The 72,089-nt window shown below is 34.7% G+C and overlaps 2 long non-coding RNA genes across 2 annotated transcripts; one reads left to right on the top strand and one right to left on the bottom strand.

Annotated features, from left to right (window-relative positions):
* Positions 1-38,279: 38,279 nt before the first annotated feature.
* On the top strand, positions 38,280-58,530 carry LOC141553687 (uncharacterized). Its single transcript, XR_012485581.1, has 3 exons — positions 38,280-38,457; positions 56,594-56,706; positions 58,105-58,530. It is a non-coding gene; the product is annotated as an uncharacterized LOC141553687 (long non-coding RNA).
* An 8,437-nt stretch (positions 58,531-66,967) lies between these two features.
* Positions 66,968-71,381, bottom strand: LOC141553686 (uncharacterized). Its single transcript, XR_012485580.1, has 5 exons — positions 71,140-71,381; positions 70,968-71,050; positions 68,988-69,048; positions 67,473-67,588; positions 66,968-67,251 (listed from the first exon to the last, which is right to left on the bottom strand). It is a non-coding gene; the product is annotated as an uncharacterized LOC141553686 (long non-coding RNA).
* Between the last annotated feature and the right edge of the window lie 708 nt (positions 71,382-72,089).

Here is a 72,089-nt window from a genome sequence, read left to right as displayed (position 1 = left end):
CAGAAAACTGTTGTAAATTGCTAATTCAGGATGACATCCTTGATCCCCATCCCCTTGTCTCTTTTCCCTCACCCTCTTTCTGGGCTTTTGCACTAATACTTTATATAGCAGGCTAGATGTTAAAAGCCCAACTTTGGGAGATAAAATGAAAATGTTCCTCAATACTAATACTATTTCCTCCCAAATGCTGTTTCATAGATTCAAGCAGCCTTCCAAATTGGCTGAAAATCAAACCTCAGGCTCTGGCTTCATAGCCACATTTTTCAAGGGCCTGACAGGTGTAGTATGCACTCCACCCGTTTGACTTTCTGACTTTAGACCTGAAGGAGACACTGGGCTTATATGCAAAATAGGGGGATACTCAAGGGCACCATTGTTTCCTCCCTGCTATATACCTTTTGTTGGGCAGGAATAGGACTAATGTCCAGGCTGAAATGGAGTCTTCTGAAAATAAAAAGCTTTATATCAAACTCTCAGAATTCTATTTTCAATTGCTAATACGACAAGGCAAACCAAGTGACAGTTTTAGGAGATATAGTGAATCTGATGTCAATTGTCCTTCACTCAGAAAGGAAGGCTTTGAACCCAGGAGAAGCATTGTAAAGACCTAGTAAGCATCGCTCACTGTGATAAAGTCCCCTGAAATTCTCCAAACTTATTAGACTTTGCTTGGAAAATGCCATCTACATCCAGAAAAAAAATTGAAGCTGAATGTAAATCACGTTATATTCATTTTTCTGTTTTTATTTCTCCCATGTTTTTTCCCCTTTTGCTCTGATTTTTCTCTCCAACATGATGAATAAAGCAATGTATATTAAATTAGTACCAAAATGAAATGAATACAGTAGTCCAACTACTGACTCTACAAAGGGGTGAAACAATTTCCCAGATAGTGGTCCTCAAACTTTTTAAAATAGGGGGCCAGTTCACTTAGACTGTTGTTGGAGGGCTGGACTATAGTAAAAACAAAATCTCACACTTTGTTTCCGCCCCCTCAGCCCATTTGCCATAACCCGGCAGGTGCATAAATGTCTTCAGCAGGCCCCATCTGGCCCACAGGCCGTAGTTTGAAGCAGGACCTAAGTTCTATAAGGGAGAGAGTAGAGCACAGTCCAGCACAGGCCTTGCGCCCCCCCCCCCCCAAACTAGCAGCAGGTTTAATAGGCCTGGAGATTGAATTAGTGACAACAGCTTCTGGAGCTCTCAGCCCACAGACTAAGGATGTTGGACAACTTGGTAGATTAAAAGGGACTTTTTGCTGACAGAAGTAGCAGGATGGTTCCAAATAACAGTCCCAAGGAGACCCTGATCACAATCTGAGGGTAGAAAAGCCTGCCTGTGGTTGCTCATAGACTGGAGCCCAAGAACCCAGGGTTAATCTTTCCAGAGCATACCATACTATAAAGCATTCAGGACCAGCTCGAAGAGGAGCAGCAAGAAAAACTTGAAGCTTGGGACAGTGCCCTGTTGCCTCAGGAGCAGAGTCCCACTTAAAAATAGATTAGAAAATGAGCAAAGAATCTGACCATTGAAGGGTTGCTATCAGGAAAGAAAGATCAAAACAACTGAAAACTACCAAAAAATGAAAGTCTTGAAGAGCTCTAAAATTTTACAAACCAAATGAGGCTGGAAAAAATTGGGGGAACATGAATGATACAACAAGAAAATGAATAAATGTGGTTACCAAACACAATTACTGAAGAAAATATCTAAATAGAATAGGCCAAATGGTAAAGAGGCACAAACTTTACTGAAGAAACTTTTAAAACTCACTTGGAAAATAGATCAAGAAACAATTTAAGAATCTTTGGACTGCCTCAAAACCATGATCAAAAGAGTCTAGATAGCTCATTAAAAAATTACTCCATATTTAAAAATTTTAACTTTTTAAATCTTGAATTTCAAACTCTTGCCCCATCCCCTCCCTGAAATGTCAATCAGATAATTTTTATATGTAATGTGTTATCCATCTTAATCATTTTTTGGGGGAAAAAAACTCAGAATAGGAAGGCAAGAGTGTGAAAAGTAGGATGCTTTGATTTATATTCAGATGTCATCAGTTCTTTTGCTGGAGACAGCATTTTTCATCATGAGACTTTTTTGGGGTTGTCTTGTGTCATTGTTGAGAAAAGCTAAGTCATAGAAGTTAATCTTACAACATTGCTGTTACCAGGTACAATGTTTTCCTTGTTCTCACTTAACTCTATATAAGTTCCTGTGGTTCTTCCCAGGTTTTTCTGAAATTCTGTTCATTCCTTATAAGCATAATATTCCATTACCATCAAAGAATAAAGAGAGCATTGTTCACAACTATGTTGTACAATTAACCAATGTGAATGATAGTTATTCTTATCAGTATAATGATCCAAGAAAACCCCACAGGCCCTATGATGAAAAATACTATCTCAAGTAAAAAACTGATGGTATTTAAATACAGACTTAAGAATACTTTTTCACTTTCCTTCCTTCCTCCTTTCCTTCATTCATTTTTCTCTTTTTTTCTAACAAATTTCTTATACAAAATGACTAAGATGAAAATACTTTCCATGATTGCACATTTGTAACCTATATCATATTGCTTACCACGTTGGGAAGAAAGGGATGGAATTTGGAAATGAAAATTTACAAAGTTATTTTATTTTACATGTAATTGAATGGAAAAGTAATTTTAAAATGATATAGAAGTTATAAAAAAGAATGAGACAAGTTATAAGAACTATTTCATTAAAGAAACTAATGAGAACATACCAAAATTATGGGATTTAGCCAAAGTGGGATTTTGGAGAAAATTTATATCTTTAAATGCTTGTATCAACAAAATGGAGAAAGAGCAGATCAATGAAATTCGGCATGCCAACTAAAACCTAGAAAATGAACAAACATCCTCAAACACTAAATTGTAAATACTGAAAATCAAAGAAATGATTAATATGGTATTAAAAATATTTTATTACTATGTTTTTGTTGCTGCTGAGGAAATTAGGGTTAAGTGACTTGCCCAGGATCACACAGCTAGGAAGGGTTAGGTGTCTGAGACCATATTGAACTCAGTCAGTCTTCCTGATTCCAGGACTGGTGCTCTATCTATTGCAGCACTTAGCTGCCCCCAAACAAACTTTTAAAAAAGAAAACCAAATTACTAGTATGAAAAATGAAAAGGATGAATTCACTACCAATGAAAAAAAATCAATTACCAGGATCTATTTTCTTTAATCATGTGCCAATAAATCTGATAATCCAAGTAAAATAGAATATTTACAAAAATGGAAATTGCCTAAAGGAAATAGAAAATAATTCTATATGGGAAAAGAGAGCTGAGTTCAATATTAGGAAAACTATCAGCACAATTGAATACCACAAAATTTAAAAAATAACATATGATTATCTCAAAATTTAGAAAAAGCTGAGCCAATATAAAAATGACAGCTATATCTAATTTATTCAGTGGCATATCAGTAAAATTGCCAAAAATTTAGAGAACTAGAAAAAAAATGACAAAATTCATTTGGAAGAACAAAAGGTCAAAAATATCAAGGAACTTTAAAAAAAGAGGAGCAATGTACAATAATTGTACCAGATCATAAAATCTGCTACAAAGTAGTAATCATCAAAATAATCTGTCACTGGTTAAGAAATAGAATGGTGTATTAGTGAAATAGATTAGGTATACAATACACAGTAGTAAATGATCATAGTAATCTAGTGTTTGGGAAACTCAAAGATTCAAGCTTTTGATATGAGAATTTACTATTTGACAACATCTTTGGGAAAACTAGTAATTGATTGTTAGAGAATTCTTCTTTCCAAGATATGCCACATTTCCTTAATGCCACGTCAGCTTAACAGGGTGGGCTTAGGAGGTAAAAAGGGGCTTGGACTCTGAGACAGGAGGTTGTGTCTTGCAGGAGTTATGTTTGATGGCCCCCAGGGAAGGACTTGGGTCCTTTAGAGTGGAAGAAATTTAAAGAACTCAAAGAGGCAGTGAACACTTATAGGATTTTATCTCCATATGTTAGGGATCTCCTAGCCCCCAATGACTGGAAGACCATTGTTAAAGTCTCCCTTACACCTGGGGAGTCTCTACAGTGGATGACTGTTTGCAGATTTGGCAAAAACCTTTGTAAGAGACATGCAGAGCTGCGCCCCTCAAATGATTTCCACAAAAATAGGAGCTGGAAGGTAAGAAAGAAATGAGGATCAAATGCATTACGATGCAGCAGTGCATGCGGCTGTGTCCCACTGTGCCCAGTGAGGATTTAGCAAAATGCAAGCTTCTGGGAAGCAGAGGCCCTCACTGACTAAAATTAAACAGGGCCCAGATGAACCTTTCCTTGATTTTGTGGCCCTCCTACAGGTAGCTGTTGAGAGGTTAGTAGGTAGAGAAGCAGCTGGTCTTATTCAGAAATTAGCTAGGGATAGTGGCTAGAAACTGGAAAATGAATGGATGTCCATCAATTGGAGAATGGTTGGATAAATTATGGTATATGAATGTTATGGAATATTATTGTTCTGTAAGAAATGACCAGCAGGAGGAATACAGAGAGGCTTGGAGAGACTTACATCAACTGATGCTGAGTGAAATGAACAGAACCAGAAGATCGCTGTACACTTCAACAACAATACTATATGAGGATGTATTCTGATGGAAGTGGATATCTTCAACATAGAGAAGAGCTAATCCAATTCCAATTGATCAGTGATGGACAGAATCAGCTACATCCAGAAAGGGAACACTGGGAAATGAGTGTAAACTGTGAGCATTGTTTTTTGTTTTTTTGGTTTTGTTTTTTTTGTTTTTCTTCCCAGATTATTTTTACCTTCCGAATACAATCCTTCCTTTGCAGCAACAACAACAAAATTCGGTTCTGCACATATATATTGTACCTAGGATATAAGATATTTAATATGTATGGGAATGCCTGCCATCTAGGGGAGGGGGTGGAGGGAAGGAGGGGAAAAACTTGGAACAGAAGGGAGTACAAGGGATAATGATGTAAAAAAAATTACCTATGCATATGTACTGTCAAAGAAAAATTATAAAAATTAATAAAAAAAAAAGAAAAAGAAATTAGCTAGGGAGAATGCTAACGCCCCCTGCCAGAAAGCCATGCTCTCCTTAGATGGGGACACAGCCTTGAGGAGATGATAAAAAGATGTGAGAATGTTGGCTCCAGTGCCTTTTAAATGGATGCCCCACAGCTGCTATGTCTAAAGGAGTCACGGAGGGAATGAAGGTTAAGGAAAAAAAAAAGATATGTTATCAATGTCACTTCAGAGCCCAGTGCTGTCAAGCAGGTAGGAGAACTCATCCAAAAGGATATGCCATAATTGAAATAAACCAGGACCATTATGCAAAGGACTGTTGTAAAATAATTCAGGAAATAGGTAAGGGGCTCCTCAATGGCCCGCAATAAGCCTATCAGTTGGAAGAAAGGCATTCTCCAGTGACCCAGTCAGGACTACAGCAGGAGTACCTCCGGCTTCTGCCTGGTGATTTGGGTTTTCCCTTTGCAGTGGGGGAGTTTCCAAATTGACATACAACCATAATACTAGTAACTGGGCTAGACCCAATTCTAAGAGCAGTGCTTGTGGTGGGCTTGACATCCTATACCCTGTTAAGAGTCCATACTACAGGGATTACAACAGAACAATCTCAGGCTGTGGTGACTAATCCATGGGACACGCCAGCATTTTTGGATAAGGGCGAGCTAATAGCATAGGCACTCCCTCTCTTAGATGGGCCAGACTCTGACATTAATTGGATGCAGCATATAGAGCAAGGCAAGCCTTGGGGGCAATAAGAAAGCATAAAGGGCTACTTGATACCGGAGCCCATAGGTCTGTTACCACTCCTCTCTTCTGGCCCCTTCCTGGCAGGTTTGTGCAGATGTTACGATGATTAACGGGGTGGGAGGAGCACAGCGGGCATGGGTGGCAGCAGAAGACCTGTCCTGGCAGTTTGCAGACAAACCAGGGGTATTCCAACTCCTGGTGGTCACAGGTCTCAGGTACAACCTATGGGGCTGGGACATATTGAAGGCTTGCCGGCCTCAGTTTATTACCACCTCCACAGGGTTCTTAATTGGGGCCCTTGGGTATTTGGGTACCACCTTTCATATCACGTCCACACCATTACCATGGAAATTAACACCCCGGTTTGGGTACCCCAATGGCCCCTCTCAGTGGACAAAGCCCAAGCCTTATGTGAAATTGTGCGACAACAGTTGAAGACCAGACAGATAGATCCAATGTCCAGCCCATGGAATAGCCCTGTCTTTGTTATAAAGAAAAAATCTGGGAACTTCAGAATGCTAGTGGAACTTAGCGCTGTTAATGCTATTATTGAACTTATGGGAGCCCTACAGACTGGCATGTCATCTCCTAATCTGGTACCGACTGGCTGGCCAGTTACAGTAACAGACATACAAGATTGTTTCTTCTCCATCCCTCTGGCCATGAAGATAAGAAAGATTTGCTTTTACCGTTCCTCTATAAACAATGCAGGGCCTGATCTGTGCTACCAATGGAAAGTTCTCTCCCGAGGGATATGTTGTAGCCCCATCTTTTGTTAAGCGTAGGTAGTGCTAGTGCTAGAACTAATTAGGAAGATGTGGCTTCATGCCATGATACTGCATTACATGGATGATAGAACGTTATCATTGAGCAGTGGGAAAGATCTCTGGGCCCTGCTTAAAGAGAGTGTTCTCGCTTCACATGGACTGATGGTAGCCCCAGAAAAGATCCAAATAACTATCCATCATTTACCTGGCACTCTGCATGGGGACTTCTGCAATTACTAATCAGATACCTAACTTACAATTAGACAAGGTGAATACTCTGAACCTATTTCAGAACTAGTTGGGCAAATTCACTGCTTAAGGGCTCATGGCCCTATTCCTATTTCTTTGATTAGCCTTTGTATGACTTCTTGAAAGGAGAGTCTGATGCAAACTCTCCTTGTAAATGGATTCTGCAAAGGATGTAATTTATAAGATCATTGCTCTCGCTTCTCAATCTGTAAAAGTGAGGTGGGGCCTCACGTGTCCCATGGAGGTCTCTTTAGTAGGCCAAAAAAGTCCCTTTGCAGTATTACATCAAGGTAGTAAAATGTTGGAATATGTGTACATGACAAGACCACAGAAGGTATTACCATACCATATAGAAATGCTGGGAGAACTTGCCCTCGAGGCAGTAAAAAGAGCTTTTCATCTAACAGGGAAAAGACCCTTATTGTATTTACCCTTTGAATCAGGAGCTAGAGAAGTCATGATGCAAACTTATTGGCCATGAGTGTATTGTGCTCAATGGACTACACGAAGCCCCCATTCTACATGCTTGCTCCTTCCCTTGCTGTCCCATATTATGGTACAGCCCCCTTGTAAGACAATTATTGATCAGCCTGTGCAAGGCTGAGAAGATGGTTGAATAAAGACAGATTGTTTGCACTTCCTGATTGATTCATCTCCATATTTATCCAGGTAGACTCTGAAGACTAGTATATATGACCCTGGCAGCCCAGAGTAGTGTGCCTGAATAGCCCAGCATAATTGGTTCCACAGAAACTAATTATAGGCTAACATTTCACATCATATACCAAGAATAATGGGAAAATGATTTAGACACAAAGGGTGATAAAATAAGCAAATTTTTATAGTATATAAAATAGATAATTTTGGTTACGTTAAACCAAGTATTTGCACAAACAAAACCAATGCAGCAAAAATTAAAAGAAAAGAAAAGAAGAAAACTGAGGGAAGTCTTTTGCAGCAAGGCCCAATTCTATTTAGAGAACTGAGTTAAATTGATGAGGATATCATTCATTCCCTAATGGATAAATGATTGAAGGACATTATCTAGATGAATAAAAGCTATCTATAGTCATGTGAAAAATATTCTCAGTGTTGTCTTTCATTTTTGAAGAGGATTGATGATATCACAGAGTGATGTATTCACTGGCACATGAATTAGAAATAAGTGAGGAGGAGTTACAGGAAGTCATCTCCCTCACTCTTTTTTCCAGCATCATCAAAGTCCAGTGGTAAGATAAAAGTAAAAATGACTGGTAATGGCTTAGAATGCAGGGGATTATCTTGGAGTCTTTGATGTCTAGCCAAGCTCTATGTACTCCACAGTGCCAGCTTCAGCATTTTTCATGGCCATTGGAACAGATTTTCATTTGTTCATACCTCTGTGGGGAAGTCTTTACATCTTGGGTTAGACAACCCTCTAAATCATTCATGGATCTATCAATTACCCTCAAGCTGGTATAGTCTTGTGAAGATTTTTCAAAAGGAAATTATATGTACAAAAATATTTATAGCAGCTCTTTTTTCAGGATTAAGAATTGGAAATTGAAGGGATGCCCATTAATTGGGGAATGTGATTATGATGGAATATTATTGGACTATGGGAAATAAGGAGGATGCTTTTAGATAAACCTGGAAAGTGCTTCATGAATTCAAGCAAAGTAAAGCATGCTGTATACAAAGTATTATGTCCAAAAGTACAGTGTTGTGGGATGATTAGATGTAAATGATTTTGAATTTTCAGAATACAGTGTTCCACAATTACTCTTAAAGGACCTATGATGAAAAATGCTATCCAAACCAGAAAAAGAACTGATTTTGTCTGAATACAGATTGAAGCATACTTTTTTTTAACTTTATCTTTCTTGAGAGTTATTTTTTTTGGGAAGATCTTTTTCTTTTGGCAATATAACTTCCATGGAAATGTTTTGCATAATTTCATATGTATCTTTTTGAAGGAGATGGGGATATAGAGAAAGGAAGATAATCTGGAACTCAAAAGTTTAAAAAACAAATGTAAAAAATTGTTTTACATGTAACTGGGGGAAATAAATATGCTTCACAGTGGTACAGGACTTTGTAGCAAGGAACTCTATGGGCTTTCTCTCAGATACACTTGATAACATCTTAACAGAAGGTATTCCATACTTATTATAATAGGAACTTGGGACTTGGCTAATTGAGCTAGCACACAGCTTTACCACTAACTTTTAAAATTCCCTTCATGGAAAGGATTAATGTTAATTGGTTTAAATTGTGTTGGTACACTTGGTAGTATTTGGCCCGCATTTTAAACACAGCACACCTATATTTACTACCTAGAGAACACCTATAATACTACATCTATAAATATTGGCCAATTACCTATACTTACTCTATAGAAAGTTTATTTGCTCTTTATAAGGCATTCTTCTATTCTATCATAAAACATCTTAGCTGGTTGGTTATTATCCACTCTCAAGAAAAGAAAATGACATCATTATGTTGAGGTCTACCTATATTGTGTCTGACCAGTGTGGATAGTGATCAGACCAATGCAAATTTGGAAGACTTTACCATAGATCAGGCACAAATCACAGTGCCTTTTTGATGCAGATATGACATGTGGAATGTCCTGTGCCAGTGTCTCTCATGTCTCACACTTCCAAAGTTCTTCAAAGAAACTTTGAGAGTTTGTATTGCTTCTTTCTGACTTCCATGTGAATGGTTGCCTTGTATCAGTTCTTTGTAAAATAGTGTTTTAGGTAAATGTATGTTTAACATTTGAACAGTATGGCCAATCCATCAGACAATCCTAAGACAATTCAAATGGGGTGTTTCATCCATAGCAAGGAGTCCTTGAGAAGAATGGAGTTAGAAACAATAACCTATAAATTTCTTATTAGGAAAGATAGAAAGCTTTGAGCTTGGTCTAAATTTGGGAACTCTTTGCATTTGCAGCAATTCACTGAGAAGAGTTTCTCTCCAGAGTCTCATTCTTAGATATCCTAGTTTTTTCATGAATCTATTGAAGCAATCCCCACCCCACCCCCAGACTTCAATTAAGTAACCAGGTTTCAATGAGGGTATTTCCTTTACAAATCAGACCAGTACCTTTGTTATAATTTTTTTTGTTGTTTAAATGCTTCACTACTCCTGTCTATTGTATTACTGTCTCCATAATAAGTGGGTAGCTGATATAAGCAATATGGATATTACATTCCTATTGCACTTGTGACTAATAATGCAGATAAAGTTAATGGAGAGCTACATTAAAATAGAAAGATATTAAGAGAATTTGGCAATATGCATCAAAAGTCTGAGGAGATAAAAAGCACTAATAGGAAAGAGAGAGAGAGAAGAAAAAAAAACCTTTCCTGTTTTCTGTAAATTACTGTGGAACTCTAAAATTCCTAGTAAGATAAATATTTCAGAAAATACTTAAAAATTGATAGTCAGGCACTTCATAGAGGATGAGAGAATAATACAAAGAGTTAAACTCTGTTAATCATTGAGAAAGCATCTGAAAACATTATTAGCATTGCCTTGGAAGAAAAAGACATCTAAAGCACAAGAAACAGTGACAGATGTTGATAGGTTTGCCAAAACATTATGTTATATCATAGTAGGAAACACTGTCTTGGGTTAATATTTTTCACAGAGAAGGACCCATTTCCACCTGAGGAAGAATGGAATGTTTAGGTCAATACTGTGTCTGAAGGTACCTCAAGTAGAAAATAGTTGAATACTGACAAAAAAAAAACTTAAAGGCAAAACAGTTTGAATTTTTCTAAAGAGTATGGAGACAGAAGAAGCTGAACTCCTATAACAATGATGCAGGCAAACATCAAAAAGGCAATTTGATGGTGGAATACAATATTAAGTGTATGCCAAAGTCAGGCTACCATTCAGAGAAAAGGGGAAAGGATCTGCCAATTTGTAACTCAGGTAGGTAGTTCACTGCAGAGCCAGCAACCTGAAAAAGCAGATGCAGTTAGATTGAATAAAGTTTTCAAGGCTTTAAGTATACACACAAGAGCTAAAAGTATACTGTTTTGATCTGAAATATAAACAAAACCCGCCAAATTAGGATCAAATGTTGGAAATAAATCAATTTGTGTGTAAGTTCCAAGCAACAACAAATGATTTTACCAGAGCAAATTTGGCTTAGCTTAATGCCAGGATACTATGTGTGGACCACAGAAATTAAACAAAAGATAGTCCATTGTTACTCAGTCTCAAGGACAAGACATTGTAAAAAAGTTGATGAAAGATAGAACTATATGCACAATAATTTTACTTGGAGTAATCAAGAGTCAAAGGATCAAAGATCATGTGTATAGTGAAAGATTATCACCAGCATATAACAAATGAAGTAATTTTTTGTCACAAATGTTGCCTAGTTGGACACATTAAAGATGTGTGCACTGGAAACAGGAACACGGAGTTACTGTATAAAAGGAACTTCCAAGAGCCAGCTTTGGGAAACAGTTGGGAACAGAGATGGAAGTCATCCTAGACCTCAAAAACAGTAAAAATGACTTGCTCATCACTTGATCTATCACACTAATTTTAATCAGAAAAACCATTATCATGATAAAATCAGAAAAGCAAAACTAGTTTCTGTTACAACTTTGAACAAGATGGTCATAAATATGTTGCATGTACTTCAAAATTATCAGTTGGCTCAGAAATTAGTGTCCAAGTACCACTGCTAGTTTAAGGCCAACATTTTTTTTTCAATAACAGAAGCAAAATGACAAAGTTTTGAAAAAAAATTTGAGCATTCAGAAGATATCAGAGAAATTTGAAAAACAAAAATTATTTAGATATAATCTCAACTAAAGAAATTTCAAAGTAATATAAAGCAAAAGCTTATTTTTAAAAAATTAAAAAGCATTTCCCTTGATATAATGTCACTATTTAAAGGTTCTTAGAAAGAAACTATTATGGTAAGCAATATCTCAAGAATATAAAATATCAGCTTGTTTCCCAGTCAGAAAGAATATTTGATGTAATAAGAGTGCAAAAGTCATTACAAGTAGAAAACCACTAGTTCAGAGAAGGGAATAAGGATGATCTTGGAGACAATACCTTTTGTGTCTACTAGTGTACTTGTTAAGGTTCCTTGGAAACAGTGCACCTATAAGAAAATGTGTTGTCAGCATGAACTCAGAACTAATGCTAAAAATTTAAACGTTAAAAATTTAAGGAAGTTATAGTAGAAGTATCAAGACTATTACGTCAATGAATAGACCTACTAATGATGCAACAAAATTAATATTGGTGATTACTCAAAGCTATACAAAATTGACAACATGTAATATATGTTTTGGATGACATTATAAATTTTGTTATATGTTTTATTAATCATGCTGTGTTGGTTTGAAACTTTTTTGGCTGTAGACTCAATATATATATACATATATATATATATGTGTGTGTTTATATGTATTTATACAGATATATATGTGTATGTATTTATACAGATATATGTGTGTATGTAATATTTGATATATACTATTGGTATATGCTTCTGTGATGTGTACTGCTATTATATGTACATATGTGAAGTTGCTACAAGTGATTATAAATTTGGTTAATGTACATGCCATATGATTGCATATATATTGAATATACACACAAAGTTTAATGAGCATAAAGAATCACTAGAATTCAGATCTACCTATGATCTTGTTCCCAGGAGTTGCTACTCAGAATTTTGAAAACAAAGACCTATAAAAAGTAATAACAAAATTCATCTAGAAGAATATATGACATGTACTGCTATTATATGTATAGATGTAAAGTTGCTATATCTGATTATAAATTTGGTTAATCTGTGTGCTATATGATTGTATATATATTGAAGGTTTCATTGTAACTTGTGCTGAATCTATTTTAAATGGGTTAACTATGTGAAATATATGAAAGGTTAATGTCTGAATGTTGTTTTGCACACTCTCAACTGTACTGATTTCATTTAATTGAATTGCAGGGACTTCAGATTGTTCATTTAAGAGAATATTTAAAGGGGTAAACCTTTCAGATTTTGGCAATTTTGCTGATTAAAATAAATCCATGCAGATCTATAAAAAAAGAATTTATACTATGTATGTCTTTTCTTATGGAAACAGGAAGAGAGTTGATATTTTTTACTTTTTTTGATCTGTGACAATTTATTTGATAAACTATGGAGGGAATCTACTAAAATGTTAGATTTAGAGAAATTGAAGATATGTTTCCTGTTGTTGCTGGGGGAAAGCTGAAAAAGGCATCAAAAAAAAGAAATGAGACTTTTTTTTGAAGAAAATTTTCAATTTTATGTTATGAAGAGGTTTTAAAATGAGATTTCATTTGATATCTTGAGAAAAGCTAAATACCAAAAAAAAATACTGAGATTCCAGCCAAGTAGAAAGGACTATTGAAATATCTTACTGCTTAGTTCCTCTGACTTAAGTCTCACCCTACTCCAGTCCATCTTCTAATGATTTGTCATATTGATCTTCTTAAAGTGTAGATTTGATGTCACCCCTAACACTATTCAATTTATTCTAGTGGTTCTATATTAACTTTCAGGATTAAAGATAAAAATCCTCTTTCTTTTAAAGTGCTTCATCACCTGTCCCCTTCCTACTTTTTCAATTTTCTAACACTTTATACTCTCCCTGCCTCCCTAACCTTCACATACTCTTCAATCCAGTAACACTACTCTAGTTGCTGTTTCTCAAGCACAACAGTGAATCTCCTGACTTGTTGGGGAATTCTCCCCTGGATATTTTTGATCTTTTGTTCTTCCAGATAAATTTTGTTATTAATTGTTAGGCCTTTGCTTTCAAAATTCTAGCAACTCCTGGGAATAAGATCATAGACAGATCCAAGGAATTCCCATTCTTGACAGAAAGCAACCCCGGTGATGAGATTCATGGAAAGAGGTCTAAATCTAGAATGTATGAGAAATGTTTCTAATTAAATGTTTCTAAATAGTAGAATTCTGAGACTACCAAAAATTCATCTAATGGATTTAATTCTAGTAATTCTTTATACCCATTAAGCTAGTGAGTTTGGTTTATGACAACTTCTGAGATAATCATTTCCTATTTATATATCTTCTAAATGTTGCTATGCTTTACAATATCTGGAAAAATCTTGTTCATCAAACAGATATGTATATACTAGAATATATATATATATATACATACACATATATATATATATATATACTAATGGACAATTACAACACATATTTTAGTTTCCCACTGTGTTGTAGCATTATAATCATGTGGATCAATTTCCATCTTTTCCAACAGAGTGTCAATTTTTGAATCCGCAATTCATCTAGACAGACAGGATTCATATCAGAAGGTGTTTGGAACTAAAATACATTTTTGTATTTTTGTCTGTGTATTTTCAAAGTCAATGACCACTATTAATATTTATATTAAGTTTTCAGGAAAAAAAGGGTCTTTGATTTAAGGAATAAGTGTGCTTAAGTCAACCAAGATAATCTGACAAGGGATCAATCTTTTCTTTAATCAACATTTTACTTAGGAATTAATTCACTTTAGTATTCTCTAGAACACTAACTCAATGAGATCTTTTTCTATAAGAAACCCAATTTCAGAGTCTAATTTTCCCTTTGGATGACAGTTTCCTGTCACTAATTTCAGAAAAGGAGAAAGGCTCTGCCATCATGCAGAAATCTTGCTTCATCTTCATGTTTCCAATAAAGAGCAATTTAGATCACATATGCATACAGATGAATCAATTTTCATATATTGGAGAGTTCACTGATCAACTTGTCAAACTACAAGGCAGTGAGTCTTTGGGAATATCTTCCTCTAGAGGATATGGGCCATATCTCTTTAAGAGGAATAAAACAATTTCTTGGGGTTTTATTGAGGGGTTTAGTCAACTTGAAGAATAAATTTCATTTTCCCTACTTCCCTCTATCCCTCTCTCCCTCCTTTCTTACCTCCCTCTCTCTCACTCCTCCTCCCTTCTCTTTCTCCTCCTCTTCCTCTCTGTCTTTCCTTCTTCCTCTCTGTCTCTGTCTCTCTGTCTCTGTCTCTGCCTCTCTCTGTCTCTGTCTCTGTCTCTGTTACACACACATACATACACACATATGTGTATTATATATATACATATATATATATATATATATATACAGTACTAATTTTACTTGTGGATATTTGCAATATTGAAAAGCCTAGTTTCACTGAAAGAACTTTGATTTTACATATTTGAGTCAATATCTGAAATGCTAGGGTTTAATAGTACTTACAAAATTATTTTTATTAAGAACATCTGGGCAATAAAAATAAGTTGAACAAAATAAAAATATCTTTTTTTCCAGATGTATGTTGACAGAAACTTAGTTTGGTTTCCCTTTTAAAGACTATTCAATAAGAAACATCAATAAGAAACTATTTAAACTGAATTAAAATATTCTAAACTACTGCTCTCCAGTTTCATTTTTTTCTTTTTCTTATTATTTTGGTGAAATATTTTCTTTCTTTCTGAAATATTTCAGATCTTTATGGTGTTCTTTGTTGTAATCCTTCTGTATCCCGATTTTCTTATTTGTCATCATTTGTCAAATTTTGCTTTCTTACCCTGGAATCATCCTCTTCCTTCCTTTTTGTTGTGTATACTTTGCTCAACTTTACAACCCCTTATACCTTTAAATTATTCACTTTTTCATTTCCACTTCAGTGTATTCATGTTGCCCTTTCAAAATTTTTTATTTGCTTCTTTTTTCATTTTTTCTTGCAATATTCTCCATATTATCACTTTTTCTTAATTATAAGCACCTGTAATTTGCTTTATTAGCATTATGTGTAATTGCTTTTTCCTTCATTGGGAATTATTCTGTCTTTTTTTTTCTCCCCTTTGAAAAAACTTTCCCATTTTATTTCTCCATGATTAAAAAGATGTGTGAAAATCTCCACAGATTTGATAGCTCAATTATCCCAAACTTTCAGGTAGTGTGCAAGCTTTTTAGCCAAAGATTTTGTTTCAGCCTCTTTTTCTTGTTTCTCTTTTTCTTCTTATTCCTATTTAGATTTTTAATTTTTTTTGGCTAAATAATCTTCTTTAAGAATATGAGGAGCTATGCTTTGTACTTTAAGACAGAATTCTCTAGAATTTTTGTTTAGAAAATTTAGCACTATTGAACTGAGTAAATATATTCCCTTAAATGTCTTTTGTAATATTATCCTCATTTGTATAATTTACACTTCATGATTACATTCTACCTTTTATGTTATCTAAATGTTATGCTAGCTAATCTGCTGGAATCTTTAATGTAGATGACTTTTTATAATCAGTAGTCACTAAATTTTCTTATGTCTTGTAAGACATAGCAGCCATTTCTTTTGTTGGATTTTAAAAGAAAATCTTCGATAAACTGACTTTGGATTTTTTCCCTCTTATTTCCCTATTTGAAGGATAGCTCAAAGTTCATAAAAGCAGAACTGAGTCATTAGAAAGAGAGGATTCCCCTTCCTCCAGAAATTAAAGTTTGTTTTGGAACAGAAACACGTATCCATATACTCTTGAGAACCCTAGAAGTTCCATTGGAGATTTCTGGATTTCAAGTTTCTGGCCCCAGACTTAGGCAGTATAATATAACTCCTCAACCATAGAGAAGGAAACATGAAATGTGAAGATTGGGAATTTCTAGATTTCAGAGTTTTGAAAGAGTGTTAGAGGCTGTTCCTTCCCTTCCCCAATGAGTCACCCAGCCTTCTATATAGAGGAAGGGAAATTGCTGGATAGCACAATTGTGGGATGCGATTTTAAAGTGAGAAAAAGAAGTCCTGGGCCATATCAGGGTTAAGGCTGTTGTGAAACCCTAGGTTCAAAGTTTGTGGATACAAACTACAAGAGGAATAATTGGGAGTTACTGAGCAGCACCAACTTTTTGGAGGAAAAAAAAATGACACACATGGTCCCCAAAGCTAAAAGAATAGAGAGATCATTTGGGAGAGTTAAAAATTTGGACTTTGCCTTCTGTTAGTACAAGTTATTTGGAAGAGTGCAAATTTAATGAAAGAGAGATGACTTGCCTAGCAACACCAAAGGCATTTTATTCTTGGGAGACTATAGGTCCCTTAAAGATAAAGCTAGATAGATGTATGGATTCCTAGGGGTGAAAATAGGACTCATCAAAATGCCAGGGGTTGGCCACCTAGCCACACCAAATATGTTTTCCTTCCTAGAGGGACAGTGTGGCCTCAACATAATGCCTTTATGACTCTTAGGGTGAGTGAGACTCTCCATAATTTGAGGGGTTTACTTTTTTTTCAACCCTTTTTTCCTTCTGAAGGTAGCTCAAACCATAGTATCATCTTGTATCTTTAGTCTATAATCTACAGTATTTTTTAAATACTCTGGGAAAAATGGGACTTACTGGAAAAGAAGAATTATAAAAATGATTTACAAGTTACTCACAATTCTTTATATTGTTTGTTGCATTTTCTATGGATGAAATGAGGGCTGTCCTATATTTGATATATGCATTATAAACACATGCTATAATCTGATATTTTCCAGAGGCAATCCTGAATGAATGAAAAATAAGTCAGGAAGTGATTGTGGGGATTCCTTCAATCTTAAGTATAGAACTTGGTATACTGGGTCATGAGTAACATATAGGGAGATTAATCATATTTATATATTTATTTGTTTTTATTCTATTTATTTAACATGCAAAACAGAAGCCTCCTGACATACATACAATTATATAAACATCTCAGTGATTAAATAGAAATCCAAAGAAATTGAAATATTGTGAGCTAAAAGTGAGTCCTCTTCCCAGAAATTAATACTGTCAAACACAGTACTGAGCATTATCCCTCTTGATAAAGAGGATATGAAAAGATTTGCTTTTTCAATGCCTAGTGTTAATTTGTCTGAGCCTTATAAAAGATATGAATGGACAGTTTTGCCACAGGGAATGAAAAACAGCCCTACTATGTGCCAAATGTATGTCGCTGCTGCTCTTTCTCTAATAAGAAAAGCATTTCCAAAAGTAATATTGTTACATTATATGGATGATATTTTGGGATGTGCACCTGAGGAACAAATGTTAGAAGCATGTCTACAAAAGACCATGGAAACACTAAAGTACTACAAACTGCATATAGCTACAGAAAAAATTCAAAGGCATGCTCCTTTTCAATATTTAGGATATGAAGTATATCCTAAGACACTCACAGTACAAAAGCTTTCTTTAAGAACAGAGAAGTTGGACACCTTAAATGATTTCCAAAAATTAATAGGAGATATCCAATGGATGCGTCCAGTGTTAGGCTTAACTACCAATCAACTGCAACCTCTATATGACATTTTAAATTCACCACGCCAGCTTACAAAAGAAGCACAAGAGGCTTTGAGAGAAGTTGAACTGGCTTTATCCAATGTGGTTGAAAGAGTCACTCAAAAACCCTTGGAAATATCAGTTTTTGCTACAAAAGAGGCACCCACAGTAGTCCTTCATCAAAGAGACAGTGTGATTGAGTGGGTGAACCTCCCAGCACAACCAGAACGAAGCCTTACTCCTTACCCAGTGCTTGTGGCTAGGATTTTATTAAAGGCTATTAAGAGAGTAATAAAATTATCTGGAATAAGTCCTGAAAGAATATACACATTCTATATTAAAGCACAAATTAATGTATGCAGTGAGACCATCCCAGAATGGCAAATTTTATTGGCCACCGTCCAAATTTTGCACATGGATCTCCATTAAAGATAACCCGGCTACTACATAATTGGTGATTGATTTTTGAAGAAAAGGGTTCTAAGGTTCCTCTTAAAGGACCAACAATCTTTACAGATGCCTCCAAAGAAAATATTTGTGCTGTATACTCTCATTATTTAACCATAGAGTAGTCAGGACTCCTTTTCAGTACACTCAACAGAATGAATTATTTGCTATCATGCTAGCTCTTACTTATTACCCAGGAGACATAAATATAATTACTGATTCAGCCTATTCAGTAGGTGTAGTACAAAGAATTGCCACAGCCCAAATAAAATTTGCAGCCTCTAATATTTATCAGCTCTTTAAGGAACTTCAAGAGCAAGTGAGAAAACATCCAGGCAAGATTTATATCTTGCATGTCCACTCACATAGTGGACTTCCAGGTCCTATTTTTGATGGAAATTCAAAGGCAGATAGCCTTCTAACCATGTTAGCCAGTAGTCCTTTATTTCAGGAAGCACAAGAATCTCATTCTAAATATCATCAGGCTGCTCGAGCTTTACATTTACAATTTGGAATCACAAGAGAGGAAGCTAGGAGCATAATAAAAAACTGTATAGCTTGTCTTCCTTTCCACGCTCCTACATTCCATCCAGGGAAGAATCTTCATGGTTTGAGACCCAATGAAATCTGGCAAGTGGATGTGACCCATTGTAAATCTTTTGGTTGTCTGTCTTTCATCCACGTGGTAGTAGATACCTTTTCAGGATTCACTTTTGCAGTGCCAACAGCAAAAGAGACAGCCTGAGTGGTCACTGAATTCCTTATCTAAGCATTTGCCATTATGGGTGTGCCACAAGAAATAAAAACAGATAATGGACCTGCATATAGTTCTAAACATTTTGTGCACTTCTGTGCGCAATATAAGATATTACACATTACTGAAATACCTTTTAATCCACAAGGTCAGGCAATAGTAGAGAGAAGAAACAGAGACATTAAGACACTCCTTCAAAAACAAAAGAAAGGGGGAGCCACAGGTAGTCCTAGGGAACTTCTAAATTTAGTTCTCTATACCATTAATTTTCTAATTTTTGACAAAAATGCACTGGCTCCGGCAGACAGGTTTTATACCCCACCAGAAGGGCAGTGTCCAGTGTGAGCAGCTCCATTGTCCTTAGATAATCACCAGGTGATGTGGAGAGACCCAGAAAGTGGTGAATGGAAGGGACCAGATAGGTTAACTGCCTGGGGAAGAGGGTTTGCTTGTATTTCTTCAGATGGAGAAGGAATCAGATGGGTGCCAACGAGTTGTATTCGCCTTGTCCATTGGAGAGAGACAGAAAAAGAGAAAGACCTCAAAACAAAGGAGAAAATCTAAGAAACATCTGACACTGAAAGAGCATGGCTAATAAGAAGACTGTTAAAGAACTATAAAAACCAGCAGGAATCATTGGATTTCCTAACACAAGATGAGACTAATGGACAATGGACTTATGGACATTTATAAATTCTCAATTTATGATTATTTGATCATGTTATTTGTTACATACTTCTAGCATGTGTTATGTTGTTATGTTACTATGTGTTTATGTAATCTATGTAATTATGTGTAATGCCTCCCATATTGATGGATTTATGTTTCAAGGTTATGACCACCCTATGTTCTAAATCAAAAGAAAGGGGGAGATGTTAGGTTCTTACTAAGTGCTAAGTCGGTACTTGACGATTCTCTAGTTCCGGCCTTTCCTGGGGAAGAGCTTGCATGCTTAGGAGGAGCAAGTTCAATGGTTGAAGTAATTCTTCCCAGAAGCCCTTGCATTATCCCACACTCATTCTCTGGGAGGATAAAGAGGGCAGCTCTGGAGGAAAAAGTTGAGTTGTTTCTGGACCAGACGTGAGGCTGCTTTCTGCAGGAAGGGAACTTGGCTCTCTACAGGAAGAAGAATTTGTCTGAAAGATTTGAGTTGACACAGCAGATTTCCTCCCAGAGAGCGATCGGCAGCTTCTGGAGACAACAGCACATTACAGCAACTGAGGGACTTTCTCTATTTAAATATTTAAATGGAAATATTTGTCTCTATTTCAGTCTTTTAAAATCATGAATATGCCTTTATTTTTTAAAATTTAATTATTCACACACATATAGTATATAATTTAATCTACATATGTCATACTTGTATATATATGGAAATATATGTGTTATGTTATAGGCACATATAAATATATACATATGTGTATACATACTATGCATGTGTTTATCTTTATATGTGTGTGTGTATAGATAGATATGTATGCATTTTTAAATCTATACTCTCATAGATGAAGTTCTCAGGTATGAAGAGTTGGTGTTATAATTAGTTTAATTCATTTCCCTTCCCTTTCTAATCAACACATCATCTTCTTGACCATACACTAAGCAGCTGGCTTTCATGCCCCCATTTTCTTCTAACTATTGATAACTATTAATAAGATGGAAAGAGCACTAAGACCTGAAAAATTTGAGAGGTTTGATGCAAGAGGTGCAACACAAGTCTAGTTTCTTTGCTTTGTGATGCCAAAGAGACCGTCATACAGATGAATACCAAAAGTTTCTTTGGATTAAACATCTCCTAATGATCACACCTGAGAATAATAAAAAAAATCACTATGATTTTTTATTAGTTGATTCTCAGTCTTTCTTTCTTTTGTATATATTAATTCATATATATGTATATATGTACACACATACACAGATAGATATCTTCTAAGTTGCACTAAACTTCAAAGATGTTGAGCTTAAGTCCTGGTGAAAGTATGTCTGACAGGAATCAATATTGATGATTTCTAAGAAGTTCACCACCAGATGCAGATCATCAGGTTAATTTTAAACCACAAGTCATGTAAACAACATAAGTGATATAGAAGTTGGATGATCAGCATTAAAAAAAGGGAGAGAATCCATACTGATAAAACCATGTATAAACTAGAAATATACACATATACACTCCTATCCCTACCCCGTACCCCCACCCTCATTCACTCACCCACCCCACCTCTATATATGTCCATATATGTGTGTGTATTTATGTACATACATAACTACACATGGGGTACTTCCAAAACAGAACTATTTATCTTTATTTTTTTTAATTGATAACCTTTTGTTTTTTATAGCAATTTTCCCCAAGATTTCTCCCCTCCTCCTGGAAAGCTATTCCATATAACAAAGGCTTTTGTTTGTTTTTTTTTTTCTTATTATTTTCTTATTAAAACAAAACAAACAGCACATCAGCTGATCTGAAAAAGCTATTCAATACACCATATTCTTGGGAGTTTTCTTATATTTCTTCTTTAGAACCATACTTTTTTATAATTTGGCAGCATTCACTTTTGATAGTTTTGTGGATGTTCTTTCCATTTACATTGTTGTAATCATTGTGTATATTGTTTTCTTCACTGCTCACTTCAGTCTGCAGTAGATTGCATAAAATTTTCCACTTTTTTCTCCGTTATATCTATTGTTTTTACAGATAATAATATTTTATTACATTCATGTTGCACAATTTGTTTAGTCATTCTCCAATTAATGATCATCAACTTTGTTTCCAATTATTTGCTACCACAAAAAAGTTACTACAAATATTTGATATGTGTAGATATTTTCTTCTTGTCAATAATCTAGTTAGTGTATAAGCTTAGGGTCAGAGAATATTTGCATAATAACAAATTGATGTTCAAAATAATTCACAGCTCTATCAACAGTACCCTAGAGTGCCTATCTTCATTACCTTTTCAATATTGACTATTCTTATATTTTGCTATATTTGCCAATTTGCTGAGTGCTGGATGAACAACCTTGGGGTTGTTTTGATCTGCATTTTTCTTATTAGTGACTTAGAGAATTCTTTTTAGTATTAATCACCATACTGATCAATACTTTGTAATTCTTATAATAGAGATAAACAATACAGAAAAGGTAAATGGAAAATAGTGGAAGAATAGAAGGAAGGAAACCCAGCTGGGAACAAAACATCAGATGGGGAAGAAGATTCCAAAGAGTACAAGACATGAGTAAAGTAACATGTTAAGGGTGCCTCCTAAAATGATGGACCCAAGAAAAGAATCACTAATTAGAAAAAGGACTCAAGGTAAGAGTATTACTCACATATAAATATTTGTTTTTTCATGAATATACATAAGTGAATATATACAAATATTCTTATATGTATATATAATAAAGAGGATATATAGAGGAGTTAAGTTAGAAATTGTGGGAATATCTCTTTTCAACCATATATTCATAAGCACATGACTATTAAAAACATTTTTGTCCCTCACATTATAAATGATCAAAGAGAAAAGCCAAAGTGAGAAATGCACTGGCAGCAGTTCAATTTGATCTCTGCTCTAATTAGTCAACCAGAATTGCCATCTTTGCTTCTCAATTTTTTTGGCATGACCTTGGAGGCAACTTCTCTTTATACATAGAAAAAGGGAATTGTTGTACTTCCATAAATGGCAAAAAAGGGACTATTTGAAGAATTGTGGGAAGATATTGCAACCTGATATTGAATGAAACCAGAACAATTTACACATTAAATGCAACAATGTAAGGAAAAACATTTGCAAACTGTAAAATCTCTAACCAATACAATAATGAAGCATAACTCCAGAAGATTATAGCAAGGGTATGCTTCCCATATTTTGACAAAAATACAATGAGAGCAAGACATGCATTTTAATAGATAGTCAATGGATTTATTTTGCTTAAACATATTTATGTTACAAAGAAGGGTTTTTTAAGTGGGAAGATAATTAGAGATAAAAATATCTAAAAAAGAGGAAGAAAATGATGCATTTTTAAAAATCAAGAAACAAGAGGAATTTCAGTGGGAAAAATAAACAGAACAAGTTTGAACTAAAGAGATTAATTTATTATGTACTTTTTAAAAACCAAGCTTTTCTAATAAAGAACTGTTATTTCATATATAATATTTTTGGTCTTTTTTGAATATAGAAATTCTCATGTATGTTAAGGTTTATTAAGTTCAGAAAAACAAAAACATTACATTCTTTATAAATTAAAAAAGATAATGGGGGTGGAGCCTAGATGGTGGAGTAAAAGCAGGAACTTTCCCAAACTTCCTAAATTGCTCCAAATTCTTTTAAATGGTGACACTAAACAAATTTTAGACCATCAGAACATCCCAAAAGACAGAGTAGAATATTTTCCAGCTGAAGACAACTTAGAAGCTCAACATAAAAGATCCCATCAAAGTGAGAGTCTAGCATGCAGTCCTGGTGCAGACCATACCAGCACAATCCAGGACCCATCCCAGGCCCAGGCCAAACTCTGAATAGGCAGCAGTACTGGTGGCTTTTAGACCTCTCAGCCTGGAGGCACCAAAGAGGAGCTGGAAGGTCAGCAGAAAAGGTCTGAGAGACCAGCCTGCAGTCCCAGTGCAGGACCAGCCCAAACCTAGCTCCAGCTCAGACCTCAGTGTCAGTGAGTGGGACCTCTGAATCAGCAGCAGTACTGGAGGCTTATGGATTTCTCAGCCCCAGGACACCAGGGAAGACTTGGAAGGCCAGTGGAGAGGGTCTGTGGCAAAGGGGTGACGCATCTGGTGTACAGTCCTAGCATAACCTGGGCAGCACAGCCCCAGCCTCGCTCAGCACACTCAATCTTAACAGCTACAGTGGGCTTGGGACATATCTAACAGCTCCAGGGCAGAAAAGAGGGCTTGTGGTCAAATTCCTATGAGGATCTCTGAAACAGCTGCACAAAATCCCTGAAGCTTGGGACTATGCACTCTCTACCCTGGAAACAGAGCCATATTTTAAGAGAGAGTTAAAGGCAGAATAACAGGTTAGGAAAATGAGCAAACAACAAAAAATGTTCTGACCCTTGAAAGTTATTTTGGTGACAAAGAAGATCAAAACACACACTTAAAAGATAATAACAAAATCAAAGCTCCTACATCCAAAGCCTCCAAGAAAAATAAGAATTGAACTCAGGCCATGGAACAGCTCATGTAAGAGAGATAGAGGAAAAATTAGGGAAAGAATTGAGAGATGAGCAACAGGAAATACAAAAAGCTAATGAGAAGAATGCCTTAAAAAGCAAAACTGGCCAACTGAGAAAGCAGGTACAAACGCTCACTGAGGAAAATAATTTCTTAAAAATTAGAATGAGCAAATGGAAGCTAATAACTTTATGAGAAATCAAGATACAATAAAGCAAAACTCCCCCCATAATTTGAAATATCTCAATGGAAAACAACTGATTTGGAAAATAAATCCAGGAGAGATAATTTTAAAATTATTGGTCTACCTGAAAGTCATAATAAACAAAAGCTTGGACATCATCTTTTGAGAAATTATCAAGGAAAAGTGTTCTAGAGATAAAGGGTAAAATAGAAATTGAAAGGATCCACCAATCACTTGCTGAAACAGATCCCAAAATTAAAAGTCCCAGAAATATTATAGACAAATTCCAGAAGTCCCATTGCAAGAAAGAAACAATTCAAGTATAGTGGAGTCACAGGATAACACAAGATTTAGCAGCTTCTACACTAAAGGACTGGCAGACTTGGAACATGAAATTCTGTAGAGCAATGGAGCTAGAACTGTAACTAAGAATCATCTATCCAGCAAATCTGAGAATAATCCTTCAGGGGAAAGGTGATCATCCAATGAAACAGAGAATTTTCAAGCATTCATAATGAAAAGACCAGAACTGCATGGACAATTTGGTTTTCAAGTAGAGAACTCTGGATAAATATGAGGAGGAAATCAAGAAAGTAATATGATAAGGAACTTAATAAGGCTTATCTATTTACATTCCTACATGGGAGGATGATGCTTGTAATCATTAGAATGTTTTCATTATTATGGAAATTGGAAGGAATATGTATATATATATATTGTATTTAATATATACTTTAACATATTTAACATGTATTGGTCTACCTGCCATCTAGGGGAGGGGGTGGGGGGAAGGAGGGGAAAAGTTGAAACAGAAAGTTTTGCAAGGGTCAATGCTGAAAAATTACCCATGCATATGTCTTATAAATAAAAAGCTATAATAATAAATTAAATTTTGAAAATCAAATTATCTGCTATAAAAATAGATAAGAAAAAATTTTTACAATGAAAGGGAAGACAGGGAGGAAAGGAACAGTGAATAAACCTTACTCTCATCAGAACTGGCTCAAGTAGGAAATAACATATATTCAATAGGAATATAGAAATCTATCTTACTCTGCAGGGAAGTAGAAGAGGAATGGGATATGGGAAAGGTGATAAAAGAGAGGGCAAATTGGGGGAGTGAGTAGTTGGTAGCAAAACACTTTGGAGGAAAGACAGGGTGAAAGAAGAGAGAGTAAGTGGGAGGAAATACAATTAGCAATAGTAATTGTAAAAAAAAATTTCGAAGCAAGTTTCTCTGAAGGAATAGTATTGTTCTCTGGGAAATAAAGAGTAGGAGGATCCTTTTAGGGGAAAAAATCTGGAAAGTCCTTCATGAACAAAGTGAAATACTCAGTATACAAACTAATAGCAAAGTTCTGGGCTGACTAGCTGAAATGGTTATTCTCAGTAATACAATCATTCACAACTATTCTGAAGGATTTATAATGAAAAATTCTATCCATATACAGAAAAAGAACTGATTGGGTCTGAATATAGATTAAAACATTCTCTATTTCTCTATTTTTAACTTAATTTTTATTGAAGATTTTTCTTTTCATTGGGGTAGGAGATCTATGTTTTCTTTCACAACTTAACTTTTATGGAAATGTTTTATATAACTTCACATGTGATTTCTTAATTATGGGTGGGAATAAGACAGAGAACCTAGAACTCAAAAATCTTAAAAACAAATGTAAAAAAGTTTTGAATATTAACTGGGAAAAATATCAAATAATTAAAAAAAAGACAATTCACCAAATGATAAATGGTAAAAGGATATGAGCAGTTTTCAGATGAAGAAATTAAATGCATCTATATAGTCATAGGAAAAAAAGCTCTAAATCACTATTGATTAGAAAAATGTGAATTATAACAACTCTGAGGTACTCATAGCTATCAGATTGATTAACATGACAGGATGTTAGAAGGGATGTGGGAAATCTGAGACATCAATTCATTATTGGTGAAGTTGTGAACTGGATTTAACCATTCTGGAGAGCAATTTGGAACTAAGTCAAAAAGGATATAAATCTGTTCTTATTTGATCCAGCAGTGCCACTACTGGGTATGTATTTCAAAGAGATAATAGAAGAGGGAAAAGAACCCATATGAACAAAAATGTGGCAGCTTTTTGTAGTGACAAAGAAGTGGAAAATTAGTGGGTGCTCATCAATTGGGGAATGGCTGAATAAGTTATGATATATGAAAATAATGGAATATTATTATTCTAAAAATGATAAACAGGCTGACTTTAGAAAAGATGGGAAAGATTACATGAACTGAGGCTTAATGAAGCAAACAGAACTAGGAAAAAATTATATAGTGCAATAAGAGGATTATGTGATGATCAACTATGATAGACTTGGTTCTTCTCAGCAATTCAGTGATACAAGACAATCCCAATAAAGTTTAGATGGAAAACTCTATTCACAGATAAAAGACATTTATGGAGATTGAACATGGATCAACTCATTATTTTCACTTTTTTTCTTTTTCCTGGTTTTTCCATTTAAACTAGTATGACAGATTTATTATGTACTTTTAAAAGACTAGTTTTTGTAGTAAAGAGCTGTCATTTCAAATGTAATCTTTTTATTTTTGTATATAGAAATTCTTATGTATGTTGAAGTTTATTAAGTTCAGAACAACTTTGATGTATCACCTCATACTAATCAGATTGGCTAAGAAAGAACTGATGGAGTCTTAATGCAGATCAAAACATTTTTTCTTTTCTTTTTTTGGGGGGGGTTTCTTTTACAATGCGACTAACATGGAAAGATTTGCATGACTATACATATATAGCCTATGCAAATTGCTTGTCTTTTCAATGAAAGGGAAGTGAGAGGGGGAAAGAATTTTGAACTTAATTTTTTAAAAATAAATGTTAAAATTGTCTTTATGTGTAATTGAGAGAAAAATGAAATATTAAATTAATATTTTAAAAAGAAAAAAAAGCTATATGAATTGACTCAAATAGAAGAACCACTGTGCATAGCAACATCATAATCATGATCAACTGTGAAAGTCTTGGCTACTTTGATCACTACAATGATTCAAGAAAATTCCAAAGGAACCATGATGAAAAATTGCTATTTATCTCCAAGAAAAAATGATAAAACTCCTAATGCAAACTGAAGCAAAATTTTATTGTTTCTTTATTTTTCTTTATTTTTTGTGATATGGTTAATATGGAAATGTTTTGCATTATTTCACATGTATAATTGATATCATTTTGCTTGCCTTCTCAGTGGATGGGGGAAGAGGAATAAGGGGAGAGAGAATGTGGAATTCAAAATTTAAAAAGAAAAGAACACTAAAAATAAACAGTAAATTTTGTTTTAAAAGCAATAAAATAAAAGAATATTTTTAATATCTTTGAATAATGATCACTTGCTAAAAAACAAAATAAGAGTAAATTAAAATGAAATTTTACATACTTAGCATCCAGAAGTAGGTAGAGTAAAAAGAAATGATCTTTTGAATTATTTCTTGGGTTAAAAAGTAATTTTTCTCTTTTCTTTCATTGGATCCATGATTTTATTCACATGTGAATCAGTGAAGATCACAAGTCATTATTGTCTGATGAGATTTTTGTTAAAAGTTAAGATTTGCACAGAATATTCCAAAGACCTTCTTCTGGGTCTTTTTATGTAAGTACTAGTGAAGGGTTTAGACTATCTGCTTGTTATTCCTTTTTCTCATTATATAAGGGGTTACCTTTTTTTTAGAAATATCAAACTACTATGTAAAAAAGTCAGAGCATAAAAATTTGTAGGAATTCAACCAAGTGGGTTCTGAGAGACAATTATGTATACAAGAACCTTAATGAGAGAAAAAAAGAGAAAATAAATAAATGTTTATAGCAATAGACACTATTGTTGTTCAGTCATGTTTGAAGCTTTGTAACCCAGTGTCTCATAGCATCCCAATACCATCCTTGAGATTTTCTTAACAAAGATAATGAAGTCATTTACCATTCCTTCTCCAGTGGGTTAAGGCAAACAGAGATTAAATGACTTGCTCAGCTACTAATTCACACAGGTACTAACTGTCTGAGGCTGGTTTTAAACAGCAGACCAGAGTTTAAAACTCCTGGCCTCTAGGTGTGGCTATACGGCTTTCTGGGTGGAAGGGTAATCAATTTAGTACTATGTTGTAAAAAGATGAAGGAAAGAAGGAGCTCAAGTATATTCACCCACAAAGTTCCATCAAGTGAATTCACAGTATGATCCTTCAAAATCAGAAATTTTAAAATAAATCTCAAAATATACATTTAGAATATAAGTGGGAAGTTTTCGGTTTTTTTCTTAAATCTGAGCCATGGCAATAGAGCTAGCTTTTGGAGTGTATGGTAGCTCTGAAGAGGAAGGATGACCTCCACAATGACCAAGTCTACTATTCCATTTCTCATTTTAATTCTCTTCTACTTTACTATTTTCCTAATGTATTATTTCTCTTTTTTGCTTAAATTTTCTTTCCTTTCCTTTCCTTTTCTCCCTTCTTGTTGTTCTTTTTGCTTTTGATCCTGCCCTGTCAGGAGTACCCATAAAATGTTCACAATATTCAAGGATGGCTGATTGATCGAAAAAGTAAAAAGAAGAGGGTAGAGATGAGCTGAATAGAATTAGGAAAAAGATGCAGAAATTTCACTCAGTGCAGATGACCATTAAGAAAAGTAATATGTACATGTTCTGTTTTTGAACAGAGATGTTGCTTGTATCAACTATGGCTCCCCTGACAGCAATATCTCTTTCATAAGTGTTGGTTGTAGTTCTCCATACAGAAATTAGAAGTACTTTATGAATTCTAATTACTATTGTTTTTCTGTCCCACAGGAAAAAAATTTGGCAATATGAAAAAAAATTTAAGACCTAGCTGATATTTTTGATTTAGAGAGCTGAGATAAACCCATGCTGAAATATAGAAGATGGGTCAGAGGAGATTATATATTTGTCACTCTCACTTAAAAGTCTGACAGGGAGATGATCATAAAAGAAGAATTTCAAATAACTCCCTGATTTCTAGGGAAGTATTGTGATTTTTTAATTTTTTTAGTTGATTCAATGTTTTGCTACAGAAATGTTAGTGGAAAGTGCTTAATTATGTGGGGATTCACAAACTGCATATAAGAATTTTATCTTAGGAGAAAAAAAAGCCCATCAGTGCTTCTGAAAAGCTTTCATGGGTAACAGAAAAGATGAGAGGCTGACAGAAACAAAGAAGGGAACCAAAATATGTGTCCCAGTGTTGTCTAGTGTTTATAAAATGATAGGGGATTGCCTGATCGGAGTCATTATTACATTTTTTAAATCCCAAGGACTTCCTGGAGATGTTAGGGTTATGTGGTACCCATCTATTTAAATCAAATTTGACATTTAGTGGTATGCCGGAGACCATCTGAGAGGGAGGTCAATTGGGAGGAAATAAGAGTTTTTTTTAAAAGAGTACATATATACATACGTGTGTGTGTGTGTGTGTGTGTGTGTGTGTGTGTGTGTGTGTGTACACGCACATACTCTGATATTCCTATTTTGAAGAGTAATAGGGAGAGAATTTTGGGTAGATGGTAGAGTAGGCCAGAAAATTCAAGATCTCCAGATCTTCCTCACAAACAAGACAAAATATCACCTCAGGGTGAAGCAGTCTTCCAGCGATAACTGGAAAAATATCCATCTGAAGAAAGTTGCCAGGACTGAGGTTTAGCCCATATGAAGGGGGAACACCTCCAGGCTGGTTCTACGGGAGGGAAGCAGCAAGTGTGGGGCTAGCTGGGTTGGGAAGTAGCCAAGGCATGGCCACAGACATTTCACTTCTTGGCAGGTGGGAGGATTAAAAAGTCTGGGAAGATTGAAAGTAAACTGCTGGCCCTGGGGGGAAGCAATCCCCCATGTCTGGGGCAGTTACAGGACAGGGAGTTCTTGGTTTTGATTTCAGGCCAGAGGAGGGGACTGAAGAAAGACCTGAGGGCAGAGGCACTATACCCCGCACCCCAGAACTAGAGGGGATTATACCAAAAGCCTGCTATGAATGAAACAAAATGAGCAGGAAAAGGAGAAAAAACCTAATTAGATGAAGTTACTAAGGGAATAGAGAAGACTAGAGTTCATCTTTAGAGGAGGATACTTAAGTAAATATAAAAACCTCTCTGCTTCAAAGAGTAATGTCAGATGGTCATCTGTTCCAAAATAATTCATAGAAGAACACAAAAAGGGATTTTAAAAATCAAATGAGAGAGATTGGGGGAAATAACAATCCAAGAAAAACAAGATTATGAAAAGAAAACCAACCAATTAAAAAAAGATCCAGAATTTTGAATAAGAAAATTACTCTTTAAAAACTATAATTGAGCAATGTAAAGCCAGCAAAGTTATGAGAACAAAAAAGAATAAAATAAAACATAAAAAAATGAAAAAATAGAATGTGAGATATCTCATAAAAATCATCTGGAAAACAGATCAAGCAGAGGAAAAATAAGAATGAGTGAACTACCTGAAAGCTACAATCAAAAAAAAGTCTTGATACAATAATACAAGAAATAAAGAAAATTCTTCTGAAACTTTAGAACAAAAGAGGAAAGTGGAAAAGAAAATCCACCAATCACCATTAAAAAGAGATCCTGTCAGGAAAACTTAGAGGAACAGCAAAACCAAATTTCAAAACCAACTGGTCAAGCAAAAAATATTAAAAATAACAAGAAAAAACAATGCAAATATAGTGGAGCCAGAATTAGAATCTCACAAAATCTAGCAGTGGCTTTATTAAAAGACCACAAGTCTTAGAATACTATATTTTGAAGAACAAAAGAATTAGGCTTGTGGCTAAAAATATCATACCCAGAAAAATTAAGCGCAATCCTGAACAACAAAAAGGAGATTCAATGAACCATCAGAATTGAAGTATTTTGTTGCAAAAAGATCTGAACTTAATAGAAAAATTGACACACAAGATTCAAGAGAAATATAAGATAAACATCAAAGATTAATTATAAGGTTATCAATAAAGACAAATTATTTATATTTTATATGTGGAAATGTAAACTCTATGTCTAAGATTGTTAATAGTACTGAGTAATTCAGAAGAAAGATTGAGGAAGAGCTGAGTAAGGTGTGATTCTAGAAAGTGAAACTATTTTTAAAAAAGGTTAAAAAAGAGTAATTATTCAAATGAGGTATAAGAGGAAGAACTGACACAGAAGAATTAGATGACAAATACAGCTTGTAGTTCTGGAACTTTACTTTCATCAAGAATGGGTTAAATAGAGGACAAGATATATAAATTTAGTCTTCTAAATTCAGAAATAAATAAGAGAGTAGAGGATACAGAGGGGAAAGAGCATAAAAGAAGGATTTTTAGAGAAAACCCTACTTATCAGATCAGGGTTAACAAGAAAACAATATATATATAATTGGAAGGGAATAAAAGTCTTCTAAATTCATAAAGAAATAAGAGAATAAGGGAAGAGGATAAAAGGGGGGATATAAAAGGGTGTATAGATTAAAAAGAATATGATAAAGAAGGATAGAGTGGGTTAAATAGGTTAAGAGAAGAATCCTTTAAAGGAGGGATAGGTTAATTATTAGGGGGCAAGGTAGCTAGTAGAAGTATAGTAGAGGAGTCAGAAGAAATAGGAAATAAGGGATAAACACAACATAACGATCAGGAGTACAATTTATTATGTTAAAAAAAAAGCAGGAGTAATAATAATGAACTCAGAGTAAAAACTAAAATCAAAACAGAAAAACTCGGAAATTGTACCATGTGTCAGGCATATTAATCAATATTATTTTAGACTATTTAAAATAACTAGATATGCAGCTAGGTGGCTCAGTGGATAGAGCCCCAGTCCTGAATTCAGGAGGACCCGAGTTCAAATCTGGTCTCAGACACAATACTTCCTAGCTGTGTGACCCTGGGCAAGTCACTTAACCCCAGCCTCAGGGGAAAAATAATTAAGAAAAAATAAAATAACTAGATAGTATAATGTTGGAATATTGCTGTAGTATAGGAAATAATGAGTTAGTTGAGTTAGAAAAATGTGGAAATACTTGAACTTATGAAGGAAAATATTCTCCACCTTCAGAGAAACAGAGAAGAAACTTTACAGTCTTACATAGATGCATATGCATATTTATATATATATATATATATGTATGTGATCATTGATATCTTTTTATATGTATGTATTTTTATGTATACATATGTGTATATGAATATGTGTGGTTTTTTTTATATCACCATGCTTAATTTTAACCTCCTTAGGAAGAGGAGAAGGAAGGGAAAGAAAAAAGAATAAAGTAAAAATGCCCAGTAGAGAACAAAAGGAAACACTAAAAGGAAACAAAGAAAATGTGGAGAGTTCTAAGAATAATGTGTAGTATTTATTATGTAGGTTTTCTTGAAATGGAAATTTTTTCCTTTGTATTTTGATTCTGCTCTTATGTTCTGCTGTGCATATGACAATGTTTTTTTTTTTTTTTTCCTATCTTATATTTAAGTTAAAAACAAGTAAGTTTTTTAAAGAAGAAATAATGTCCAGAGAGTTCCTGGACTCAGGAAAGAACTGGAGACAAAAGAGAAGACAAAAAATACACCCTACCATATTGGATAAACTTCTTCACATGATTAAATATAAACAAAAGTGAGAAACTAAAATAAATGAAAAGGAACATCTAAATTAAAAAAATATGAAATAGAGAGTTTTTTAAAATTAAACTTCAGAAAATAAAATTAAGCTTGTTATAAAGTCATAAAGGGTAATAGTATAACAGTATATATAGTTAAAGCCAAAAACTTGCATTACTTGTGATGGAAAAAAACACTAATAATTTTCCCCCTAAATTCTGGAATGAAGTAAGCATATTCCCTTCTATCATAGTTTTTGATATAGTTCTGAGATATTGATAATATCATCAAAATAAGAAAAAGAAATTTATAACATTAAACAGACAAAAATGAGATAAAAATTCTCTGTATTAAGCTGATGACAAGATAGTATATTTATAAAATCAGCAATGAAACTGCAATAGCAGCTTGTGCAACATTGCTATTGTCATAGCTTCCATTTTTATTTCCTGCTGGATTTTGTTATTGCTTTATATAATGCTATTGATTTCTTGGATTTTGTTTGGAATAAATTATAAAGAGAAAATAAATGCTTGTAAGAAATTACAAAATAAATCCAGAGACACCAATAATATTTCTATAAAGCAGTAATAAAACATAGAAAAAAGAAACCATAGGATGTGAAATCCTGCTCAAAACAAGTACAGTTCTTATGTTATGAATTTATCTTTTTGCACTTTTGTTTTAATAATTTGATTTTTTCTTTTCCTCATTGAAAAATTAAAATTGATAATGGCTTATCTAGTTTATTAGTTATCTAAAAAGACTCATTGTTTATTATTTGTTTTTGCACTTTTTAACTTTCTATTTTATTTTTGTATTTTTAATTTAAAAATTTACTTTTATAGATTTTTAGTAAATCCATCAATTTGTCAATTTCTTTTCTCTTTTTTGTTAATCAAAGTTGAACAAAGTTTTATTTTGTTGACTCAAAATAAAAAAAAAAAAATTTCCCTTTGGCTTTATTTATCACAGAAGTTTTGGTATAATGTCTCATAATTTTTTGGATAACATTTATTTATCATTTGCTTTTTGATTCATATCTCCTTTAAGATTAAATCATTTATATGTCACTTATGGTTTAAATCCTTTCTTCAAATGCATCTTACTAGGATTATTGTTCGACCTTTGTTTTTGAAGAAGACTGATGAGCATCATAGGGTAATGTCTTGTCTTGTGTGTAAATTGGATTTCATGAGATAGAGTTGCACAAAGTCTTTTCTTATTCTTTCTTCCTAAATCATCTAAGTTTAGCATCAGAATAAAAGTTGAGATGACTGGTGATGGCTCAGGATGAAGTGAATAACCTTGATGTTTTCTTTGCCTGATCCAAGCTCTGGGGGCTCTATATGCCTGTCTTCACAGTCATGCAAACAGATTGTTCTCCTATCATCCACTCTGCCAGGGAAAGTCTTCACATGCTTGGAATAACCCTCTCTCTAATTCACCAATAAGCCTGAGGCCTGTCATTTACCCTCAACCTGGTTTAACTCATTTTCTGAGTCAGTTTCCCAGAGTGTGGCTATTAAATATGCTATAGTTTCTAGGAGCCACAAATGAGAATTAGATAAAAGTGGACAGCAAAGATGAATAAGTGTCTCTGAAAAGACTCCAGTCATCCTGAATACCCTTTCTGGAATAGTAGATATGTCATAGGGCCTGAGATCAAGAAGAACTGAATTCAAATCTGGCCTCCCACACTTAGCAACACTGTCCAGCCTTATGTCCAATAAGAAGCCATATTTTGTAAAAGTGCCATGCAAAGATGAAGGATGTATATATTCCTTTTAATTCCCATGCAGCAATTACCAAAGTACTTATCATATCTAACATCAGTTCTTAACATTTCCCAATCTTTTTGTTATTTGTTTAGATCTGAAAGAGGTACACTGAAGTCACTATTGTTTTTCTGCCCTTTTTGTATGTATATACATATATATATACACACACACACACACACACACACACACACACACACCACACACACACACACACACACATGTATATACATATATATCTATGTAGGTAGACAGATATACCATTTGATGCTCATTTATTAGCTACTTATTATTTAAGAAATTAGCAATTACCTTTAAGAAAATTGGGTGTCTACATTGCACATATTTTGGGAATGTATATTTTAACTATTTACTTTTTCTGAAAGCACAATCTCCACTTCTACTTTTTTGTATTTATCTGAGGTAAAGAAATTCTGCCCCAGATCTTCACTTCAACTCTGCAAATCTTTGTTTCAAATGTATTTTTTATTAACAACTTATTGTTGGATATAACACAGAACTAAATGCTATGAAATTATGATAGCCAAAGATGACAGGAACAAATAATGATGAATGTTGGAGGGGCTGTGGGAAAACTGGGACACTGATGCATTGTTGGTGGAGTTGTGAAAGAATCCAACCATTCTGGAGAGCAATCTGGAACTATGCCCAAAAAGTTAACAAACTGTGCATACCCTTTGATCCAGCATTGCTGCTATTGGGCTTATATCCCAAAGAAATACTAAGAAGGGAAAGGGACCTGTATGTGCCAAAATGTTTGTGGCAGCTCTTTTCATAGAGGCTAGAAACTGGAAGATGAATGGATGTCCATCAATTGGAGAATGGTTGGGTAAATTATGGTATATGAATGTTATGGAGTATTATTGTTCTGTAAGAAATGACCAACAGGAGGAATACAGAGAGGCTTGGAGAGACTTACATGAACTGATGCTGAGTGAACCGAGCAGAACTAGGGGATCATTATACACTTCAACAATGATACTTTATGAGGATGTATTCTGATGGAAGTGGATATCTTCAACATAGAGAAGAGCTAATCCAATTCCAATTGATCAATGATGGATGGAATCAGCTACACCCAGAGAAGCAACACTGGGAAATGAGTGTAAACTGTGAGCATTTTTTGTTTTTCTTCCCAGATTATTTTTACCTTCTGAATCCAATTCTTCCTTTGCAACAACAACAACAACAAAATTCGGTTCTGCACATATATATTGTACCTAGGATATACTATAACATATTTAATATGTATGGGAATGCCTGCCATCTTGGGGAGGGGGTGGAGGGAAGGAGGGGAAAAACTCCGAACAGAAGGGAATACAAGGGATAATGTTGTAAAAAAATTACCTATGCATATGTATTGTCAAAAAAAAGTTACAATTATAAAATTAATTTAAAAAAAGAAAAAAAAGAGGAAAAAAAAAAGAAATTATGATAGCCAAACTTTTCTTCAAAGGAGAGATATAAGAATGAAACACCCCCTTTTTTTGCAGACTTAAGAGGACTATGGGTATGGAATAGTGTATGTAAAGTTGGATTTGGTCAATGGATTTAGTTATTTAACAAGTATTTGTTAGGGATTAATATGTTCCAGGAACTATGCTAGATCCTGGGGATATAGTAAAAGGCTACAATGAATTCACATTCTAATGGGTGAAGACAATATGCAAATAGCTATCTACATACAAGATGTATACTGAGTTGATGGAAAATAATCTTCAAAGAAAAGACTTCAGGAGCTCTCCTGACAAAGGTGGGAGTTGAACTAAGTCTTCATGGGAGCCAGGAAAGGTGGATTGAGGAGGAAGGGCTTCCAGGGCATAGGGGAGAGCTGCTAAAAAAGGACTGAAGTTAGGAGAGAGAGAACTGGAACCACAAAGTTGCTTTTAAGCAACTGCTGGGAGTTTGCATGAGTGATAAAAGACATGAAATAGGGAGAGTAACAAGAAGGAAATAGGGGTATGAGTGGTAAAGGAAGATAATCAAAAGATGTTGTGAAGAGAGAAATAAGACTTGTGTGGATTAACTTTGCTCAATTTTTTTCTCTTTTTTCTAGTCTTTGTTATCAACAATGGCTCCTGGATTACGAAAAAGAGGCTATATTGGGAAATTAAGATAGTGTGAAAACAAAAAGTAAGCGAAGTGGTGAGTGGAGAGAGTGCTGGGCCTGGAGTCAGGAGGACTCATCTTTCTGAGTTCAAATCTGGCTTCAGTCACTCACCAGCCCTGTGACCCTGGGCAAATCACTTAACCCCAATTGCCTCAGGAGAAAAAGAGAGAGAGAGAGAGGAGAGAGAGAGAGAGAGAGAGAGAGAGAGAGAGAGAGAGAGAGAGAGAGAGAGAGAGAGAGAGAGAGAGAGAATGGACAAAGAAAAAACAGCAGCAACAATTTGTAATAATAGTTAACATTTATATAACCTTACAAATATTATCTCATTTTATCAACATAACTCTATGAGGTGGGTGCTATTTTCATCCTTATTTATAGTAGAAGAAACTTAGAATAGAAGTTGTAACTAGCCCAGGATCACAGCTAGTTAGTTTCTGAGACAGAATTTGAACTCAGGCTCTCCAGACTCCAGGTCCAGAGCTCTATCCACTTTATATTGCCTAGACTGCCTTACTGTTATTTTCCTCTGTTCCTTTAATGAGGGTAATAAAAGAAAAATGCATAAAATTACCATAAGCCCTATCATTATATAAGCTGTCTTTATTAATAACTATTCTATTCAGGGGAAGAGTCAAAAAGGAAAAGGCTATGAACAGAGAAAAGTGATATGAGAGTCAGGGAAGGAGGAAATGAACAAAACAGAAAATTGACTTCTTACCAGCAGGAAAATAGAGTGAAAAAATTGTCAAAAGGAAAAGTGACAAAAAATTGGAATCATGGTTTATAGAAACGTACATTGTGTGTTGATACAGAGTTAAGGGGAAGAAGTTGACAATAGTTTTATTTCATTTGTATTGCTTCCCAGGCCCTTAGTCCCCATATCAATTGGATATTAGTAGAGTGGGATGAATCTAAAAGGGCTAAATATACAGAAAATATCAATTCTGTATAAAGACTTGAGCATTTGGCTGAGGAACTTGAGAAAGAGGTCTAGATATGGAATGTGCTGGGAAAGGGTTGGAAATCTATGTTTTCAAAAAGATAGAATTCTGAGGTTTCCATCAACTGTCACCTTAGAGGGAAATCTCAATCCCAGAGTTTGATGAGATCATGAAAGGCACTGATAGGTGATATACAAAAGAAAAATGTTAGTTTCAAAGGAAACAAGGGAAAGAGGCTTAAGGGGGTATGTCTATAGAGTCACAAGATTAGTTTATTGTGGTCTTTGGGACCTAGAAATCCCCATTTTCATCGACACAGGTAATCTCTTGTCACAAGAGTATTGTATAATAATTGTTTCTATCAGTAGAGAGCTCCTACAGTACTAATGCTTTATAACTATTTCTCTTTTTCCTGCTCATTCTAAAGAAAGAGACTATCTGATTTGGTACTTTCATGATAGTTCAAAAAGTAGGTAGAACTAAACCAAGATTTCTAGGTTTCTTATATGGTCAATAAATTACAATTAACTTTAATTTATCCACATATCTTACCAACCATATATATATATATATATATATATATATATATATATATATATATATACATGTATATGTATATATATATATATATATATATATATATATATACATGCATATGTATATATATATATATGTACATACATATATGTGTATATATACATAAGAACAACTGAGTTCTAAATGTGAAAGGTGTGAAAACTTAAATCCTTATATTCATTCTTGGATTCAAACCTAATTTATTAAACCTGTTATGGGAGCCTGAGTGAAATTCTGGTCCATCTCCCAAGACTTGCAGCTTTGTCGGTCAGGAACTGTGTTGCCCTTCCCACCTTTACCCAAAAGTTTCCAGGCAAGAAGTAGGAGAATGACATGGAGAGAAGAAACCACAAATTGGATTTTCTTTGGTATCAGAATCAGAGGAGATTCTGCTCTCCTATGGACCAACATCACCAAGAGCCTTTAAACTAGTCTTGCAATTATCCTGCTCCTGTATGAGGCAGAACTGAGAGGGAGGGAAGCAATTGCTTCAGCTTCTGTTTTTGTATTGAGGAAGCCCCAGACTAAAAGCAGGTCAGAGGAGGAAAAATGCATCAGTTGCTGATACTACCCTTACTAAGGCAATGAAATGGGAGTCAAAGTTTGACTTTAGACCCTTTTAGAAGCAAGCTTGAACCTGTCAGGGCCAGGTTGTCAGCACAAAGACATTTTCCAGAAGCACGTTTACTATGAGGCAGGATATGGACACCTAGCTGGAGGAGGTAGACACATATGAGGAGAAAGTGCCTTCTTGGCCTTTGCAGGGGAGAAGACCCATGAGAACCCAAAGAAGAAGAAACACTGGAGTCCATCCAAAATGAGAAAGGAGAAAGACTAAGGCAGACACCTTTGTCCATCTGGACAGAGCAGAGATTCTACCAACTGCCCTGCTATTCTGGGTTTCTCTCCATGGAGGCCCACATTGGGGGTTACTTTGGGGGATGAGAGGGAGCCATGAAGTAGAGTTTTAGTTTCTGGATTTTGTGAAAAATATTGAAAATGAGGCAGAGACAGGACAATATAGGATATGGCATCACTGAGCTCAGACCCTACAGATGCGATGTGATGTGCTCACTGTATAAAATGACAGCACTGGGTCCTCAAATGGGAACTTGACATTAATTTCTAACCCAGAGAGAAACACAGACCCCAGTAGGTCTGGCCCTTGCATGACAGCATCCAATTCAATCCATTACCAAAACACCAGTTGCCATTACACCCACTGAAGCTGAATTGACACCATAGGGTCCCACAATGACTGCAACAGGAAGAGAATAAGGAGACGGGCTGGGGAAAAGAGGACCCTAAAGAGCATTGTCTGTGGAAAAGGAGAAAAGAGATACAGGAATCACAAAGAGACCTAGGCTGTAAGGGGAAAACAGAGTCAACATTTATTTTTTAAATGGGAAATGAGTTTGGACCCATTGGCCATTAAGTAACTATGACTTTAGATGATTCAATTAATCTCTCTCAGCCTTAATTTTCTCATCTACTAAATGATAGATAAGGACAATATATTATCTATTATACCTTCCAAGTCTAAAAGTCCACCAGTCCAAAAATTGGGATACCAAAATACATGGCTAAACATAAACAAAAGCTGGTTCACTATACCAGAGAGAGATAGAGAGAGAGAGAGAGAGTCAAAAGGATTCCTTTCCTAACCAAGACCTTTCTTTTCTAATTTCAATTTTGAAATCTATGGCAAGCAGGAAAGATTACTACTCAGTGCCTATGAACCTCATTGATTTCTTTTTCCTATATCATTTCCTTACATTTTTTCATTGTTATATCCTCTTCTTTTCCCTTGCTTACTTTCTCTCCCACTTTTTTTCTTCTTTCTGTCTGCCTTAGTTTGTCCTGTGGCACTCTCAATCCTTTTGTTCTATTCTCAAGATACGGTAGACTCCATCTCAAAATAACAGGAAGATTGAAGTGAGTAAGGAAGAATCAAGAATGAAAACTTAGGAATAGAAACTACCAATGTTGAACTCTGCATTCATTAAAAAACCCAATTCCTAGAAGTAATGTTTGGTTTTAAAGCATTTCCTATAATCTGTTTAAAAGAATTAAGGTCAGTTAACTCATTCTTATTCTTACTCTTCAATATTTTTTAATTGGTAAAACTCAACAATGGAGAGGAGAAACTAACAGAATCCAAATCTCTGTGATTTACAAAGCCAAGATTCTCTTGAAACAAAGGTGGGGGAAGGTTCTTTCTAGTTTAGGAGACAGTTTGAGATGAGGGATTGGTTCTTTTCTTACCAAAGGTGTAGTTTGGAATCCACAAGGATTCTATTGACTCTGCTTTTTGTTTAGGAGGAACATCTTCAGGAAAACTCTTGTTCTCAGAGATAGACTATGATTTTAGACTGGTTCTCAACCTGGGTCATTTGAACTTTTGAAATACTTATATATGTATACATTTGTACATATAATGTATATGTACATATACATATAGCTGTTAGAGTATAATTAGCTTCATTCATAAACTTATGTATTTTATTTGATGCAATGAAAAACAATATTCTGAGGAATTTATAGGCTTCACCAAACCACAGAAAAGGATCAATGACACAAAGTTTGAGAACCCCTGATTTAGGATATTTTTAGGAGATTTCAGGATTTTGCTGAATAAATTTAAATGTCAACATTCCTAACTCCAGTAAAACTTAAAAGAGTCCCATATTTGCCTGAAACTGAGAGTTAAGTAATTGGTCCACAGTTAGAAAGCATCAGAGTTCAAATTTCAACTTAGGTTCCTTCAAATCTAGCATGCTATCTACCCTGGCAGTTCCATATTTATTTATGCTATATTGCCTGTGGATTGTCAATGTAAGATTTATCTTCCCATTACAGAATTAGAGCCTTGTTTGATCAAAGCAACAAGAGTCCAATTTGGTTGTTGGGAATTGAGAAGCTGGGAGAATTAGATGGGAACCCTATTGATCAACCACAGTTCTTCCTCAGCTATACTTTTTATTCAAAGATTAGTCCATTTGCAGTTCTTTCAAGAATGGTCTTTGTTTGGAGTTCAGGTAGTGAGAAGAAAGTTAGATCCCCGAAATCAGATTAAGTGAGAGGCTTTTGCAAAGGATTGGATCTGGGGCCTTTTTCTATATAGATCATTACGGAAAGTTTACAAGGAGACTGCTTGAGACAGAATAGGATTGACAGGAAGACTATAGCGCCTATAGTAATGGACCATTCTGCATAATGGAAGGTTTATAATTTTCACAGTAGTAACAAAAGACTTTGAGTGTTGTGAATTATAGACGAGAAATGAAATCAAGGGAAAAAGGAAAAAGTCTCTTATGGGAGAAATGATATAGAAAACCCAGAGAAACTGAAAAGGAAATGATGCTCCCTTTATGACAAAAGATGGAAGGAGAAGGTGAATGGCAGTATTTTAGGATTTATTCAAAGTTATATAAGGAAAAGATAGAAGGTCCTCACACCCAACTGCTCAACACAAATTTTTCCCCATATTTGGCATTTAAGCCGTATATCAAGCATTTAAGGGACAAGAAAGACATGATAGCAGGATATGTTAGGGAATAATTGGCTTTCTTGTGCATTACCAATTTCTAGAACTTCACTCTTGCTATGGGGGTATGTCAGCTAATAAGTATCAGGTGGGACTTAAAATTATTGAAAGGTTTGGGCCTATACTCCACAGAGATTCACCCAAACAACATGATATTCACTTTTATATCCTTGAATAAACAACCTTCATAGAAGGTTATAGATGTGATCTTGTGTAGGGACACCCAATTATAGTTGCCTTTATACATCATTACAGAACACCTTTTTGGTAAAGATAGACCACTTTAAAACAAATAAGTATATTTCAATTAATTTGATAGGCACAGATTATTCCAGAATAAATAGGATTGCATGATAATACAAGATAGAAATGGAGTCCTACCCTGAAATGATTAGTTCCATTTAACTACCATGGCACTAACCAAGAATGCTAACAACTATTGTCCATTTGATGAGTTCATTCTTTAAAAACCAAAAGAAAATAGTTGATATAAAGATGGTCCCAGAGTCAGGAAGAGTTAAAGTCTAGCCTCTGATATATACTGACTATGTGATCCTGTGTAAGTCACTTAAACTCTTGATGTAATAAGCAATGCTCTAATACTAATGATTGCAAGAAAGTGTCTGTGTGATTTGGTAGAAAAGGTTTCCATATCTATAATCCCCTTATATGAATGAAATGATGCCTGTTTTTTAAAAGAAGGGTAGAGAACTAAATGTTAATAGTCTAGAGCAAAATTGGAATCAAGTACATCACCATCTTCTACCCTAAAAGAATCTCAAGAAGAAAGGGTTAGATTTTTCCATGAAAAGGCATTTTATATTGACAAAAGAGACAAACTGCAGTATGAATACTCATAGCTTATAACAATTCTTACAGGGTCACTAAATTTTTTTGAGGTTCCCCCTCAAGAAAGCTATTTTAAAGTATATTTTTGATCACTAACAGATCTGTTAGATAGGAGGAGGTCCTTCTATGTTGACAGCAGCAGACAAGAGCTCACCTGTTGGGAAGGTGATATCGAGAGCATATGATGTCTCTGAACACCTCTGCTTCTTTCAGAATCCCTTTTCTTCCCTCCTGGGAGAGAACACGTCTCCTTGACTCACCAGTCTTATAAAGTAGATTCCTAGATCAGCAAATGAGAATTCTAGGCCTAGTTTCACCACTTGTGTCCTTTAAAAGTTCAAAAGAAGGGTCTCAATTTCCTTATCTGTAAAATGGGGATGATAAATGGCACACTCACTACTCCTGGGACTTATGGCAAAGCTCTAATAAAACAATGAATGTGATAGTCCTTGCAAAAGCATCAAACTTTCTTTCTACAAGTAGAAGTCTATGTTAATGTAAGAGAAATGCACTGAAGAAGCGGCCTGGCTTATGGTTCAGTTACAGTGATCGCTAGTGCCGTGCCAGACTTCTAAGGGGCCACCCCAGCTTCAAAGACTGGGGAATATAAGGGAACCAGCCCATTTGGAGGTGATAAGGCTCAAGGGAAATTCCATGAAAACTCATAAGTAGTTTTAACAAAGCCTACAATTATGAATAAAAGAAAATATGCCTGGCAAGAAATTTGGTAACCATCACTGGGACAGGGCATTTCTTTTAAGTGGTCAAGTTCATTTGGGAGATGAAACTACCAAGAGCAATAAGATTGGAATAAATTTCTAAAGGATGTTTTCTTCAAGTGAGAATAAACTTAGAAATCTCTATGGTATAGCTATACTTAAAAGGACAGTTCCGTCTAAAGAATTGTGAATCAACGTCTAGCACCATTGCTGGCTACACAGTAACATATCCCTACACTTTGGTGCAGAATTCTGAAATTATCAGATTGTTTTATAATGGAGTGGAGGAAACCACAGCCGGTTTTTACAATGGTGTTTCCCTGGAGGAATTTTGGATGTTGACATCTGAAGCCACGTAGACAATATGGCTTTGGAAGTTAACATTTTGCTGCTGCTGCTAATGAGTTGTATGTATCCAGCTCTTTGGGGGCTTCCTTGGCAAAGATCCTGGCGTGACTTGTCATTTTTTTCTCCAGCTCATTTTACAGATGAGGAAACTGAAGCAAGCTGGGTTCAGTGACTTGCCCAGAGTCACACAGCTAGGAAGTGTCTAAAGCCAAATGTAAATTCAGAAAAATGAGTTTTCCTGATTTCAGATCTGGTTCTCTAACCACTAGCTGCCCCCTGCTGCTCCTGGAGCTTACCGATCGCTCCTTGTGGAGGTTCCTCCCTAACCCTATGGCCATTGTCTCTGGGAAACATTGTTGCTTTAAGAGGGAGACTTTGTAGTCTCCACGGCTTGAGGGACTGCCTTATTTTAAGCCACTGTCCCTTGGCCATCTCACGAGTCACCTTGCCACGGAAGCAGAAACGTTCCCTGGAGGTTTTAACAATTCCTGCCTCGTGGGCCCCAGCTCTCCCGATTGGGGAACGCCTCGCCTGGATCCCTGCCTGGGACTGCTGAGCATCGCCCCGCTGCCTATCCCACCCCAGCCCGGCTACCTTCTGACTCAATACCTTGCCGCGCCCGCCTCCACTGGCTTTTTTGTTTTTCATCTGCTAATAATTCTGGGCCCGGAAAGGTAAGGGACTCCGCTGTAACTTCGCTCCCTCCCAGGGACTTTCCCGTCGCCTTGGAATGAAGTGGGCGATGAGGACCCGGCTTCGCTGCCTTGGTCCCCCTGCGCAGCGCAGGCCTTGACACCGGGGAGTCCCACGTCCGCACATCTAAACCGTCCCCTGACTGAATGAACAAAACGGCTGCTCCCCCCGTGAGACTAGAGCATCAGCGGAGAAGCTCGGCCCCGACAGAGAAGCCGTGGGGCAAGATGAGGCGTTTTCTGCACAAGGAAGACATTCACTCTGTTTGACTATGAATATTTGTCCTAAGGGGGGTTTGTGCAGGAAGGGGAAGAGGGTCAGGGAAGGAAATACATGTTTGCTCATAGAAAAAATAAAAAGTTTTTAGAAATGGGTCCAGTTTTGGTGCGGTGCTTCAGGTTTACAAATCAGAACATGTTCACAGAAGAGGTAACCAGGGAAGCATCTTTAAAAAACATCCTACATGAAGATCAACTGAAGAAAGGGGTGATGTTGAGCCTGAAAAGGAGAAAGTGAGAGGGGACTTTCGGGCTATGTTGAACTATTTAAAAATGTGTAATATGGAAGGTCACTAGGCGACTTTTACTTCCCCAGGTCTCAGCTTCCTCATCTACAAAACGAGAAAATAAATGGATTTAGATGGCTTCTGATATCACTTCCATTTCTTGATCTGTGTTCTACTGCTCTATGATCCTAGACGACGACTGCTTAGCACCAGAGGACAAAATAAGGAGTAATTCTTCGAATTCTCGCATAGATTTTGTTTTCATATAAAAGATGACTATCCAATAACTAGAGCCAGTAACAGTGGCTAAAAATCAGAAAACTTTAAAATAGGATAGATTATTGAAGAATCTAGAAACATCATAATCTCATTTTTTTTTTTTAAAGAAAACAGACCACAAAAAACTGGGAAAAGGAATATTTATTTGATCAAACTTGTTGGAAAAACTGAAAAGCAGTCTAACCAAAAAATAAAATAATAATAATTATTACATATATATGCAAATGCTTAAACACATGCTAGAATGAACCTCTGATAAATTATATAAATATAAAAACTTAATAAAACTAGGAGAGATTGGAAAAATTATATCCTTCACAATTTCAACTAGAGGATTAACTAGAAAAAACAGGATTTTTTTGAAGAAGGTAGAGTAGGTCAGAAAATTTCAAGCTCTCTATATTTCCCCCACAAAAAATAAAAATGAAAAATTAATACCTTAAGGTGAAGATAGTCAAGTGAACAACAAATAAGAGTTAGGGCAGAACAGGGGTCTTTCTGGGACAACAAGAGAAGATCCAAAGACCCCAGGACAGAGGTTTAAGTCAATATAAACTATAAGCACTTCTAAGCTAGTTCTGCTGAAATAGCCTTCAGAGAGCTCTGGGCTTACTGGCTTCTTAGATAGCCTGAGTCAGAGTCACAGGAATTTTTAATTCCTGAACAATGTGAGTCAAGCATCTGAATAGAAAAAAATGAAGAAAACTGATGATAAGACACCAGGCCCACCTGTGCTGCTGAGACATGGACCTAAGTGAGAAAGAATCAGCACATGGCTGGAGAATTTGGAAGCAGTGGGGTGGGGAATCTGCTGGCTATGGGTACTTTATACAAGGGGGAAGATTTGGGTTTTCGGTTCTAGGCCAGAGAGGAAAACTGAAGGAAGACTAAAAAGGAAAGCACCATACCTACCACTCCAGGACTAGGGTGATTACATTAATTAATTAATTAATTAATTAATTAATTATTATTATTATTTAATGAGCAGAGAAAGAATCCAACTATAGAAAGTTAGTATGAGAATAGAGAAGATCAGGGTTCAACCTCTACCCCAAAGAGTAATGATAAATGGTCACCTGGCCAAAAATAATTCATAAAAACTCAAAAAGGATTTTTAAAATGAAATGAAAGATATTGAGGAAAAATTTTTAAAAAACAATCCAAGAAAAAACAAGATTTTGAAAAGAAAGTTAACCAATTCCAAAAATAAGTTCAGAGACTTAAAGAAGAAAATGACTCTTTGAAAATTAGAATTTGGTAATGGGAAGCCAGCAAACTTAATAGACCAAAAAATAATCAAACAAAATATAAAGAATGAAAAATTAGAAGACAATGTGAGATATCTCATAAGAAAAATAGCAGATCTGGAGAACTGATCAGGAAGAGAAAATATCAGAATAATTAGACTACCTGAAAGCTTTGACAAAAAAAAAAAAAAAAAAAAAAGAACCTTGATACAATAATACAAAATATAAAGAAAATTATCCTGAAGTAATAAAAGAGGAAAAGTAGAAATAGAAAATTTTTCACTGATCACCACCTGAAAGAGATCTTACAAGCAAAACATACAGAAACATCATTACTAAATTTATAGACCAGATCAAGTTATAAGCAGTAACAACAAAAACAATTCAAATACATTGGAGCTAAAATTAAAATACAAGTCCTATGAGCAGGTAGAATAAAAGACCACAGATTCCAGAATTCTATACGTTGACAATCAAAACAACTAGGATTGTGACTGAAAATAGTATATTCAGCAAAATTAAATATGATGCTAAATGAAAAAAATAGGCATTCAGTGAATTGTCAGATTTTCAGGATTTTGTTATAAACCTGAATTCAATAGAAAATTTGATGTATAAGAGCCGACATCAAAGACTAATTTCAGGGGATTTGATAAAGAAAAACTGTTTTATACATGGAATTGTAAACCATATGTCATTAGTAGTTGGGTAATCCCCCCAAAAAAGGTTAGAATAGAGCAGAATATGTAATTCTAAAAAATCAAAAATGTGTGGGAAAAAAAGTGTAAAGCAGTAATTTTAAGAATGAGATGTGAGATAGAGAAATTAGATAAGGGAAGAGAACTGGTAGTTCTGAAATCCTACTTATGTCAGGAATGAGTTAGAGGGAACTGTGTGTGTGTGGGGGGGGTATGTGTGTACCTAGAAGGTTTGTAACACTCTCCAAACTCTATAAAGAAATAAAAGGGGAAGGAATAGGATAAAGGAGGATATAAAAGTATGTGTAAATTAATAGGAGTGTGATAAGATACGTAGATTAATGGAAAAGGGATAAAGAGGAAAGGACAGGATACACTAGGATATAGTAAGTGGGTAAGGAAGGAATCCTTGGTAAGGGGGGGCGGTTAAGTAATAACATGGTGAGCTGGTGTGTAAGAAGAAAAGTAGAAGAGTTAATAGAGACAGGAAATGAGATATATGTAAACACAATAACAATGATCTGGAATTAAACTTATTAGAAAAAAGCAAGCATAGTAATCACTGATCTCAGACAGAACCAAAGTTTAAAAACGATTCAAGCTAAAGAAAGAAATCTACATTATCTTTCAACCATATTAATATTGTCTTATAAGTATGTGTGCATTTGTATATATGCATATGTGCATTTATACGTGTTTGTATATATGTATGTATCTCTTATGTGTGTATGTGTGTGCCTATGTATGTGTATACATAAATATAACTGCTTGACTGGGGGGAAGGAAAGAGGAAAAAAAGAATAAAGTAAAAAGTGCACAGCAGAGAACAAAAGAAAACCTATATGGAAGCAAAGAAAAGATGGACAATTTGAATACATCTTCTATTAATATAGGCTTTCTTAAAATGGAAATTTATTGTTACATATTCTGAATCCTCTCTTATGTTCTGCTGTGCACACAACAAGGATTTTTTCTTTTTTTGTTTTTCACATTTTGTATTTAAGTTTTAAATAAATGCCTTTTTTTAAAAAAAAAGAAAAAGAATAAAAGATAAATGAAACAACAGGGAACTAAAAGTTTGCGTTCCTTTCAGACTCATGTTCTTCATGGCATGGAATATCGTCTTGTCCTTTTTTCTTCTACTTTTTTGTCATAGGGGCTTTGGAAAATATGAATTAAAAAAAAGGCCTTTTTAAAATTTATGCTTGGTCTTCTCCTCTTTTTCCTAATGTCTTATCTCCATGTACTAATAAAGCAATTAAATATGGAAAACCTCTTTTATCTTGTACTGCAAGAGCTGACTGAAAGCTTCCAGGATAAGGAAGAATGAGCAGTTCTTACAAGGGGAGGAATTCCTGACTTCTCAGAGTCAGAAGTTGCTATTCTTGACATACTCTCTGCTACCTTCTCTTAGGACATAGGGGTTAGCTCCTGTGTAAATTAACATGAAGACTGATTCTTCCTCAGTGAATTCTTTGTCAATAACTTGGAGCAAAGTGATGAGCACACTGATTGGAGGGAGATTTCATAGTGCTTTCTTTTCACAGGCCTGCCTGAAGGGTACAAAGTACTTTAGAAATGTACCCAAAGCCAGATTGAGCCTCCAAATTAGCTTTTATAACTTCATGGTTTGTACAGGCATATAGGAAGCACAGAGAACTCATTTGTCCTGCTTTCGGTGGGTCTAGAATGATAGACCCAGGTGGTCTTGTAGTTTTAATTAAGAGGAGTTTGAGGAGTAGGGTAGGAGAAAGTCTGTTATTGAGGACTCTTGTGTATTGACTGGGAGACTTCAATCCCAACTAAAGGCTTCTGAAAAACCATTGAGAAATCCCATCAGCTTAGGGCTTGCTCATTAGTTGCTCAATTTCTTCCTGTCTGTAAATGATAAAGTCAAAGCAGGAAAATAAGAATATCTATGTTCCCTCTAAGGTCCCAAGTAGAAAGCCAAAATCCCCTTCTCACTCAAAAGAAACTCATAAAACGCAATATATTTTCTCTCTCTCCCTAATGAATTATCAAGGAGGTAAATAAATGTTTAGTACCCAAGAGGGAAGAGATCAAGGTATCTGCCATCCTCTCTCCTGGTTCATTTTGTGCTTTGGAATCCTCACTAAAATAATTGAAATGACATATTTGAGAGACTATAAATACAAATTTTATTTAGTAATAGAATATGAATCCTGAATAGTTTTATTCAACTCTCTTCCTTTCCTGGACTATAATACAAACACTACAAATCTGTTATTTCCTTTGTGTAGAATAAATTGGATTGATCGAAGTTAAAAAGGGTGTTTGATTACCTACTATGATCAGTAGAGTATTATTACTAGGAGTCATGGAAATAGCTTTGGTTATATAGAATCCTCAAAATGAGACTTGACCTCTATCTCCACTTTCCATGTTTGTGAAAAAAAAGATTTTTTTTTACTTAAATTATTATTATAAACAAGTCAGTTTAGGCAGTTGAAATGTGAAGACCACTAATTACTGCATTTACATTCAACCCCACGGCATGTTAGCTATAATTTCTCACTAATTCATACTAATACCTCAAATCCAACAAATAAAAATTAGTAAAATTGTATTCAATTTAAAAAATTAAAAGTTCCGGGAAGATGATAGAATCAGAAATGAGCCAGGTTCCTAATATTCCAAAAAAAAAAAATGGAGGTGGGAATATTCATAAATTGAAAATGACAAAAAAACTACGGGGAGATAAAAAGAGGAAGAATGAAAAAACCTTAAAGTATAGTCTTTTAAACAGTAAAAAGAAATGGAAAAAGTAATGAACGAGTAAAAGAAAATTCCAGAGATTAAAAACTATGCTCATGAAAAAGTTCTGAAGAAAATTATAGAACAAAATGATCCATCAACATCAACATCAACATCAACAATAGCTCTTGAAATAAAGCTAAATTAGAACAACAGCACACCAAATAGCATAATAAATACTTGACATGGGTAAAGAAAGATCTTAAATCTCTTAATGGGATGATATATCAATTAAAAGGGAACATGAATTTTTTTTTTTACAAAAATCAATAACATGGAGAAATAAGTTTATTTTCTCAATAACATGGAAGAAATAAAAAATAAAATTGGAAAATAAATCAGCAGTATTGAAAAGGGTAAGCAGGAAAAAAGACTAGAACTCTCTGACAATTTTGTAAGTGAAAATCATGATAGCAAAGATTAACATTCACAAAATGAATCCATCTATCTTAATTTGCTGAAAAACATAAAGCAAGAATCCAATGACTATTTTTCAGAAAACCACACAAAAACATTTCTCAGAAGTATTAAAGTTGGTGTGTAGAGTATATCAACTTAAGAGAAATACCTATTTCAATTCACCCAAACATGTTGAACTTCATTCATTCAAAAAGAATTTTAAAAGTAGCTAAGAAAAAGAAAACATTATTAAAGGTTTCTGACTCAAAACAGATGGGATAATTCACCTAACCCAGAAAATGGCAGAAAAAGCTAAAATCTGATGTACTAAAAGTCAGGAAGCCAAAGTTTCATCTCAGAATCTCCACCAGACCAAACTAGGAATATTAAAAAGGAAGATAAAAAATATTTTATTCCCAGGACATACGAAAACAATTCTATTGGAAAATAACCTCATTGTAATCCTTGAAAGCAAATATACCCAGGAACCAAATCAAAGGCATGCTTATTATAAAGGAAAATTCAATATAAATGCCATTAAATTTTTTATCAGAACAAAAAGATGTTATAATTTGAAGTTGATACAAGGGAAAGAGAACTAGAGAAAATGGAGGGTGAGGAAGAAGTGTAATGACAATAAAAATGTTATCCTCAATGAACAAATACAAACTCTTAACAAGATGGGTTCTAAGATCTTCAAAAGCAAGCATAGTGGAGGGATGGATGTAAGGAGAGATCTTGTAGATATTTGACACAGATAAAATAAAAGAAGCTTTTAAGGCCTACCATTTCTTCAGAATGATATGATTTAGGAAGGGTAATCAAAATTACCCTAACTGTAAATCTATGATCTCTGTAAACTGCAAATCTATGGGATCTCTGATCCCATAGTAACCTGTTTTCTCCATTGGAACTGCTATAACTGGACATTACTACAACAGTCATTGATTTAATCAACACATTCAATAACATTATCATTTGGATTGAAAGCAGGATTTATGGTTCAGATTATGAATGTGCAGATTAATGTACATCTGATTCTGTGGGTAAAAAAAACCTGGTACTGTGTCTAGCAGCACAGTTTGTATATGATAAGTCTGTTACACATGTGAATGATGGGAATAAAACAGTTTAGAACTGTGGTCTTGGGGCTGGGTAATAAAGTAGTTGTGTGTCTATATAAGAGTAAAATGGGAAAAATTTAAGAAAATAAAGCAATTTTGTTTATAAAGAGATAAGATAAAGATAGTGGAAGAAAAATAAAAAGCAATAATTGTAACATTCAATGTCAACAGATAAAATAAAGTTTATTGAAGAATTTCTTAAGAGCAAGACCAATCTATACCCAACATATCTAAGATGAAAAGTTCTATAGATGTTTAATAATTAAACATAAAATCCAGAGTTGAAATGATATGCAAATATAAATTTAAATTAGATAATACCAACTGATAAATATGAAAATGAAAACATGCTATAAGATATTGTTCACAATTAGAGAATAGCAATATCAAACACACCTATGTCTTTGATGTTAGCTATACATTTACTGGCCTAATAATGAATTTTTTTTTAAATGAGTTGCTTAATTACAAGAAAGAATTAGGAAAACAATAAAATGAAGATTTTAACATCTCAGGAACAAGAATATTTTAAGTCAAGTAAAAAAATAATTAACAAATTATAGATTTGAATACATTCTGAGTCATATATATAACCAACAAAATGGTATCTGTTTCTGTTAAACTCCACCCAAAGAGCACTATGTGATAAAACAATTAGAAATGAATCAACAGGCTGAAAAAGTAAGAAGCTTAACAAGGTCATAGTTAGATGAATTAACATTGGAGAATGCCCAAAGTAAAGTTGCTCATCCAGTACCTCTCCATATTAACTTCTGTGATTTAACAGACTACATAACTCAACCCTTGGGGCCTCTTTTGGGTACCCACTTGGAGTTTCCTCTACTGCATCAATCGTTCTTAAAACATACACACTGCCTTTATTTTTCCTGCATAGAATTATTGTAAGCAGTGAAGTTTACTACATTTAAGATGAAAGAGGAAGTGTGGGGAAGGATTGATGCAAGAATGGGAGCGACAGGGAATGGATAAATTGAAAAAGGTAAGGATTGATAAAGGAGGGAAAAGATTTTTAATTGAATGGGTGCTGCTAAAGAGCCACAAGAGGGTGAGATTTATTATGTAAAGGGAGATGGGGACTTTATGATGGGTCTATCTGTAAAGAATGGTCACAAAGGAAGATGACTCCTTCTGAAAGAATGTTAAACCGCCATGGAATAACATCCTGACTCTGGAGAGGGGAAACTGGAATTTCTAAGGATCACTCACATCTGCAGGGCATGAAAATAAAAATCCAGAGGAATCTATTTTGGAAAACAGGAACAAAAATGATCATAAAGAGGTAGGATTGGACCACAGGATCTGGGATAAAAACTTTGTAATGGAGTAGTATTTCTAATCACCCACATGACTTGCTGTTTCTAAGGGAGGCACAACAGAAGAATGGGTACATAACTCAAATGTAGCACTTTAGAAGTTTTAATTTCATGAAGAACACAAAATAGCTGAAGAAAGAATAAATAAGTATATGTACCATGATTCAGAGAATAAGTTTAGAATAAAGACATTCTGCTTAGAAAAAGGTGCAAATTAAAAACCGTTAATATAATAATAAGTTGGAGAAGAGAGAATTAAGCACTTAAGAAATTAGAGGGAAAGAATTACATACCCAATAAAGGAGAAAACAATAAACCAATGATTTAAATACAACTCCATAACTGAAAAAGGGTTGACAAATGTGTACGTGTTGGAAGTGGGAAGGAGGGAGACACTGTTTAAGAGTAAGAGAATAAAGTGTTTGAACATAAGGTCATATTTAAAATTGGTTTTTAAAGATGAACGTTGACAAAATACAGCAATGAACATGGTAAAATCAAGTCAAAACAGAGACAATAACATCAGAACCAATTACAAATGTTTATATAACACAAAAATCTGAACACAAAATGGAGGACTGACTACCTTAAAAAATATAAAATACTCGAACAGAACCCCAATATATCCGATCTCAGAAAAGGAAACAGAACCATCTATAAAAGAACTCCCAATGGAGGGAGGACTTCTAATCCTGATGGATTTATAGAGGAATTTTAGCAAATTTTTAAATAACAAATTCAATACTATTCAAACGTTCTTTAAAATTGAGAGGGGAAAACAATCTACCAAATGCCTTTTATGGGACAAATATAGTTCTAATACCTGAACCAGCTAAAGACAAGCACAGGAGAATTATAGTCCAATAACATTACTTATTATTGATTCAAAAATTTTAAATAAAACACTACTGAGTAGACTGAAGCAATTTGTCCAAGAAATCATTCATTACAGCCAACTTGAGAACATCAGATTTACATGACCAGCATAATAGAGGACCAGATAACTTCTTCCACCTTCATTTCTTCTCAAACTTCTCCAAAATAGGAAGTATTCATGAGAAAAATTTTGCTCTCTTCACAGTCTAAGACCCCAAAGAATGAACAGAATGAATGTAGCTGAGAGAAGGGTACACTAGGCCTGCAGGGAGAAACATCATCTAGCTAAGGTCAAGTCTGTTCCCAGAAATTACTTCAGGGCTGAGGCTAGTGAAAACTGAATTCCTCAACATAAGAAGTTGAGGCAGATTTGGGGTATTATCTATAGAGACAATGATGTCAAAGGGGAAGGGATGAATTAGAATAAGGAAAAAAAGATTGAAACAACCAATGATTTCAGGGGGGAAAAAAACAAGTAAAAACCTTGATCACAAGCGGATAAACCAATAGGGGAGATGTGTCATGGATCATCTAATCAAATCCAGATACCTGTGAATAGTGTAAGAGAAAGATGAGCCAGGAGATCTGTGGATTCTCAAAAGAACATGAGATGATAAAAGATAATTTGCAGAATAGAAAACAATAACTTGAATCTAAAGTGACAAATCTCACCAAGGAAATAGAGAAAAATTGATTTGGAATAAAAATGTACAGAAATGAAGGCCAACCTAGAAAAAAAAAGAAATAAAATCTAAAAGAAAACATAGCTAAACAAGCAAAATATTTTGATCTATACAGAGTATGTAGAGAAAACATAAGTATTAGAGTTCCTAGAAAAAAAGGCCCCTAAATCTGAATACTACAAAACAAGAAGATAATCAATATTCACAGAGCACCTTCAGAAAAGAAAGAAAAAAAAAAACTAATCTTATGCTGCAAATTCCTAGACATAGAGTAGTTAATAATTATAATGACAAGAACATTCTGAAAGTGACCCTTTCCAAAAAGGGTAGGAAATTCAAATCACATATAACAGAAATATTTAAGACCGAAAGTTATTTTCCAATAAATAAATGATCAATAAAAGATTCTTGAAAAAAATTACAAAATATCAACTACATGAAAAAAATGTTCCAAATCAAGAATAAGAAAAATGCAAAAAAGAAAAAAAAATCCAAAGTTTCACTTCATACCCAGAAAACTGGCAAAAATGAAAATGGAAATAATGTTGGAGGGGTTGTAAAAATACAAGAACACTAATATACTATTGGTGGATCTATGAAAGAAAAGTCTTTTTTTTTTTGAGGAAAAGAAATCTATATCAATAAAGTTAATAAAATGTCCATAAGTTTTGACTCTTGAGATTCTATCTACGGCTAGATATTTACTCCCAAGAAGGGCATTGACAAAAAGATCCCCTTTGCAAGATAGGGATTCTACTGATGTGGAAGACTATATATAATGTCAAATTTGGTTTTAATGTATTGATCAATTTTTTAGCATTTTCTCAAAAGTGTCAATTAACTCCAGCTTTTGAAAAAATTTAAAGTGAGTGCGGAATTAAAGCAACTACACAACTATATGTATAAAACTCAAGTCATAAAATTAGAAATGTTTTTTCATTATAAAAATGAGAAAAATGAATATTTGTCTAGAGAAAAGGAAACTTTAGATTCAAAAATATTGAAATTTATTCAGAAAGACACATTATAAACACTGTTTATGGGTCACATAAAAATAAAAATTAACAATATAAATTATATCTTTTTTTTATAACCTAATTTTCTCCATGTTTCCTTATTTCTGGCCTTTTCTAGAATGTCAATCCACATAACAAAGAATTTAAATGAAAAAGACCTAATTGAAATCCAAAAAATTATTTGCTGAATAAATTCTTTATTGAAAATAAACTTTGTATTTTTCTTATTTAAAGAGTGCATACAACACATAACATTGTTCTATCTGAATAGCAACTGAAACCTGTCTTCTCAACTTGTTCTTGTCCATTTTATTCCAAAAATTTTGCACAGGTTTGGCCAATTTACTGGAAATCTTTTTCAAGGTCTTTTTTGTTTTTATTTCCTAGGTTGCCAGGTGCAGTATTTGAGTTGTCAATATACTATTCCTCAGTCTCATTATTTAACTAGGATTTTAGAAACAATAAGCATGTATAAGGAAAATAATTAGAATATAAACATAACATAGGAAAATATATAGAAATCTAGCTAACTCACTACTGAGTAATAGCTTGATTTCCTTATATATTTTCACAAACAATATTGCCATAAAATTGACAAATATTATAGTCAAAAAACTAAAATACATCCTACCTAAAACAAGGTAAAGCAATAAAATTACATTCAGAGTTAAAAGAAACTTCAATTCTAGTTCCTCCTATATTTGGGGGGAAAAAATATCTTATTCAATGTACATAGCAGATTTCTAGTTATCCAATGATCAGACTATCACCACCACTTTGGTTACAGGAATACCATCTTCTACAGTGGATTAAGTGGCTGCCCATGTGAAGTCTAGGCTCAATCACCTTCCATCTCCAACCTCCAGAACTTCCTTCTTTGAGTGGGATTCATTGCCACAGGTAAATGAAAAAACCTCACTATCTCTCCAAACATCAATCCTGCCTAAAGCAATCCTCAGTCAATTAGAGAAAGTAGATAAATCTGTTTCCTTTAAATGGCATTTCCCAAAAATTCATGAAGTCAGACTGAATACATGTACCTTCAAAATTTTGTCTCAAAACCTACTGAACTAGTTCAAAGTCATGGAAAAACATTATGGTATCATTAGATAGCTACAATATAATAGAGTTTTGTTTTTGTTTTTGTTTTTAATTAAAGCAATAGAAAATATAAGGGGGATTATAATAATAGGAGGAGATACTAATTATCTTCTTGAAGAACAGGAAAGTATAGATTAGAACCTCCTGGTGTCATGAGTTTTATTTCAGTAGAAACATCATTGACTTTGAAAGGCCAAGGAAGTACTTTGTACATGAAATTTAAATATTTTGCTAGGAATTGGCCCTCTAATTGGGTCTTAAACAAAAGATAATGTCAAATGGTTTAGTAATTGGATTTTCACATAACACCTTTGGACAAATAAGAAGATTCTGGTGGTGTGGATTCAGATAAAGGTCACTCTTTGTCTGAAATGGAAACTTTTCTTTAAATAAATAAGTTATTTAGCAAAGTTCTGTGTTGAGTACAATCTTCAATTTTAATTTTTCAGCAAGTATACTATCTATCTTGAATATAATACCAAAAGAATGTTAGTATAAAAGCACTGGATCTCAGTTTCAGACATCTACCAATGGCTTTAAAGTAATGTCCCAAAAGCACATGTCTGCTCTCCTACTATTACATTTTGGAACCAAAAGATTTTCTTTTGAAGATTCTGTGCAAGATACACCACACATACATATACCCATAAATATGTTTTTACATATATCTTTACATATACCCATATCTCATGGAAATGGATAATCAGTTGGTCATAGAATGTTGGTGAATCCTTCAAAATTTAAAGTATATTGCTTTAAGAGTACTTAAAGATTTTTTTTTGTCCTGAGGCTAAGAAGGGTCAGGTACCATTTACTGTCTTGGTTCTTAGATCACTGTTTTTTTGATGATTATCACCTTAGTTTCCTCACTTGTCAAAAGGACAGTGGGACTTAAGTAAAACTTTGTCTCTGTCTTTGTCTCTCAGTCTTCTCTGTCTCTGTTTCTTTCTTTCTCCACATCAGCACAGTAATATATACAAATAATGTTTTATATAGGAATTATGTAATTTCATGAATATATGTATACATATTTACATATATGTATGTGGTATGCATGAATGTATGTAAATGCACTGACCTCTTTGATATTACATAATAGGTGAACTGTGGAGGAAACTAATTGTTCAGTTAGTGTTTTTGCACTAAATACTCTATTGCAACTTCAACAGCCAATCAAAATTTTGTCATCATGCTCAGTTTTTCCAGATAAGATTGCCTAAACATTGTAGGATGGGGATTTATCCTTTCTACAGAGAAGATAGTATGTGCTCTGAAGCAGAGTCAGGCCCTGGATTTTCAAGTCATCCTGTGCTGCCAGAAACAAGTTCACCAGATATCCATGTGTCCCTTAAGTGTGATTGAAGGACTGGGCCTCTCCTTGTATGTATGAGTATATGTATATGTGTTTATATGCATGTTTTTAATATTATATGAAAGTATATTTGTAATATATGTTGCTGTTTTTCAGTTGACTCTTCATGATTCCATTTTGGAATTTCACTTTCACAACTCCATTTTCGGCTTTTCTTGGTAAAGATTGGTGATTTTTAATTTCCTTTTCCATCTCATTTGAGAAGTTCACAATTCTGATGAGTCTCCCTTCCTTCAGACCCAGCACTCTTTTGTCCCACCTGGCTTCCCATAACGTGTGTGTGTGTGTGTGTGTGTGTGTGTGTGTGTGTGTGTGTGTGTGTATCATGTTATGGGAAGCCAAGTGGGACAAAAGAGTGCTGGGTCTGAAGGAAGGGACTCTCAGATACATATACATATATATATATATATATATATATATATAAATATATATATATATATATATATATATATATATATAAAATATATAATGTGTGTGTATATATATACATATATATACATATACATGTATATATATATATGTATATGTATTTCTATTGTCTTATATGCATGTGTATATATATACATATATATATATATATACACATATATACATTGTCATCTTAATGTTATTGTTCATCTTCAACAACAAAAGACCATCACTATCATCAATGACTGTTCTAATAGCTAAGAGTTTTATAAATATTCTCTTATTTGCTACAACAACCCTACAAGGTAGGTGCTGTTATCCCCATCTTACAGTTGAAGGCAATCAGAGATGAAGTGACTTACTATTAAGTGTTTGACTTAGCACACAGATCTTCCTGATATCTATTTGCCTCTTAATACTTGAGAAAGTACAAACCAATATTCTGGGACTAGCTCATTGTCCATTTGTGGGATCTCTTAAAGAGAGTTGTAGATATCTATCTACAAATACAACTATGGATATTGTGTGAGATGAGATTATATCTATATTGGAAAAACACTATAGATGTACAATGAAGTAGTTTCAGAATATATGGCATATAACTTGCATGAATTTGTTCAAGAAAATATCTGGAATCAACCTTGCTGCTCCTCCACCAGGTTTGTGTGTAGTTGACTCTTTTGGTGTATTACAGAACTAATAATCTAGGTGGCTAGATCTAGATACCCCGGAGGCTCTGATTGTTCAGGGATTTGATGTAATTGGTTGGCATATCATTCACCAAAAGAGCATATGATGGAATATAAAGTCTTTGGGGGAAGGAGATTGTTTTCTTTCTTTGTATTCCCAGAATCTAGTTCAGTGTTTGGAAATGCTAATAAATGCTTTAACTTGGCTGACTGACTTTACTATAAAAAGGTAATCATTCCTAAATTCATAATAAAATTCTGGCATGAGAATCTTTAAAAGTAAACTTTGATAAGGATATGTTGTTCTATTTTGTGCCTCAGTACTGTTGATCAAAACTTCAATAAGGTTATCTCTGTTATATGTTTTTGAAGAGATTTTGAATGATTTCAGTAAATTTGTGGAATATATAACATGTTATGAGAGACAATACTACACAGTGCAATGATAAAGAACAAAATCCAGAAAAACCCAAAGGAAAAAAAACTTAGAAAAATATGGAAGTGTGAAATTATCTTTTTTAAACTGAATTTATGTATTTTTGTGACAAAGAGAAAACAATAAAATATTTTTAAAATTGTGTGTATTTTGAATTTTTTATTTATAAAAATACAAAATTTGGGATGTTAGAGACAAATTTTTAAGGGATCCCCTAAAACTCCTAGAGGGAGTTAGGTATAGGAAACCTATATTCATACTGAAACATCAATTTCACATAATTTTTTTTGTGTCTAAAAGTTTCAGGAAGCCTGAAATGAAACTTCTTGGGTGGACCTTAAATTGGGAACTTTAAATTTCTAAACTTTTGAATTTAAAAGACAAAGTTCAGCTATTTGTCACTTTTAATGGAAACATGTTACCTCTATTTCACAATTGTCCTTGACCAATTAAAGAAAATTCTTATGTTGTTTTTGCACAATTAAATAGCTGACTCAATTAGGAATTTCCTTGTGATAGAACAGGAAGATTCCTTATTTCCATCCATTCACATGGTCCTCCATACTTATGCTTTTGACCTTGTAAACCAATCATTCCTTTGACCTTGTAAACCAATCATTCCCCCATCTATGATGCCTTTTAATTTTTGGATGCTTCCCTTGTCCATAAAAATATTGTCTGTGTGGGGCCCTTTTTTATTGGCAAATTTGTATTATGCTAATAAACTGGTGATTAGAACTTTGTTACTCCATTTAATATGTAGAAAATATAGCCCTTGATTCAGAGTCTATGTATGAAGTCTTGTTTCTTAGTCCATTTTGACTTCCAAGTATTTCGATTTTTATGTATTGTGTCCCTTATTAGAAGAGAATCAAGTAACTTGATAAACTGACTTGCATTTATTTGTGCCCTGCATGTAATAAGCTTTTTTCATTCAATTCTGGGCATTAAGCATCTGTTAAATTTTTTATTAATAGCTTTTCACCTTGCCTCTTTTCCCCAAAGCATTCTTTTATATTCCCTTCTCAGAAATCACTGATAATTTAAAATGAGGTAATCAAAACTAATCAACAGAAAAGTGACATTATAAACAATTTTACAAAACCCCATAGTTCCTTATTTTTGAAATGAGGATAAGTACCTTTTAATAACTTTTATTGGGAGCAAAATTGTTTATACTTTCAACTATTTTGTGATTTCATTTTCATTGCTCTGATGAGCCTGAGGTCTGGCACCAGATGATGGGGTTTGACACCAAATGATAGGGTCCTTAATTCAAAATGAGTCACAGGGCAAATGTGATGGAACTAACAAGAGCTTTCTCTTTGTCAAAAGGTACAAGAAGTGGTTGTGGACAAAATGAAGTCAAATAAGACACTAGGCATAGTAAATAGATTTGGGAAAGCATATAATTAAAAAGGAAAGTTCCCTAGTAGAACTCTTAGCCAGGAGAAAAAGAAATATGCCATGGGATAATAGACCATTAACTCAGAAGACAAAATCCATAGAGCAGTTTAGCACTCTAAAAAAGCTTTAACAAGGAGAAAGACAATATTACAGAATGCCGGGGAAGGCTAACCCAAAAGGGATTCAACAAAAATGTTATAAACCATGGACAAATTTATGGGGCAAATTTAACCTCAGGAATTTGACATGACTTTGATTAGATATATTAAGGTGGGATTTTCCAATTCCTTTATAGGGGTGGGACTATAAGGCTGAGCTTATCCCCATCAGGGCCCTTCCTTGCTTGCCTCAGGGAGTATTATCAGCACTTCAGGCTTTCTCTGCTAATTCCACTTAGTTATCCAGGACCTCATCATTTCCCCACTCTTTTGTTAAAGAAATCTTTCAAAAAATAGGTTGGGATCCCTAAACAGAAGGGGGTCTAGAAGACTGATGCTGAAATTTTAGGGCCAAATCTTAAGTAGGGTCCAGAAACTGGGAATGAAATTCAATGACCTGTGGGGAAGGAGTGTTACAAAGGTTAAAGTTTGATGGGAGTACAAAAATATGAACCAGGGCACCAAAGTAAAGATTAACACAATGTCAGTTTGCTCCTTACTAGGGCCCAATCAAATACTGGGTAGTATTTTGTTGGAGTCCATTCATCCAACCAATCAGATCCTTCCCCAAAAATGGGGTGAAGCTCTTTGGAATGTGAGACAATGTCTCTTTTTGTGAAACTAATTCCTGCTGGGAATGGATTTAGAGCTGAGTCATCCTATAGAGTGGGTCCCAATTTGGAGGGGTGATGAGCTTGAGGGGTGAACCAGAATACAGTGGATTTGGAACTACTAGTCAATACAACTGTCTGGTTCTGATCATTTGAAGATGAACTGACAAAACCTTAGGGGAAAAACACAACAAGCAGAAGTTAGGCATTTGGTAGGAAAAAAATGACTTGTGGAGATCCAATTGGAAACATTCCTCTAGATTGGGCCTTCAGCTTATAGTTTAGCCAAAAATTATTCCCCACTTATGAAAGCCTATGCGATTGGGAAGGAAGAATTAGAGAGTGAGAAAGGGCACTCAGAAGTAGAATCCTCATTCTTAAGAGGTATGGTTAAAGGGAATATGATCAATGTCCTCTATCAGAGGACATACAGGCAGAGATCTGTAAAGATCTAGTTGGGCATCATCTCTTTTTTAATAGAGACTACATTATCTGCAAGGAGAGACCTTGCACTCAATTGATAATGAAAACTCAGAAGGAGAGGGAGTGGGGTAGAATCTACAGAGATCTGGGTTTCCAGACACCTCCACCAGAGGTAAAATTGTAGTAAAAGTCCATTGAACAGAAAACCTGTTTAAGAACAAAGACCCATTAAAGGCCAGGATGACAATTAGAAGTGGAGTGCTAAGGAAAGAGAGTGGCCAAGATCTCCATAAAGGAGATTTCTCTGAGAAGCTGAAGAGATAAACCAAAAGCAATTTTCAGAAAGGGGATCCCACCAGGCTAACAAAATGACAAACTCTTCCTTAATAGACCTTACAATTATCTGTCAAAAGTAGATACAGACCAGTCCACAAAGAAGTGGCTAGTACAAACAGGATTGCAAAAAAGAAAAAGCATTATGTAAAAACTGCTTTTGGTCAGAGATGTGGATATTAGTTTGTGACCTGTAAAAATAAACTATTTTTAGGTTGGTGTAGTTAAATCAAAAAAGAGAGCAAAACTTATAGCACATATCCAGCAGTGCTGACAGAATTTTAAAACATAGCTCATACAAGTTTTACAAATTGCATAATATATAATTTAGAAAACATAATAGCTTATTAAATATATTTAGAGATACAAACATGTGACCTCTTTAGGTTGATTAAGCTACCAGCAGACTCCCAAAATTTGGGGTGGGATAGAAAAAAGAGACATGAGGTGTCAACACAGTTTTAAGGATTTTCTGGATGGCAGTAGCTCCAATCCTCCCCTCCCCTGCTCCTTCCTCTCCCCTCTCCCACGCCCAGCAATGGGGATGACATTCTAGAGTTTTAAATTCTATTTTTCTCTTACCTATTTGGATGGAAGGATTGAAAGGGGTAGAGAGGGGAGAATGCTACTAAGATAATCCTACTTTAGAGGACGGGGAAAAAAATCATTTGAGGCCCATGGGAAGAGTTTTAGGACCCTGTGGATCAGGGATACAAGGAGTCTCCACCTATAGAGGAACTGAGGCTGATGCCAAGGCATAAAGGAGTTGGAGAGCCTACCTTTCATTGGAGAGGTGGGCAGGGCATTCTATTTTATAATCGGCATTGATTGGCTTGACCAGGCTGATTCCACAGCCTTTTTAAAGGAGAAAAAAAAGCTTCTCCAGGAGGACATGTCAACCTTTTCAAGCTGGTAAAATGGAGGCTAAATTTTTAACTCTCAAAAACGAAAACTTTTCAGCGAAAACTTTTCAGGTTAATAGAAAGCAAACTGTCACAGAGAGGCTCTGAGAGGCCAAACAGGCAGACACAGAAAACACAAAAATCTTGCTTTAAATCCTAAATGGCCAAATGTTACATTAGTTCCCCTTTGCAATGTTGGGGAACACAAATACCTAGAAAAACAAAACTCGCAATCCTGCTACATTCAAGTGATCCAGCCTCTCAATCTCAGAGCAGTGGGGATATAAAATTGTTCTTAGAAAAGGATGCGACATTTCTGGGCATCACTCTAGGTCCATTTGTCACACCCAGCAAGCAAAGTGATGTGTACCCAGAGATATTGCTAGACTCTTGGTTACATCTTGCCTTATTTGAGTAGAAGAAATATTGGGGTGAACATTTTTGTATCACTGTTCGATCCCATTCAGGTTTCTAATGAGGGAATCCCTTTTTGATAAGTTGTCATGGATTTTGAGCACCAAATTATGAGGTTAAGGTCCAGCATGAAATGGGGTTTAGTACCAAATAAGATCCCTAGTTCAAGGCACATGTGATGCATAAGGACTTTTTCTTTGCCAAAAGGTATGAGGTTGTGGACAAAATGAAGAGGTCAAATAGACACTAGGAGTGGTAAATGTGAGATTTGGGACAACATATAGTTAGCAAAGAAAGTATAGCAATTAACAAGGGAAAAGAAATTCCCCAGTGCAATTCACATGGATTATGCCATGAGGCAGGAGTATGCCATTAACTGGATGACTAAATCCATAGAGGAGTTTATTAACACCATAAAACAATGAGTTAACTATTGCAAAGAGAAAGACACAAGCATGGGGTCAGAGTGAGAAGACACCAAAAGCAGATGGTCAGGGTGGGCTTACCCAAAAGGGATTCAGAAACAATGGCAGAGGCCATCGACAGATTGAAAATTTAACCTCTGGGGTTTGACATAACTTGGCTTTCTGACTGGATACAGCAAGGTGGCGTTTCCCAAGAGCTCCATTGGGTGGCACTCCAAGGTTGAGCTGGTCCCCATCAGTGCCCTTCCCTGCCTGCATGAATATCAGTACTTCAGGCTTCTGCCAACCCCACCTAGTTACCCAGAACCTTATCAGCTCTAGCAATTGTATATGTCATTTTCCTTGTTCTACTCATCTCAGCTTGCATCTGTTTGTGTAAACTTTTCTATGCTCTGATTCATCATATTCTTAAAATCTCCCCCCATTGATGAGTATCTACTTTATCATCAAGATTTTTGCTACACAAAAAGTTTTGTTGTGATATTTTGGTGCACATAAGTACATGGATAACATGATTTAAGATGGGTAAAAATGCAATCTTATATGCATAAAAGCCTTCCCCTTCTCTAACCTCATATATGGCAACTTTGGTGGGAGAGTGACAGAATGCAGATGTCACCAATTCAGGGTAAGTTCCTACCAACAGCTGTGGAAATGCAGAATGGAACGTCTTAGCCTCAGAGATAATGGAAGGGATAATCACAGGGCCAAGAGGCTTCAGTGGTTAAAGAGTGGAATTTGTGGGAATTTTGGACTCTATAGCTTTTTAAGAGGGCAGGGGAACTACTTGGACAACAGCTAGTTTAGAGTAAGAGGAGTTTTTGCAACGCACCAGATTTCTAAAGGAGCAAGCATGATCCCTTGAAACAAATTACTTTGGGGAAAACTCTAATCCTGAAGTGCAGTATTTATAAGGCCTGTATTCTGCCAGATTTAACTTCCTCTATTTAAAAAATCTTATTAGCTTGGATTACATTTTTTTAGGAAATAAAATATATTAAAATTCATGAAGAGAAATCAATATTCATGTCAGGACTGAACTTCCTATAGTACATCACAATACTACCAAAATTATAAATTTGGTATCACACTACAAGTTATCAAAGGGATGTTTTGTAGAATTGAATTAGTGAAAATCAAAGGTAAAAAATATTAAGGGGAAAAGATAATCTAGGTATAAGTTTGTCCTGATGAGATTTCAGAAAAATATTATAAAGTTATAATTATCATAATTCTTGATAAAAATAAATGCACTTATTGGAATAATCAGTTGAACAAGGGTTAGACACAAACATGCACAGCAGCATGGTTTGATCAAACCAAGAACACTACTGGCTAGAGGAGGCATTCTATTTTACATGAGCCACTATGAAAACTAGAAAGCAGTTTTTAAAAATGTATTGGCATCTTACACTGTATAATACAATACCTAAAAGAGGATCAAAATTTTTTAAAAGAAAAATTGTAGAAAATGTAATTCATCTTTCATAATTATCAGGGGAAAGATTCATAACCAAATAGGAAATGAGATAAAAAATAAAAGTTGAAAACCTTGATTGTAAAGAAAAAAAAAGCTATTGTACAAATACAAAAAAATCGATATGACAAATCAGAAAATCTAAAAACAGGTAAAATTGCATTAAATACCTGTTTATATCCTCATATCCCAAAACTTTTTATAGTTTTATAGTTTTTAGTTCTCTGTATACTTGAGAGGCATTCTCTGGTATAAAAAATGTCAAATGACATGAGTAACAATTTTTCAAAAGGAGAAACACAAACTAACTATCAATGGCCATTAGAAAGTTGTTGAAAATCAATTATCATAAAAATGCAAATTAAACCCTGAGGCATGATCTCATTCAATACAAAAATATAACTACATAATTTGTAATAAAATTTCAAACACAATTCCCTATTGAAATACTTTACTTATGACTCAAATGCTTTTTTTTTGCTTGTGAGACCTTCCTATTATTTGCTCTTCTACTTTTCCTTAAATGCTTCTCCCATGGCCCTAGAAGATGATGTGATTGAAAATTAAGATCTGTGTTGATGCTTTTTCTTTTTTTTTTCTAGTAATGTCTTTTTCCTACCACATGCTCATAACACTTGACCCTTTTAAAAACCTCCTTCACCTCACACTGCAAATGCTCAACAAGAGCCTCTGAAGTGAGGCTCAACAAGAGCCTCTGAAGTGAGGAACATAGGGGTTAGAAAACTATAGGAAAGTTAAAAAGCTGTTCTCAACAGTCTATCAGGAATTGTTACTCTTGATTTGCCTTCTTCTGCTTTCTGGCAAGGCCTGGGATTTAGCTTCTCTTTGAGATAACATCAGGGTTGGCTCCTGGTCAGTGAACTCTTTTTCTGTGTCCTGGCACACAGTGACAGTGCTGCTAGGGAAAGATCCCTATCATTCCTTTTTTTCTTCATTTGTCTGCCTGAGGGATCCAAGTTACTTCCAAATAAACCAGAACCCACGTTGGGACTTCAAATTAAGTTTTATAAATAAATGTTGAATTCTGACAAGGGTGTAGTATGCACAGCTGAACTATTTGCCTTAGTAATTAGGATCCCAGTAGTTTAAGTAAGGTCAAAAGTTTGAATAGGGCAGGAGAAAGTCTGTTATTGGGGTTTCAGGGCACTGATGAATCCCCCCAGACAAGCTAGGGTGAAGTCTCCTTCTTAACCTATGGCTTCTGGAAAAAACCAATGAAAATCCCATCAGCTTACTTCTTCCTTACCAGCTCTTCACCTTTCTCCAGTCTAGAAATATTAAGAACAAAGAAGGAAAAGTAAGGCATTTGTATCAAACATCACATCACTTTAGTCCATTACCCAACTACTGGAGCTAAAATTCTATTCCCATTTTATAGGGCCACATTCCCTTTTTGTCCCTTCTAACAGTATTTTGTATCCAATTGGGAATAAAAGAATACCCTTTCCTGATATAGTTTCTGTTTTATGATCTGCTTTGAACTACTCACTTGGGTAACTGAGATGGTTGATGTGAAGACAAGGAAATAGAAATGAAAGGTAACTGCTACTTAATGGCAGAATAACAGCCCTGAGTAGCTTGGCTCAATTTTCCTCTCTCAATTCCCTAGACCATAATATAAACATTTTAAAATTATTATTTTACATATAGAACATAGCTGAAGACAAGAGAAAGCAACAGTTGTTCATTAACTCATTATATGATAAAGCACTAATACAAACTAGTGGATATGGATATGGAAATAGTTTTGTTGTATAGAAACCTCAAATGAGATTTTCTTTTTATTATCTATAAGAAGCAAAATTTTTTCAAAGAAAATTATTAGTTTAAGCAAAGAAAATGTTAATCAAAGAAATTGGTTAACAGGCATTCAAATAAGAACATGACTTTTTTGATTAAAATTAGATTTGTGATTTCATTATTATGAAGAAAACACATTGTGAAAATGCTCTTCACCAATGCAGGTCAGCAATTGGTGTGAAATTTATTTTGGAATGCTGGGGTCAAAAAGAGATTATTTTACTTATCAGTTCTCACAAAGCTAGTATGTGTCTAAGAACTCAAACATGGAACTTCCAGACTAGAAAGTCAACCCTTTATTTACTAAGCAGCTTGTTTTTCATCAATTCATATCCTTTCCCTATCCCAATCATAATTAGTAAAATGTGATTCAAATTGAAGATTTTGGAGACTTTTGGAAAGATGCAAGAGTAAGGCCTGTTAAAAGACCAGATTTATCAACAAACCCTGCAAGAAAGAAGAAAAACACAAAGGACCTCAAATGAAATAAATTTTAAAAAGAAAAAAAATAAGGGCTACATGACAGGAAAAAGTAATCACAAAATTCATAATAGAAAAAAATTCTTAGGTAAGAAAATGGAAATGATAAAGATATGAGCAAGGGGGAGAGAATTCATCAGAATCAACAAATATCACAAGATTTAAATATTCTGGAGAAAATTTAACCAGAAGAAAAACATTACAAATTAGCATGAACTTACTCCTAGAAAAATAGCTGGATATGGCAAAAAAGAAACATCTAATCATATAAAGAAAATAAAGGATCAAGGGTCATCAAATCTTGTGTTTAATTTTAAAAAGCATTATCATCAGTAACAACAGATCCAGATAAACAACAATAAAAATATGGAGAAGTTAGTTAAAAGATTTTATTGAGAACATGGAATTAATGAGAAATAATTTTTAATCCAGTAGGTTATATTTCTGTGATAAAAGGAATGATAAGATAAATAACAATAAAAGATCAAACAATAAATCAACTGGAAGTAGTCATGAAAGGTTTATTAGCAAAATTAATGAAATTAAAAGGCAGAGCTCAGCAAAAAAAAAAAAAAAAAAAGAGTCTAAAATGTGAAGAGTCTAATAATTTTTTAGGAATTTTCATGAGAAATTTCTCAATAATTATTTAAAACAAAGAATAGGATACAGATGGACTATTATCTACCAGATGCCAATGGGAAAAAAAAAGGTAGTTTCAACTCACCCAGAAACCTTGTTGTCAGACTCCAGAAACTTCATTACTATGGAGAAGATTTTATAAACTGCTAAGAAAGAAATCATGCCATTTATCAAAGATCAGTTATTTAAAATAACACAAGAGCATACATGCAGCATAAGAACAAACAAAACCGAAACACATTTTATCAAACATCAAGGGGAAGAATCTTCTACCCACCTAAACTAAGAAAAATATTTGAAGATGGAAAGTTTACTTCTCATAACATTCCCAAGCACTCTGTATAGGAAAAGGCAAACCTCTGTACTTTTAATATGCAAATAAGCCCGTTATCAACATTTGCCTTCAGAACCATTTAAGGTGGAATATCTCATAGCTTTAAAAGGCTGATCACTGTGCCTGGGCTTCAAAAGTATATCCTATGACATGGTTAGCAAAATTGTCCAAGAGAAGTTCATGACTTGATTCTTATCTCTAGGAGAAGAATTAGAGGGTGACTTGATGTAAACTTTAGAGAAGCCAAGTAAAAAATGAGTAATAGACAATATTCACAGGCAATAGCTGAACATTATAGAGAAAATAGTTGAGTTCCCTGTAAATGTTTACATAAATATTGCAAGAACAAAAAGCAAAGTTTCCTGTAATTTGTGGTTGTCTCATTGGGGTCAGATTTTGATTGAGACATCTTTCCTCCTTTCAAAAGTGACAGGATTGAACAACATGACACCTCTAAACTTCTTTTCCAGCTCTATATGATTTTGTGAGATTTTTTTCCCTTTGTTGAAAATGTCTCAAAGAAACATCAATACAAGAAAAGCTGAGATCTGATTAGCAATTTCTGGGTGGACAAGTCATTTTCACTGAAAACAATGTTCCAAATGAGTTTGGGTGAGCTAGGATGAGAAGAACCTAACTGGACAAATCCAATTGGATAAACTATTGCCATCAAAAAAAAATTACAAATAATTGAATTGGGGAAGATAACTGATAAACTACAAAATGAAAAGAAAAGAGACTCAGAATAAGGAAATGCATACTGGCATACAAATCCATAAAATATTAAACAATGATAATAGAAGAGAAAAAATATGGAAACATTTTAAAAAACCTTCAGAAGGAGATAAAGATGAACTTTTTTGAATCTTTTAATATGTAATAAACAATATAACAAAAATATAAATTATTGATCTCAGGCTAGTCCAGGCTGAGTTTTTTGATGGTCAAACTAACAATGAATGTCAATAAAACTTGGGCAAGCTTTAAAAGGCTCAATCACAATAGTGGGAATCAGGACAACCAAAACATTTTAACTTTCCTATTTTCTGAAAGTTACTTTATATTAAAAAAATAAAAAAAAAATTTTCACATAAGATCATTTTAAGCATTTTTTGCTTTATGTTTGTGGATGCTATGTTCAGAATCGAAAAAAATATTTAAAAAATAGATCCCTTGAAACACATGCTAATGGTATGATATGGAGCAAGGAGGTAAAAGGCAAAAAGCCAAAGTGAAACAGGGTGAAATCTTGAGACTGAGGGGCTACAGAAGGTGCATAGATCGGGTCTGGATTTAACATATCTTTAAGCCCAAGAAACCACATGGTTCAGGGACTCAGGAAGTTAAAACCGGCCTGGTGCCTTGAGATAGAATATCACATGGGAGAATTCAATGCACAAATCATTTATTAAATGCTTACTAAGGCATTATATATACCTAGAAGTTTAAAGAGTACATAGTTAAAGGGAAAGGCTGGTGCTTTGGACCAGTCCTGAGAAGAGAATCAGGTGCCCTGGAAAGATTAAGTCTAAGATAGCAAAGGAAGAAAGGAATGCTTGTTCTAGAGTTTGGCTCTCAGACAAAATTAGTGTCAGCCAGTCCCTAGAGAAACCCTGGCCCACTGTGGTGCCTCAATTTAATGCTTTCTCCCTCTGTGCCTACCAGGTGGGACATATACTTACTGCCAACCCAGCTATTATACCAATTGAAGGGTTACCTTTCTCCTCTCACCTTGGGCCTCTGGGGTGATCGTCATCATGCTCTAGGGAACTTTTCATCCTTCTGATCAGAGCTATAACTAGCAGAAACTGCACCTAAAGGTAAATTCAATTGAATAGTTTGTAAAGCAAAGCATTGTACAGTATCCACTGGGTTAGTATGGCAAGGTAAAGAATAATCTTACTAAGTAGACAGTCCACAGAGCCCCATAAGGAAGCATGCATTCCATCCCAGGTTGGTGTCTTTGGATGAAATTCACATTGTAGAGTTGCTTCTGGCACTGCTTCTGACATGAGGACAAATCTGGGAGAAAGGAAATGAAACAGCCCCTGAAGCTGCTCTTCCTCCTCCATCCTTATCCAGCTCTGCACTAGAGGCTGCAGTCAGCTTCTCCTTGAAGTCCATTTCTTACTCACTCTCCCAGGAATCTCCAGATCAGTGAGATGTCCTACAAAATAAGTAAATAAATAAAATCTTCCCCCAGGAACACTTGTAAACACAAGGACCAGGGACAGGGTAGGGTACAGAGAGTCCTAGTTGGCTCCACAGAGGCCAGTTTGGGTTTGACAAAGAGGGGAAAGACATTTAAATTCTAAGAAAGCCCATGGAAATAATCTCTGCTGCCACCAAAGCCAAAGTCAATATTTATCTTTTGCTTCTCGTCTGTATCCCCCAGAGTTCATGAGACTTCAGTATAGCAATTCATCCCAAAGGAATCTCCACAGGCTTTTGGACCCATGAACTCTTATGGCTCTGAAAATAGATGCATTTATAAAAGTTAAAGGTTAAAATGAATCCTCTCATATATCCAGGTCTCAGGTGCTGTGATTCATTTTGGTCCTGGCTTTGGCAGCTAGATGGCACAGTGGGTCTGACGTCAAAAAGACTCAATATTTCTGAATTCAAATTCATTCACAGATAGCTGTGTGATCCTATCTTAGTTACCTCATCTGTAAAATGAGCTAGAAAGAAAGGCCAACCATGGCCAGTATCTTTTCCAAGAAAACCCCAAATGAAGTCATGAATAGTCAATGACAAATGACCAAACAACAAAGTTCTGCCTCTATTGTCTTTCAACCTCCCTCATGTCTAAAAGAAATGCCAGGAATCTTCTTCAGTCTGTCTCTGGTAACT

The sequence above is a fragment of the Sminthopsis crassicaudata genome, chromosome 2, assembly GCF_048593235.1.
Source record: "Sminthopsis crassicaudata isolate SCR6 chromosome 2, ASM4859323v1, whole genome shotgun sequence".
Classification (NCBI taxonomy): Eukaryota; Metazoa; Chordata; class Mammalia; order Dasyuromorphia; family Dasyuridae; genus Sminthopsis; species Sminthopsis crassicaudata.
Note: the sequence above shows the minus strand (reverse complement) of the source record. Positions and strands in the feature narration are given on the sequence as shown.